Raw genomic sequence first — 72,089 nt, 5'->3', positions numbered from 1 at the left:
GCCATTGGTGCAATACCGGCACAGGAGTTACGCAAACGGTTAACATGATACTGGGTCGACTACTGACGCAGTGCTGATGCGGATTATTGGTAAAATACTGAAATAAAAGTTTGACCAACGGTTGACATCATACTGGCGTACCACTGGCTGAGGAGTGCTATACGTTAATGATGAAATACTGGCACCGGCGTTTCCTCTGCGATTGAAGTAGCAGTGGCCACATAACAACTACACGTGCTGATTGACAACCGACATAAGTGTTCAGCTAGTGGTTGTCGTGATACTGAGTCTATTACTAGCGTGGTACTGATACGTATTATTGGTCAACTACTGACATAAGCGTTGAAACAACGGTTAGCATCCTACTGCTGTACTACTGGCTTAGGAGTGGTATACATATCTGGTGAAATATTGGTACGGGCATTTCGCCAGCGTTTCTCGCATTTTTTTGTAATTGTCACTAATTGTATTTAAAATTAGAACTCAAACAATTTTTTTTAAACGAAGAATCGTACTTTTCATGTGAATTTTCAAAACAGAACAGTTACTCATGTTCACAGGAGCAAATGTCGGTAGTGTGCCGGAGTTCACTACTGGCGGATACTGGCACAGTGCTGCCTACTAGTACAGGCAGCCGGTGTTTCGCCCAGTATAGACGAAAAAAAATGGTAGTCGATTAAAATAATTTATTTTAAAATTATTTTATTTACATTTCCGTGAACAGTTAATTTATTTTATATATATTTGATGTCGTAGGATGATAAAAAGATTAACGAGAAAAAAGAGTTAAAAAATTGTTGTTTCAACTTTTCTGAACTATAGATTATGAGGATGGCTTTTTCATAGAATTTCAACTTGTCGGATTAGCACAGTGGTTAGCACTCCCGACTACTAGGCAATAGATTTAGGTATATAGATGTAGGTTCGAAACCCCGTAGCGTTAGAAATATTATTTGTAATGTAATGTGTAAAAGTGTAATATATGTATTTATTCTAAGCAGTGCCATTAACATGTATTTAAAAAATACTAACGGTCAATTATTATAATTTTTAATAACTTTTTTGTTATATCTTTAGATTATAGAAATAGTGAGAGTTAAAATTAAACAAATAGTTTTAACATTATATTTTTTAATTATAAATAATATTCGGACAGTATGGAGTCGTATGATGATTAATGGATGGTTTTTAAAACAATTAAATAATTTTCGATCATTTTTAAAATTAACTCCGGCATTTTCGTACGCCAGCGGTTTGCCAGGACTGCCCCAGTACTGAAAGTCAGTACTGCCCCAGTACTGAAAGTCAGTACTGCATCAGTAATGATCGGCCAGTACCGCCAAGGATTACAAATCAGTACTGGCATAGTGCAGGCCCAGTACAAACAGCCAGTACTGGAACTCCGACGGGGGGTACTAGGCCAGTACTGGGCCGGTGGTTTATTTCTGCCTGGGATACCTTCGTTGTCACTTGGAGACGGACCATTACCTTCCCAGTACTAATCTGTAGTAGTGGCCCAGTGGTGAACTTCAGTACTGGCCCAGTACTATAGGTCAGTACCTCGCCGAGTTTGCAGTATTAATTGAGCCAGTACTGAAGTAGTACTGACAGAGGGTATCGCACCGGTACCAAATGTAAGTACTGTCCCAGTACTGGCTAAATACTGCAAGTCAGTACAGACCATTGTTATCATTACAGGTTTTACCGGTATAAAGCTAGTAATCCTGTCTGTATTCTAACAGTACCGCGCCAGTACCGAACTCCGACCGGCGGTACTGGCGGGGTACTGTGTTTGTTTGAACATTTTTTTCGTAACTTGTATCGTTTTGTCAAAAGCCTAATTTGTTTTAAATTTTCAATGTTATATTTCATGAATAAAACAAAACAACGCGTCATATTCAAAAATGATTGTTAATATTTTCAAATCTTTTTTGGGATCTCAGTTTGTATTGATTTATATTTCTTCGATTCTTGAAACTTTTTCGGCTCTCACCCTTTAGCTGAAAAACTGCGCGTTGCTTGATAAAAATAAGTTTTCGACAAATAGTAGAAATGGAAAGTCTACCAGTCTTAAAATATTTGGCCTCGCACATTTCACAGGTGCTAGAATACGTAGAAGTTCACCATATTTAATTAAAGCTTACCTCTTGAGCGATAAGAATGAAAAATTAAGGCGATACAACTCAAATATTCGGACAAATTTCTATTTTATTATTTCAAGACAAGCCTTGTCAGTTTGCGTTTTAATTTTAAAAAATGAGGACCGTTTCTAATCTGGGCTTTATCGTATTAGTCATCTTCTAATCTATTGGTAAATATTATACTATAGCACATCTCCAATTTTTAAACATTTTTAATCTCTCCAAAATTAACAATTTCTGCATCGTTATCTGCTTTCTATCCTATCAAATTCAAACAAGCGAATTTCTCGAATTTATATCGATAAGCACATTTAATCATTTACTATTCAATTAAAAAATCTGATTGAAACTCAATTAAATCTTGTCCACACAAGATTTCTTCTTTTTTTAAAAACTTTCGTGTAAAGTTTTGCTTTTGAGGCCGACAGTCAGATTTTCGCTGGCCACGGCTGAAAAACACCTTAGTCGGCCCAACTCTGTTTATCGTAGATCGGTTACCAAACCAAGTCTGATGTAGGGCGGATGTTCAAGCTCACACATCTAAACAAATTTCGCACCTGAGATGCTGGGCTGTCGATAGTCGACGTTACTAGTTAACAAAAGATTTCCCATAGTTCCCCGTATAGTCGAGCCATGTTCAGGCAAAAGGTGGACCAATAGTCGGCCCATTAAAAGCACAATCAGAAGAGCAGTTTTTCGCTTTAAAAAATACTCCCATACCTCATGCAGGTCTCGCGTATTGTTGTTGTCGCATTTTGAATTGAAAATGGCTTCAAAACCCTACATTTGGGCTAAGAATGCCGAATTCATCCTCACATAAAAATACAAGAGTGACGGCCATCGTAGGTGAAACCGATGTGCTTTGTACATAAGCTTTACATAAGTTTGATAAATATATTAAATTAGGAAATGATAAATTTTCCAAGTAGATCGTTGTAATTTGATTTAAAGAATTAGTCGCTTGCGCATTATGACTTGTATTGGTGAAATTCGTCATTCAGGTGATTATAAGGCCTCAAAATTGGATGATATTGAGATTTTAAACGAGGAGCCCAACTATCATAATCATTCTTTTTATAATATCGGTTTTAATATAAATGAAGAGAATTAATTCTTACTTAATCTCTATTCCAATACTAATATGTGCGCTCCTGATTTCTCCGATACTGTGTACACAATTTGATAAAGATTTTTCAGCGCATGTGTATCTAAAATGGAGACAAAGTTTTTTGCTTCAATAGTAAACGAAAAATAATGTTTCTTACTCTCCAGGCAATCTTTATATGATGCATAATTTGTATTCGTTGCTATGCAAAAATTGTATATTGGTTTCACATGGAACTTTTTATTTCTTTGTTTTAATTCATTTTACATTGTAAGTTAATCATAACCTTTCAATGTAAACCTCTGATTATAACGCATTTTATATAACTACAGGCTACTCCAATAAGAATCACTCGAAATCATGGATTTTGAGAAATTATCTCAAATCTTCTTCCTTTGAGGGTTTTTTTTAGTTTTGGAAACAAGAAAAAGTCACAAGGAGCAAGGTCAGGTGAGTTTGGGGGGTGGGGAAGAAAAGTAATCGAATGTTTGGCCAAAAACTCACGAGTTCTGAGTGCTGAGTGAGCTGGAGCGTGGAACAAATTTCGCAGTAACGCGGTGCATCTTTAATTTTTCGGTAAAAATCTCGTAACAAGATCCAACTGATATCCCACACTATTTGGCAAGCTCCCTAATGGTCTTTAAAAAAATATTTTCGCCTCTTCCTTTTTGCAGATGTAAGTGCCCAGTTCGAATGTTTGCCTAATGGTGCCCCTATTCATGATGTTACTAGTGGCGATCATCCATCTTCTGCTGCTTCCAAAAGACAAAATCCACCTGCCAGATCTGACTCATCTATTAGGTATGTTTCTCATGCCGAAACATCTAATCGTGCAAGGTCGCGGTCTCCCGCAGGCTCGTATAGAACGTCACCCACCAGACTTTCTGGTTCTCACGTACTTGGCTATGGACTTGATCGACTTGAAAATATTCCACTTATTTCCTATAAAAATCCACAAAGGCAATTCAGACTTCAAAGATACACTTTTCCTGCCGATTACCAATTGAAGTGCTCGAAGGACGGAAAAATTATGGACTTCAGCCAACCTCAGAACAAATTGTATTATCAACATTCGATGGTAACGTCTTTGCAATACTGGAGGGTACTGATACTCTTGCTGGAATATATACATACAATCCTAACTCTTACTCTAAAGTACGGGCAAAAATCAACATGATAAACAGCAAGGTTACCCCACTGAGCGCAGATGAAATCAAGGATACTCCGACAGGCCCCAAGCGCCAACTCTTATATGGCTATAGAGTAGAGAATTTAAATCGCAGTCATGGGTGAGTCACTTAGAAAAAAAGATTTAACAACCATGTTTTTCATTTATTTTATAAATTCTTCTGTATGAAACGAGTGGAAAATATAGGTGTTTTGTTTACTATATCGACGGATGAGTGGAAGAACGTAGGTTCTGATTTTTGTTTCAAGAGACATCGTACCTTTCTCGCGATTCGAAAAACGTCTTATCTCGTCTACTGTTCAGAAGACGCTGTGTCTGTTTCGAGGTTCAAAAAACGTCGCATATCGTTCGCTGTGCAGCCTGTATCAAATTTGCAAGAAAAAGGCACAATATATTTTGTTTAAAAATTCAATTATAAAATATTTGTAAATAATTATTTCTAGTTAATTATTATGCTGACAATAACGAATATCTTGCGAAATTAGACACAAAATATATTTCTGAAAACCCTACGGCTATAACTGTACATAGTGACCGATTACGGACTCCAGCTAGAAGTGCACTCTATACTTTTTCTCTTTTTCAAGTAACTAGAATGCATCCAAGTGTCCAGGTTGGTTGACTACGGAGCCCAGTTGGTGCACTCTATATTTTTTTCTAAACCAGAGCCTGTAAATCCCAACGGCTCATATTCCGAGCCCACAAACTTAAAAAAAACTATCCCCTTACCCACGAGTCCTAAAAAACCAAGCCTGAAAACCTCCAGCCCGCCAGCCGCAGGTCTACAACCCAAAAACTACAAACTCCAAACCTACAAACCCTAATCCTATAAGATCTGAGCCCACAATTCCAATCCCACAAACCCTAAGTCTACAATTGGCTAACCAGCAAACCCCAAGTCCAACAGAGAAACGGATAGTTTTTGTCTCAGAAGGGGGACCTTTCGGATACTTTTCAGGGCTGAGCGACTTTAGCGATGCTCTTCGACGTTATTGGGCAACTTCGATACTATATTCTTCGATTAAATATGTTAACCAACAAGTTCTACCCATCACTCCCCCCCTTCCCCCTTCGCTACGCCCCAGCAACCTATTTATACACATTAGTCAGTCACAGCCAATCAGAATACAATTTCGTACATATACACATACACAATTTAGCTTAAATAATTACATTCAATTACGATACATTACATACGATAAAACTATAATGCTTTTAACAGCATTGACGCTATCAAAAATCGAAAACGCTGCGACGGGCTTCGAACTACCTAAACGACGTTTAAACGCGTTCAATCGCTAACGGCGTAAGCCTCACAGCTAACCTAACAGTTGGGATACCAGAAAAAAATCTCGACTATGCAGTGAAAGTTCGAGTACGTCAGAGCCGTAAAAAAAATATCTACGGCCCGTTTCAGCTAAAATTTGTATCGTAACATTAAATTGATGAGCAGGTTTTCAAGTTTATGAAAAGTACATAAAAACATTGAATAATTTTTTTTTTAATTTTGTAAACTTGAAACCTTAAATTATTTAATTTTTGGTATTTTAAATGTTGCATCGTCTTCTTTTTAAAATCTTTTTTCTTTTTGTAATTTTCAAGCCATCGCACACGACAATAACAACTAAAATGGCAGCACTCAGGCTTACGCCAGAAGCGTTAACTTCAATTCATGGGAATCCCATTTTTAATTTTCACTTTAATGAAATCTCTTACGATCCTAAGGGAATAAGGAGGGAATGAAAGATACTGTGTGACTGTCGCTTGATCAAACTGTCGAATAACGTCTAACATCGCAAAAATGAAAAGCTCGCTTACGGTGGACAAACTTTCATAAAATATGCAGGAGGTTATAACATAACCAAAATTAATTTTTCTCTAGAATCCATTCAAAACCTTACCAATAAAGCTTGGTCTTCGACCTGAGGCAGGAAAACTCGCGCTTCAAAGAAGAACGCAATGAGGCTTGCTTTAGCCCTTATGGTCTAGCTTTTAGACCTCTGAACAACTATAGCTACTTTCAAAGAATTGCGAAGTCACAGAAGCTTAGCGAGTTGAGCGAGACGCGTTGTACAGTGGTCGCGCCTACACGGAAATAAATTTAGTGCAACTGCGATACTTATACGTACCACTGCTGAGCTAACCACACGAACGTCAGCAATCCCTGTGTTCAAGGCACCTACTTTCTTATTTTAAAAACGCTGCGGTCCGACGAAGGGACGAACGGCGCGTCAAACTCATGGGACAACAGCAGTCCCAGAATTCAGTAAAACGGTTGCGTTATTTTCGGGACACGCACAAGTTCATAGAAATTTTATATAAATGTAGAAGTCAGATTGACTACTGTGGTACGTTTACGTTCAATCGAACGAGATAGCAGCGTTTCCAAATATAAGAGAGCAACGTTGTACCACATTTTAAGGAAGCCCTTTCACGCAAAATGGCGCTGCTGTTGCATTAAACTCGTGGTTGTGTTGCCCTACTTCACTAAACGCAACATCTATCTTAAGTTACTTGCCGTGTATCTGTTCCTTAATTATTTAAATTGATGCTCTGTTCACCGAGTGAATAACTAATCAGATCACGGAAGAACCTACATACACACTTCTTTACGAATTTCGGCGGAGATACTGTCAAAGGAGGACTTGTCTGGACGAAAGTCACCAATATTGGAGCGTTGTTGTCAAATGTCTGAGACAGTTTCTTTTATTTCAAAGAAACTGTTTTCTGGGCGTAATTTTATTTACATTACAGGCTTTATATAAGTCATATTTATTTTTTTTTTCACAATCATCATTCTTTTGCCAGGACCCTTCCTCCTGCCGAGACATCACTTGGCTCCGGTTCCAGTTCATCTTCTTGGCACATGGCTCTACCTACCAGACTTCCTTCTTCTGACGGATCTGGATATGAGCTTGTGCAGCTTCAGTTCATCCGGCTTTCCCCAAAAGAAATACAAACCTGCTATTCGGATTTCAAAGGTACACTTTTCCTGCTAATAAATTACTTTTATTGTCCCACGGATCAAATAACTATGGACCTATGCCAATCCAAGAACTAATTGTATTAACATCATTTTCTGGTGACGTATTTGCAATATTAGAGAATAGTTATCATCTCGCGGGAATATATACATATAATTCTCACACTTACAACAAAGTACGGATAAAAATAAACATGCGAAAGGGAACTGTTACCCTGTTAACAAAACATGAAATTGGCGAAGTTGCAGTAGGCCGTTTTCGAACGATCTTAAATAATTTTAAAATACAAAATGTTAACCACAATCCTGTACGTCACTCAATCAATTAGAAAAAATTTTATACAAAAAAAGATGTGTTCCGAAGCGATCCTTAAATATTACGAGTAACTTGTAATTGCAAATGAAAATAAAAACTGAATATATTATGTGTCCCAAGGCTTCAATTATTTGTCACTATCCCAGTCAGTCTTTAACGAAAACTTTTCAATCACTCACGAAATAATTTGCGAGAAAAATTATTGTAAGTTTATAATAATTTACGTACGATCCTATTTATAGATAGTTTAAAGAAAATTCTAAACGTAAAGCTGACAGAACTACTCCATTGGCGTTTGTTTTAAAAATATATTGTTAGTAAAATACTGTTATATTCTAATTAGTAATTATTCTTAAATCATTAATCAAATTTCGTTTATATTTCGAAAACTTACACATATAATTGGAAATTTAGGAATTGTTGCCTTCCAAGCATCTATATACAGAAGGTAATATTTAAAATTAGATATGCACTAAAAACAGTAGACTTCTGTATTATATTAAAAACTTTTGAATAAAATCCTTATAGATAAAATAATTTTAAATTAGAAGTTTTAAACTCTTTGAAATTTCTCGATGAAAAAAAGAGCACTAAATGCTTTTATTTTTATGTTGAAGAACAGTTTAACTATATGTAGATTCTGCCAAGGGACAGAGCGCAATATTTGTGTGAAAAAGGAGAGCAAGGAAGTCAGGAACTTATAGCGAGAATGAGATGCGGTGGCATGAAGAATTATAATAGGTTCTGGCTTTTTTGAGTGAAGAGAATGTGTGAATGATGCAGGAAGGGGAATGCAAAAGTTGAGCACTGGTTGGAGGAATGTGAAGAGGTGGGAAGGAGTGGGATAAGGATGGTGGTATAAAAGGGGGGCAAAAGGGCAGTAGCATGTGTGAAGCCTTTGTTGGGTAAGGTATAGAAGAAGAGAAAGAAGGAGGAAGAGGAATGGAGAAGAATATATTTAAATAGGAGAGGAAGTAGGTATAAGAAAACTCTAAATATTGTAAATACTAGTTAAGTGTTAGGTGTTAGCCGCGGAGGCAGAGGCTAACAATACAAGGCATAGCAAGAAAAGTGTGATATGCGTGCGAGGCGATCAATTTTCAAAGAAGGAGTGCACTAATTGAATCTTAAATCAAACAAATTAATTTTGATTGAAAAAAGCATATTTCCAACAAAATGGTAAAAGCTTTTATTCAATAGTTGGATCAACTCTACTCGATTGCAGCCAGAACAAGCCGGCAACAGAAAGAGAGAGGCGGATCCGGTATCACACAGTAAACAAGTTATAGCTGCTGACCATCGGGCAGTATATGACTGACAGAATACGGATACTATCTGACACAAGGAGAAGTCTAGTGCAGAAAAAACCCACAGTTTTTCTCTGACTCATCTCGACTCTTCAAAGAACCTCAAGGTATTGCCGTACATCATCGTGAACCAGAGTAGAAAGAAGCATTTTGGAGAGAAGTCTACAAAGTTCGTCATAAAGTAGTATCAGTTTTGGTGGATGGGGGGAGGGTAATATTGGTAGTGGTTAAAATAGTTTTAGAAAGGCCCGACAAAAAAGATACTTCAGTTGGTAAGATACTGAAAGTGCAGCAGTGCCATCCATCAATAATTAAGTAGCTAATGGCAGAAAGACTATTAAAAGTGGGTAAAGAACTGGATGATAACAAAGATACTTTGATTGGGAGGATATCGAATACAAGGTTGCTCTTCAACTAGTCATAATTATGATGATTAAAAAAAACACATTTAGCTATGTTATTGTTATAATTAGTTATGTAGCGAAAGCAGTTTATCAGTATTGGTTGATCTGCAGTCACATTAACATGGAATTCGACGAACAGAATCATACTTTGCTTCAAAATGTTAAAATCGGTAATGAGATACGTCGGATACATTGAATGATAAAAAAGAGTAAAGCCTACAATAAAAGTTTACTAAGTGAAACGTTTCAATCTATAATGACAACACTAGGTGAGATATAACAATGTATTAAGAAGGTACTTGAACAGATCATGTTAATAATTATTAGTGACCTACCAACACGTTTATCAGATTTCTTAGCCAAGATCAAAAACAATATTTGGAAATAGTTTAGGATGTATGTAGAGTAGGTGATACTCTTATGATGAATGATACACCTTTCCATTTTGATGAACAATTCATCTAGGTGCGAGATAAACAGTACTGGAAAACTGTTAACCTTCTCGAATTAATATTATTTGGGCAGTCATCTAAAGAGTCTCACATAAGATCGAGTGACCTTTGTTTTTTTAAAATGGAAACCCCCTTTCTTTACATCCGCAATCGATAGAGCGGAAAATTCTACGTTCAGGTACGTACATAAGTCTTAGGTCAAATGTAACAGTCAAGGTCAGTTAGAGGTTACTTGAAATTAACAAAGTTTTCCAAGAGGTCAGTATAAATCCTGCAGTAAATTTTAACGAGAAATTCATTAGTGACCTTCATTTTGACCTTGAAGTTGACCTCTATGGCTTTTTGAAGGTCAACTTTGTTTTTTAAATGAAAACCCCCTTTTTTACATTTGCAATCGATAGAGCGGAAAATTCTACTTTTAAGTACGTACCCAAGTTATAGGTTAATATTAAAGATCAAGGTTAGTTAGAGGTTATTTCAAATTAACCAATTTTTCCAAGAGGTCAGTGTAATTCCCAAAGTAAATTTCAACGAGAAATTCATTGGTGAGCTCTGTACTGATCTTGATTGCAGCCTTTTGAATATTGTAAATTCATAATCACATTCTGAGATGTTCCTCGACTTTTTTAAATCGAGGCATCTTCTTTATCGACGTTGAAAGTTTATTTCCTATTCATGTAGTATTTTACTACAAAACTTCCTTCGTAATGATAAACATTCTGATGTATACAAACGTTCCTTAGTGCTTTCTGCATAACTTCCTAAATCCTGAACACGATATGTCAATCCGTTTGGACGTAGTGAGGAACAAAAAAATTAAAATCATTTTATTTTCTACACAAAAATTGCATGAACGAACTGAGTCACGTGATCTCGACTTTATCGACATTCAAAGTTTCTTTTTGTCCGCTAGAAATCGCTAAAAATGCTTCAAAAATAATGATAGATTACGGGTGTGCAGATGCTAAATTTTTTATTTGCAACAAATGTGCAAATTTTATTGCTTATATTATTTTTTTCTAAGGTTTAGACAATTTAGTGCAAAATTTGTGTCAATGCTCAATATACGCGAATCAAAAAGTCTGAAATGCATCAAACCAAACATTATCTTCAAAGTGCTATAACTTGAATGGTAATACATATTTCATCAATTTATAAATAAACTTTCTTTAAAATCATAAACATATTGATGTATAGAAGCGTTCTTTAGTGCCTTTTATTTAATCCGTCAAATTTTAAACACGATATCTCAATCCGTGTGGACACAGTGAACGCCAAAGGAAATGCTCATAACCGGGGATTAGTTTGGTCACGTGGTTACCGAAGAGCATGCCCTTAAAACGTAAACCTAATTCTGATTTTAAAATTTTAAAATTCCATAATCTTTAACTCTATTTATAAAATTAGTAGCAAAATCCAAATTGATCATAGAAACAAATTTTCAAAAAAGAAAACAAGCATTAATAATAATGAAATAATTGAGGCCATAATTTTATTGTTCACTTAAACTTCATTATTTTCAGATTTCACTTTTCTTTTTGCAATTAGAAAAAATAAAAATTTACACAATTTTATCTTCTCTTATCAGCAAAAATGTTGCAGGTCCTCTTGAACGTGTTGTATCAAATTATACTTTTCTTTAATAGATAAACTGACGTATTTTTTCTGCTCGTTTACATTAAAAGTTTCACCCAAAATGATCCGTGCACTATCAGCTTTATGCATCGAAATATCTAAATAACTAATTTTACTTCATAATATAATGTATTTCTAAATATTCATAAACCAAGTATTCGAGGAGATTAAACTTGTTCAAAGATTTATGAGAACATTTTAAATGGTTTAGAATTTGTCTTAAATAAATAATTTTAAGTTTTGAAGATTTCGAAATCTGTAGGACAAAAATAAGGAAGATTTTGAGAAATTTTCTAAAAATTTTTAAGACAAACATTTTCAGTATTTACAAAATTGTGAAACGCACGTAAACGATTTTACAGAAAAAATTTTGCAATTTGTCGAATTGTCAATTCTCGAATTTGAAAAAGCTCAGGAAAACTTGGAATAATCATAAAATTGTAAGGTAGTTTTGCTAAATTTTGAATCATTTTTCAAAATTGATTTTAAAATTCAGGCCGGTTGGTAATATTTTTACGAATTTAAGGCGTTTTAAATAAATTGCAAATATCAAAATCTTGAAATCTTTTTCAAAAATGTTACAAATATATATTTTTTTCCCTATATTCTATTAAGGCCATGTGACGAGAGGGTCACGTGACCAAACCTGGTCTTCAATTTTTTTTTTCCCAAGGTACGCCTAAACGAAACAAGGTATCGCTCTGAAATTTTGGGAAATGAAAGAGGAGGTAATAAAGTCCATGTCACTGCTTTGTTTCGGTGGAATTTTTGAGAAAATTTTTTTTTTTAAGATAATACTATTGGAAGTTTTCTTTTCGAACTTACGTCCACACGGAATGAGATATCGTGTTAAAAACTGGGAACGATAAATAGAAGGCATGCACGAATGTGTCTCTGGTCCTAAATAATCAGAATAGTGAAAAAAGTTTTTTTTTAATTACTATTTTGGAAAAATACCAACCGTGCTGTCATCAAACTCTGCAAGCAATTTGCAATGTTGTCAATGGGCTAGTTTTGAGGTTTATATTTATCAAAGTGGGGCAAAACAACAAAAATCGCTCATGACCATCATGCACAAATAATGCCAAAACTAATATTTGCACTTGAAATGCAAACAAACATATTTGGTCTGACATACGTATCAGTATGGTATCAGCTGTGCCAAAGCAGCACTAGCGCAGCGAGTAGACAACTTCGAACTTTTAGGGGTGTGTGGGTAAAACAGATTGCATGATTACCGTCAGAGAAAGTTAAAAGTCAAACTTCTGCTGTAAAACCTAAATGTATTCGTCGATAATCATTATTTGCATAAATAATCTTTTTTCTTCCTCAAAATCTTTGCATTGCCACAAACGATCCTTTAATATTTATTAACATTTCCCAAAAAAAATTTCCGCGTTAGTCAAACTTTTATTTTTCAATGTGGGTGAAGAAATACTGATTTCAGGTCTGACCTGATCAGCTATTATACTCATCACATGGCCTTAATTAATAAACTTGCTGAAAGATTCTGGGAACGTAACTACAGCTGGGCCGTGGCTTAACTACACTGTGGCGTGTTGCATGCAGATAGCCTTGTTATTAAATGGGCACATCATCGGTATCAGAACGAGGTAGCCAATGAGATTTATTTGATGAAAATAACTTTCCGACAGGCTGTAGAGAAGGCAACCAGTTTAGCCATAGAATAATTGTTTGTGTACGTTTCACATCTGCTAGAATTCGCGGAACTTTGCTGTGTTTACTTAAATCTTATCATTTGAGCGATAAGAAAAAAAGGCGATTAGAAGCAAATATTTGTATAAATTACTCCCTTATTGTACCTAAACTAGCCTCTTTTGAGGTAATAAAGATACCATATATGATTTATAGTCAAATAAAACACAAGAATGTTAATCAAGTACATTATTAGGAAAATTCTCTTCATTAGCTTACAAATCAGTTTTACTTTTAATTGCCAAAAATGAGGGTCGTTTATAGTCTGTCCTTTACCGCATTGGTCATCATTAATTCTTTTGGTGAATATAATACTATAAGATGTCTCTAATTTTTTAAACTTTTTTCGGCTGTTCGCTATTATCGACTTCTGCGTCGTAATCTGCTTTCTATCCTGTCTAATTTAGGTTAGCGAATTTTTCAAAATTTGAATCGATTTTATACTTCACATTTAATCGTTTACTATTCTATTAGATTTTTTGGTTCAAACTACATTATTACGATCGCACTGATCAATCTGCAATAGTTCTTTGTTCGACCCAAAGTTAGGCCAGAATTAAGTCAAAAATTCGCCTTTTCGCCGCCGCGACTTAAAAGCAAGTTAGGTGGCCCAACTGCCGAAAGTTAGCACGATCTGTTCCAGGTTCGAGTTGAACATTAAGGTTTTTCTCTATTTTCAACTGCAGCAATTGCGGGATGTTTTACATCTAGGGTAGAAATCGCCTCTTTATGCCTGAATTAAATATTGGCTCTCACGAAGCCGCAGCCAGATTTCCTAGCTGGAAGAATCGAGGCTTTCCCTCTGCTGGCCCTCGACAGCTTATTGTCGTATGCTACTTGTCTTACATTATTTATATACTCACTTTTTAGCACTATATTTTTTAATTAAACTAGATAAAAAGCGTTATTCATAAAGATATATTTAAAAAATAATTTCTATAAATTAATTATTTTCTTGAGGGCACCTTGTAAAGCCCTCGACAGGTAAAACGGGCAATACAGATGCGAGTACAAAAGTTTTTCTCAACGATCGATATAATTTAAAATCACGTGAGTACGTTTAAAAATTGTATATAACAAATCGAGCATCAAAAACCTTTTTTACTCATTTCTAAAGTATCGGAATTAAATTTTTTTAAATTTTCATTTTTGTGGGAAAAAGCAGGGGAAATTATAAGTATCACATGCCCTTAAATACAATTTAAAAGAACTGAAATAAAGAAGATTGCGCGATGAAATAGCGTGCTCGATATTGTACTTCGAAAACATTTTTTTCCAAAAGATTTAATCCCCTCTTTTTCTTGCAGAGATTAGTTCACAGTTTGAATGCTTGCCTAATGGTGCCCCTATTCCTGGCCTTCCTCGTGGCGAACCATCTTCTTCTGCTTCTGACACACAAAATCCACCTGCCAGACCTCATCCCTCGGTCAAGTTTATTTCTCATGCCAACCCTCCTCTTCGTTCAAGGTCCCGCTCTTCTCCAGCCGTGAATAGAACTTCACCTGCCAGGCTTCCTTTTTCTAACATACTGGGCTATGGACTTGATCAACTTGAATTTATTCGACTTATTTCCTATAAAAATCCACAAAGGCAATTCAGACTTGAAAAGTACACTTTTCCTGCCGATAAAAGAATTGAAGTACTCGAAGGACTCAATAAGTATATGCCTATATCAAGCCAAGAACATATTGTTTTATCAACATTCGACGGGGACGTTTTTGCAATATTGGCCAGTACTGATACACTTGTTGGAATATATTCATACAATCCTAACATTAACTCTAAAGTACGGTCAAAATTGAATATAAGAAACGGCAAGCTTACTCCATTGACCGCAGATGAAGTCAGGGAAATCCCAGTAGGCCGCAATCGCCAACTCTTGTATGGCTATAGAATAGAGCATGTAAATCGCATTCATGGGTGAGTTACATGGGAAGGAACGAGTTATCGTAAATTTTCATTTTATAGCAGCTTTTTAAAATAAAAATATTACTTGAGTCACTTCTTTCAATAAATTGAAGCAGATCTACTTCAATCATTTTTAAATCATCCTAATTCCGAAAAAAGTGATTCAATCACTTTTCAAGTTCCCTAACTTCTTCCCATCTGAAAAAGTCATGTTTAGTTTACATATATTGAATTATATATTTTTTATGAAAATGTTTTTATTTTAAAAATGTGCTCTGATATTCTTTCAATTTAAATTTGTCTTTAGTGTTGTCTTAATTAATTCGGAAGTCTTTTAAACTTACCTTGCAGTCTTAGGTATTTCTTCAAGTTCGTTTGGACTTGTTTGAATTCTTCTGATTTCCTGCAAATTTACGTGCATTTTAGAAAAATCCTGTTGTTTTATATTTTTTCTTTTAAGAAAAACTTCGAGAGTAACTTGAGAAACAAATTAAGGATCCCCGGTCTGTAACTGTTAACAGAATATTTTTCCGAAATTGATTTGTTGGTATCTAGAGCATCTCGATTACTAACACTCATCAAATTTTTGCAATAAGCGAATTAAAATTTTAGCCTATTGCGGCCCATTTTCTCATGCTTCTTTTTTCTCACAATCAGCATTATATTGCCACGTTCTTTCCTCTTGCTGAGCCACCACTTGGTTCCAGGTCCACTTCTTCTACTAGGCACATGGCTCTACCTACCAGGCTCCCTTCTTCTGACGGATTTGGATATGACCTTGACCAGCTTCAATTTATTCGGTTTATTCCCATGAAGAATCAGAACCTGATATTTAAATTAGAGAGATACACTTTTCCTGTGGATAAACCAATTTTGTTGTACCACGGATCGAATAACTATAGACCTATACCAATCCAAGAGCTAATTGTATTAACAACACTTTCTGGAGATATCTTTGCAATATTGGAGAGTAATGATCATATCTCTGGGATATATATTTATAATTCCCGCACTTGCAACAAGGTACGGGTAAAAATAAACATTCGAAGCGGAACGGTTATCCAATTAACAAAAGATGAAATAGTGGAAGTTCCAGTAGGCCGCGTTCGTTCCATCTTATTTAATTTCAACATACATCATGTTAACCACAATCCCTCACGTCATCGAATCAATTAAAACAAGTGTTATATAAAAAATATTTAATCTGAAGCCATCTCAATATATATGGAGTAAATAAATAATTACGAATAATAATAATAAAATCCGAATGTATTATGGTTCCTAATGCTGTAACTTTTTGCCAGTAACCCAGCCAGTCTTTTCTAGAAACGAAGTAAAACTATTTCTTTTTCAATTGCTCACGAAATATTTTTTTTAAACATCATTATAAATTTATAATAATTTACATAAAATAGTTTTCCTATGCCACAATTTTCCAACAATCTATCATCCCTGCAGTGCATGGGGAACCCTCTTCAAATGAACTTCTAATTTATAAGGGTACTTGAGATTGTTAGTCAAATAATGTTATATTTTTATTACATTCTCATTCATGAGAGTGTAATGTAATCGTCCAAATTTTCGAAAAGATTAGCAAATTTCATTGAAATTCCTCACAAGATATAAAATATGTTCAGAAACTATGTCAGTTAAATTTTTTGGTTAGAGAAAAATTCAAAAAATTTCAGCTTTTTTAAAATTGAAATAAAAATTTTCTATGAGTTTTTGAAATTTTTGTCAAATTTTCCTACTGCCATTTTCATATTCGATAAAACTTCAAGAAGTTATATGACTTTTAACATTTTGAAAATTTTCAAAAAAGTTAGAAAAAAATTTTTTAATCGATTATGCAATATCAATCTAAATTTCTACTAGATATTAAAATATGTGTTTTTCGAAACTATTATTATAAAATTTCTCAATGAGTTGGAGCTTTCCAATTGGAAACAAATTGTTGAGCGCGAAGCGCGAGTTTCGTAATGAGAACATAATCGTCAAAGCCGACAGATGGCGCCACTGTCTTACCATGTATGTAGCTTAAACTGTAACTAGCAGATGGCTCTCGTTGGGGGGGGGGGGTTGGCTTGGAACAAGTGTCTAGAGGAGGTGGTGGGGTTTTTTTTGAGACTTCTAGAAAGATCTAGACGCTTCTCGAAGCTTCTGGAGAGATGAAAGCTTATAGAAAGATCTCGAAGCTTCTAGAAAGACCTCAAAGCATCTAGAGGGATCTCGAAGCTTCTTGAAAAATCTCAAAGCTTCTGAAATATCTAGGTGTTTCTTGAAGCTTATTGAAATTTCGGCCTTAGATTACCATTTTTTTTAATTGGATCAAAGATTCTTCAGAGTTCTCGAAATTTTTAGAAAGATCTAGCTGATTCTCAAAGCTTTCAGAAAGTTGGTATTATTTTCAGTATATTTAAATATTTAAAAAGTTATCATTAATGCAATTCAGTATTATAAAAAATAGCTTTGTTTAATATTGTTGATAAATACACATGAAAATCAATTGCACATCTCAGTTCTGGGAATGTACATCGACTTTTCTAAGACATACACAATTTTTCCTCATGTAACCTATTAAAGAAGGCTTTCAACTTAATAGCGAAATAAAATAAGACACTTAAAACGTTATAATAGCTTTCTATAATCCTCGTCATTTAATTGAACTTCAAAAATATCGATCAACGTACATGGAAAAGAAAATCTTTTTAGTACGTTAGTTCTAGAAACGTGCATCGAATTTTATGTGACATACGCAATTGATCTTTACCCTTTTCAGTTTTATTAAATATTTGAAAGTTATTATTAATATAATTAAATATTACCAATAATAGGTTTCTTTTTTAATATTTTGAGAAATTCGTATAAAAATCAATTGCACGCATTAGTTCTGGAAACATGAATCGAATTTTCTATGACATAAGCAATTGATTATTCCCTCCAATAACATATTAAACAATTATACCAAATAAATAGTTAAATAAAATAGTTAACAAAAATAAGCCTTTTGGAAAGCTAAAATATCTGTCTAAGACATCATCATTTGATTATACTTCAAAATATCGATCAACTTATATGGAAAAGAAAATCTTTCTAATACTTTAGTTCTGGAAGTGACCATGCAGCAGCACTTAAATGTGAGGTTGCGCTGCAGCAAAGATCAGTCGCTCTCGGGAAGCCGTAAACTCTAACATGAAAGTAAGTGAATAGGAAATGCTTCTGTCCCAGTTTGATTAACTGAAACGTAAGCAAATACATAAACGTACATGTGCGTAATTTTTTTGCTATATAACGAAAAAACACGATTTAGGTTAAAGCTGCTTTTGTCAAAAAATCGTGATTTTAGTATATTATATTTGTTTAAACAATTATAAGCTTCAATTTTCTCTTACTAAATACGATAAAAATTCTACATTAAACACTTGGTTTCCGAAAAATATTCATTTTTTGTATTCACTTATTATTCTAAGTCAATAAAAATATTCCAAAAATTGGTTTTAAGTCCAATTCAAAATGCAACTTGAAAATGCTACGAGTATCGTCAGATCATGCGACTTATTTACGATATCGTAAAGACAGCGAAAAGACATGGACATAGGATGTCGTAAAGTTGTCGTAAAGATGTCGTAACGATGTCGTAAAGACGTCGCTAAATTTTGTGCCTACTGGGAGCTGACCAATTTAAAGAGTCCCAAAACAATCGAAATGCAACTTTCTCAATCTGGAATTTTAAGATACACATTTCAAAGCGCTCCATGTCAATCGTTTCTTTTTTCCTGGGTATCAGCAACTGAAATGTATATAACCGATATGCCCTTTCTTCATCACGCAGGCATGGAATTATCATCAGTCTTAGTTGGGTTAGGTCAGGCTTGTTCACAAGTGTGACCCTCACCCTTTTCCAGAAACAGGCACTTTTCAGTCATGAAAGTCACTCTGGTCATACACAGTCAATTTGACGAGAAGATTGTTTGCTTTCTTGTATGAGTACATTTGATGCCCCTTCATGGCGTCGATTCGGAAAAAGACTTTTAGTTAATATTATCAAGTAGAAGTCATTCTCATGAAATAATTTTTTAAAAACATCATTATAAATTGATAATAATTTACATAAAATAATTTTCCTCTGCCACAATTTCCCAAAAATCCATTGCCCCTGAAGAGCATGTGGAACCCTCTTCAAAGGAACTTCTAATTTATAAGGGTTCTTTACATCGTGGGTCAAATATTGTTTTATCTTAATTACATTTTCATTGATGTGAGTGTAATGTAATAGTCCAAATTTTCGATCGCTGATTTTTAAGTCAAATCAGCGTTGAAGTAACGTTAAATCAACGTGAGAATCAAGTTTGAAGTAACGTTAAAATCAACGTTAACTAAAGACGTCTTTTTGAGGACCCCCTTAGATTTTTACAAAAAGGCGTCAGGAGGTCGCAATAAAGACGTTCTAATCTAGTCCCATAAAGTATATCTTTAGGATGTTGTCATTACGGTTTAAGGATGTCTTTAAAAGGTCCTATGTCTGGCGTTTCGTCGTCTTCAGGATGTCTTGAAAGGATATCCAGTGGACAATGTCGTAAGGATGTCCCTGGGACATCTTTGAAGCGTATTGTAAAAGATTATCATAATTCGAAATCAACCCAAATTCAAAGTATTTCTATATTTATCTCTTACAAGACTTGAAGGCTTAAATGCTCTTAAATATTACAAAAAACTGATTAAGACTTCATTATTAAGATTTATTTTTTAAAGTTCAACTTAGAAATATTTCGGCTGTGAGATTTCTCTAAGTTTTATTGTGAAAATGTGAATGAAATCAAAAACATACTCTAGAGTAAGCCCGAAACTCTTTTAAAAATGAAAAAACAGTTTAATCATAAATTTGTAAATTATATGGTGATATCATAAAGTCATCATAAAGACATGATGAAGACATCCCATGTGATTTCCGTTCAAAGTTTAAATCCCTAAACTTCCAGAGCTAAAATGTCATGCCTCAAAATGCTTCCATTTAATGTTCACAGACACCCGAAAATGTTCCATTCCCTTATATTTTCTGAAACACCTTTGTTTTCAACATCCAATCTAGTGAAGAACCCAAAAAAAATACCAAAAAATGCCCTAAATTCGAAACCTAAAATTTGATGCTTTTAAATGGTTCCAATTTGATGTCCACATGATATGCAAAAAAGCTTCATTTCCATATTTCTTCCGGAACTTTCTTGTTTTCAACCCCCAATATTTGAAAAAAGTGAAAAAATCTATATCTCACACGATAGGAAGAGAGGCCAAAACAAAAGCGGATTCGATTTTATTTTACAACGCTGTCTAACTCACATGCTAGAAAGTCAGATCCATCAAATTGAGGCATCGTAATCTCACCTTAGAGTCCAGGCCTTTACCCGCCTTCTCAGTTTTTTAGATTTCCTGGGATCAACATATAATAAAATAAATAATTTTGCAACGTTCATCCTGGAATATGTATCACGTTGAAATTATAACAGTTGTTCATTGTAAAAGATTTCTCTAATACTTCTTGTATCATTCAAATTCTCTACATGTTCAGAGAAATGAATTTCGATTCTTATAACATTTCTTATTTTTAAATATTCCCTACCCAGTTAACCGGATTACGTATGAAATCGTGTTGACAGGTAAGTAGGCGCAGATTTCCAAGTAAAAATATGGAAATAAATTTTTTTGAAATGTGTTTTGCAAACATTTTAAACTGATGTATTTTATACTGAAATAATCCGCCTAAAAGTATTAAACTAATTTTATTTATTCAAATTCGTATAAAATATATGCTTCAGGATGGTTTTCAATAACATTCCGTTCATATTAAATATTTACTTTAATACTATTGTCTCTATTTTCTATTATATCTGTTGTTGAATAAACAATCCATTTGAAAATCACGCCAATTTTAGAACGGCGGGTTTTGGTATAGCGGCACTAATCAGAATTTGAGTACCCCGCGTCTCAACTCTCCAATAAGGATCTCTAATCATGTTCCGCAGATGCGACAGACAAATTCGACTACAAAGTGGATGAAATTAATATAAGTGTATATTTAAGAGTGTAGTGAGTCTAACCGTTAATAATAAACACCAGACGAAATTTTTTGGCGTTGAGAAACATCGCTCCAACCCCTTAGAATTACCCCCATGATAAACGATATTTGAAATTGGTAAAATAGACAAGAACAGCCAGAAGGCAATAAGAAGATGGACGTTTAACTTCGTTAAAAATGTCCAGTTTTGTTCCCCCTACAAACGCTGGTGGCAAAAATTCTCGCTCGAAAATCGAAAACCCAACCCTAATTAATAAGTTACAAAAATTCTAGAAAAAGTCAAATTCAGTTCAAAGGTAATACATTTTCGATAACTTAATTGTCTATAAAATTGATAAAAAGCATCCCCAGAATTATGGTAGTGACAGAACGTTTTGTTCCGATACCAAAAAACCACCACTAATGAAATTCAATTTCTGAAAATTCGGAAAATCGACAAAAACAGCCAGAGGGTGATAAAAAGTGGTGTCATTAACGTCCTAAAAAATTCCCCCCTGAGGGTAATAAATAGTGGGATGTTTAACGTCTTGAAAAATTCCCGCTTTTGTTACCAAGCCTAATGCTGGTGGCAAAAATTCCCTCTCGGAAATCGAAAACCCACCCCTAATTAATTATTTCTTAAAATTCTAGGGTTAGTAAAATTCAGTCCAAAGTTAATACATGAAAGATCATTTGATTGCATAAAAAATTAATAAAAAGCATCCCACTAATCGTGGTAGTGGCAGAACATCTCGATCGGATACCAAAAAACCACTTCTCATGAAATCCAGTTTTTGAAACGTCGGAAAGTCGACAAGAACAGCCAGAGGATATAAAAAGTTAGGTGTTTAACGTCCTGAAACATTCCCCCTTTTGTTCCCCCGACGAATGCTGGTGGCTAGAATTCTCTCTCGGAAATCGAAAACCCACCCATAATTAATAATTTCCTAAAATTCTAGGAAATGTCAAATTCAGTGCAAAGTTAATACATAAAAGATCATTTGATTGCATAAAAAATTAATAAAAAGCATACCCCTAATTATGGTAGCGGCAGAACATTTTGGTCGGATACCAAAAATTTTCTCGTTTGACTTTTTACTTCAATTGACTTATCTTTGTTTTTCAGTAAAACTTGTTCGTTTACTTCATATTTTACCGGTCTTCGTCGCAAGTCATAATAGTTTGCGTCTTTTTCATTGGCCTCGTCTAAATTATTTTGATCTTCCTCTTTAATTATTCCTAATCTTCTAAGCTTATCTGTCCATTTTTCTGTATCCTATAATTATACTTCTTCTATCTCCCCTATTTCTCTTTTTAATGATTGTAAGGGCTGTAGTTCTCTGCCAAAGTTACGAAAAGCTGGTGTGTATTGAGTGGATGCATGCTTGTACGTATTTATCGAGAATTGAAAATCTTCAATATTTTCGTCCCATTTTTTATGATCTTTTTCTATGTAGGCTCTAATTATTGGTTTTATCGACACGTTGCAACGTTTCGTTGTATACGATTGGGGGTAATACCGTGGTGTTATAGAGTGCCTTATTCCAAACCTTTGAGCTAACTCCCTCATTGCTTTATTTAAAAATTCTTTCCCGTTGTGTGTGTGTGTGTGTGTGAAATTCTAGGAGTTCCCCAACGAGATATTATTCTTTTATGAAATTCGGATTCTATTTTTATTGCATGTGATTTTTCAATTGAAATTATTTCCACGCACTTCGCAAATAAATCTACAAATACTAATAAATACTAATTTCTTGGTTTTGTTATTGACATACGTTTTTTTGATTCCTAAATGCCCTGATTGTTTTTCGTCGTGATTTTCTTTGAGAACCTTATGTCTTAATCTTTTAGGTATTGTTAATTTCCATGAATTTTCTTTCGGTAACAAATAACATTTAGGTGGATCCGTCCTATAAAAATATAATCGTCCAACCCTTATTTTCCAATTATTATTTCCTTCAGGTCCTTTCTTCACTAGATTTATGTATGTAGAATACCAATTTTCAGTTTCGTCTTTCATGTCTATGTCCGGTTTTTCTATACTGGCAGCTAACATTGATGCTTTACTTCTATCTTGTTCGCTTGTTCTTTATAATGCATTCGGTTTCGAAAGAATGGGGGAGTGGATGACCATATAAAAGAGAGGGTGAGAAGGGCAAATGTGGTGATGAGGCTGGTGTGCGGGCTGGGTAAGACGTTGTTCGCAGATGATTTTGTGAGGAGTAGAAAGTCGTTTGATTCACTAGTGATGAGTGTCATGTTTCACGGAGTAGAAGTGTAGGGGTGGAAGTTAAGTGAGGAGGTAAGTAGGAAGCAGGAGAGGTATGTAAAGTGGACACTGAGGTTGGCAAGAAATACACAAAACTATATTGTCAGGCGGCAGACAGAAAGAACGAGATTAGGGATTATAACAGGGAGTCCAGCGTGTAACGGGAACTATGTATTAATCATGCCAAGCGAGAGAGCGCAATATTTTTGTGAGAAAAGAGATAAAGGGAGTCAGGAACTTATAGCGAGAATGAGATGCGGTGGCATGGGGAATTATAATAGGTTCTGGCTTTCTTGAGAGAAGAGAATGTGTGATTTGTGCAGGAAGGGGGATGCAAAAGTTGAAACCTGGTTGGAGGAATGTGAAGAGGTGGAAAGGATTGGGATAAGCATGCTGGTATTGTTGCATGAAAAGGGGGGACAAAAGGGCACTAGAATGGAAGTGGGAGTTGAGTGAGATGAGAAGAAGAGAAGGAAGGAGGAAGAAAAATGAAGAAAGAAATATTGTAAATAAGAGAGGAAGTATATGTAAGAAAGCTGTAAATATTGTGAATAGTAGATGAGTATTAGGCGTTAGCCGCGAAAGCAGAGGCTGACAATGCGAGACATAGCTAGGGAAGACAGGCATGCGTGCCAGGCGAGGCGAGCCGTAGCGAGGAAATTAGGATATAGAAGCGAGTGGATTTGTTATAAGGTGTGGATGGATAACAAATTGTAAGAGATAGTTTCAAAAAAATTATGTCAAAAAAATGAAAGTACGTGCAACTCAATTTTTAAGGCCAGCAGGCCAAACAATAAAAGTTTATCTATCTATATAGTGGACCATTACAATAATATTTTTTGTTTATTTTATACATTATTCTGTATGAAACAAATACAACAAACATATCAGTGTTTCTTTCTCTATTGATTAACGTTTCGACCACGGATAGGGGCCCTCCTCATTGCCAGATCTCTCTCTTTCACCGTCAACTCCCTCTCTGTGTGGTCGTCCCGTTCCGTCCCAGAAGAATAAGGTGATCGTGATAGTTTTTCCACGTCGGTTCTTAAATTGATAGAATTCTCATTACCAGCAATATGGCATATTTTCAACATCAGACGTTTGCGATAGTGACATTTATTCGCTAGAATTTACCTTAATCCTAACGGAAAATTTATCGCCCTATTTTGTTCCTTCTCTAGCGTGAATTTATTCTCATAATCATTTGAATTAAAAACTTGTACAACGTTTTCTACTTCGTTTTCCAGAAGAGCTACTAATATCTCGTCGACATAACGGACATAAAACGGTACTTGAAAACCGTACTTACCTTTATCACTAGTGTAATTTCGGCACAGGTGTTCTGCCAACGTCTGACGTGATACTGATAGAGTAGTTTTGTGGTGCTGATACATATTACTGGTAGAATACTGAAACAAGAGTTCAATGAACGGTTGGCATCATACTGGTTTACAACTGGCCCAGTACTGACCTTCACCACTGGTGCAATATCGGGACAGGAGTTACGCTAACGGTTGGCATGATACTGGATCGACTACTGACGCAGTGCTGATACGGATTATTGGTACAATACTGAAATAAAAGTTTAACCAACGGTTGGCATCATACTGGCGTACCACTGGCTGAGGACTGATATATGTTACTGATGAAATACTGGCACCGACGTTTCCCCTGGGATTGAAGTAGCAGTGGCTACGTACCAACTTCAAATGCTGATTGACAACCGACATAAGAGTTCAGCTAGTGGTTGTCGTGATACTGAGTCTATTACTGGCGCTGTACTGATACGTATTACTGGTCAAATACTGACATAAGCGTAGAAACAATAGTTGGCATCCTATTGGTGTACTGCTGGCTTAGGAGTGGTATACAGATTTGGTGAAATACTGGTACGGGCATTTCGCCAGCGTTTATCGTATTTTTTTTGTAATTTTCACTAATTGTATTTTAAATTAGAATTCAAACAATTTTTTTTACGAAACATCGTACTTTTAATGTGAATTTTCAAAACAGAACAGTTACTCATGTTCCCAGTTGAAAATGTCGGTAGTGTGCCGGTGTTCACTACTGGCGGATACTGGCCCAATGCTGCCCACCAGTACAAGCAGCCGATGGTTCGCTCAGTATAGCAGAACGTTGGCTGCACGACCGGGACGATACTATTCCAGTAGTATAAAAATAGACTTAAAAAAACACGTCTATAAATGTTATCAGGGTGTTTTGAATTATTGAGAAATTGACTATACAATTAAGGGGAAAACATTTTTTTTCTATTCCTTTTTTTAAGGAAAATATTCCAAGTTCCAGCTTCATGAACAATATTAAATGTTCCGAAAAAATTATATTGTCTTGAAGCTATTTTTCGGGTGAACAATTTTTGTTTGAATATTTTTTTCGTAACTTGTATCGTTTTGCCAAAAGCTTAATTTGTTTTCAATTTTCAATGTTAATTTTCATGAATAAAACAAAACAAAGCGTCATATCCCAAAGTGATTATTAAAATTTTCAAATTTTTTTTGGGATTTCAATTTGTATTGATTTATCTTTTTTCGAACCTTGCATAGTTTGATCACTAAATGGAATTTTTTATTTTTCATTATTTTTTGTACAATTGACTTTTTTCATATCGTGCGCTGATTGGCTTAAAATTTTTATTCCCTATCGATTTTTAAAATTTCATAAATGCGAGAACTCTGATAATTTTCTTTTAATTTAATTTTCAAACCATAAACAAATAGCCCTGAAAATTTTTTAAATGCTCTAATTTCTTCAATTTTTATCAAAAGTGGCCAATTTCGAAAAATGCTAATACTTCCTCGATCATAAATTATGAGAATGTAAAAATTATCTTTCAGAGAAAATAAAAAAAGGTTTTCAAACATACCAACCGATGCTCTAAAGTTTTGAGAAAGAATGCAGAAGATTCTCAATCAATGTGCTTCAATTTGATAAGATCAAAAATTATAAGCACCATAATTCTAGTTTATTCAAGAACTATTTAGTAGAATGGAAATGATTATAATAGAATTCTAAACTGTAAAAGTTTCTAGAAATGTGTATTTTTAAAGGGTTTAAGACTGAACCTTAGGAGCTTTAAAAATTCCTGACAAAATTCGGAAAATTCTAAGACAGCGCAGCTTTGTACATTTCAAATTAATTTTCAAACCTTTGCGAAAAATTCGGTTCAGTTAAAAATGCTTTTAGGAAATTAGGGCGTTTTTAAGAAAGTAGAAATATTTAAAAACTTGACAGCATTTACAAAAATGTATCAATATTTTTTTATATTGTTTTATAATCTTCATCGTCACTTCGGGAGAAATGAAGCGTTTCAAACGTTGTCTGGACATAGTCTTGTTAATAAATCCGCACCCTTGAAACATTGGACCGCCTAAACCATTTTTAATTGTCATGCATAATATTGTGTAACATACTCGACTGCGTACTGCAGTCTTCCGACGAATTCCGAGTCAAGTTTTTCGGCTGAGAAACGGCGCGTTGCTTGATGAAAATAACTTTTCGACACACACGGTAGACATTTCACAGGTGCTAGAATTCGTAGAAGTTCACTGTATTTAATTCAAGCTTACCTCTTGAGCGATAAGAATGAAAAATCAAGGCGATACAATTCAAATAATTGGATAAATTTCTATTTCATTATTACGAAACAAGCCTTGTCAGTTTTCCTTTTAATTTCACAAAATGAGGACCGTTTCTAATCTGGCCTTTACCGTATTAGCCATCTTCAATTCTATTGGTGAATATAATACTCTAGCATATCTCCAATTTTTAGTCAATTTTAATCTCTCCAAAATTAAAAATTTCTGTATCGTTATCTGCTTTCTATTCTATCAAATTTAAACAAGAGAATTTCTCGAATTTAAATTGATAAGCACATTTATTCGTTTACTATTTAATTAAAAACTCTGAATAAAACTCAATTAAATCTTGTCCACACAAGATTTCTTCATTTTTTTAAACTTTCGTGTAAAGTTTTGCTTTTGAGGTATTTCACAGTATTTTAGAATGATTACTTTGTACCCAAATTTCGGTGATTTTGAAATCGACCAATCTGCTACAGCTCTTCCGAAGCTAGGCCCGAATAGGGCTATAATTAGGCCGACAGTCGTATTTTCGCCAGTCGCGGCTGGAAAACACCTTAGTCGATCCAACTCTGTTTACCGTAGATCGGTTACCAAACCAAGTCTGACGTTAGGGCGATGGTCAAGCTCAGTCGATAGTCCACGTTACTAGTTAAAAAAAGATTTCCCATAGTTCCCCGTATAGTCTGGCCATGTTCAGGCAAAAGGTGGACCAATAGTCGTCCCATTAAAGGCGCGATCAGAAGAGCGGTTGTTCGCTTTAAAAAATACTCCCATACCTCGTCCCGGTCTTATTTACTGTTGTTGTCGCATTTTGAATTGAAAGTGGCCTCAAAATCCTACATTTGGGCTGAGAATGCCGAATTCATCCTCACATACAAATACAAGAGTGACGGCAATCGTAGGTGAAACCGATGTGCTTTGTACATAAGCTTTACATAAGCTTGATATATATATATGTAATTAGGAAATAATAAATTTTTACGAGTAGACCGTTGTAATTTGATTTCCAGAATTACTCGTTTGCACGTTATGACTTGTGTGGGTGAAACTCGTCATTCGGGTGATTCTAATGCCTCGAAATGGGATGATATTGAGATTTTAAACAAGGAACGCAACTATCATAAACATTTTTTTTATAATATGGGTTTTAATAAAAATAAAGAGAATTAAAGTCCAGAAACTTCTTTCTCATTTAGATTTGTCCAAAGAATCTTATACAAGGTATGTTAAAAAAATACGAGGATTGAGGTCATAAAATAATGTACTTTATTTGGAAGTTACACGTCTGGCTCTTCTTCAAAATACTCTGCTCCCCAATGCATACACTTATCCCAACGGTGTTTCCACTTGTTGAAACAGTCCTGGTACGCTTCTTTTGCGATGGCTTTCAGCTCCTTCGTCGCATTTGCCTTAATCTCCGAAATCGTCTCTAATCTTCTTCCTTTGAGGGGTTTGAACAGGGATGGGAAAGAACAGTAATGGAGTGTTTGGTCAAAAACTCACGAGTTCTGAGTGCTGGGTGAGCTGGAGCGTAGCACAAATTTCGCAGTGACGCGGTGCATCTTCAATTTTTCGGTCAAAATCTCATAACAAGATTCAACTGATATCCCACACTCTTCGACAAGCTCCCTAATGGTTAGACGTCGATTTTCGCGCACCACGGTGTTGATTTTGTCAACGCGTGGGTCGTCAGTTGACGTTGGAGGACGCCCAGGACGCTCATCATCGTCAATCGACTGTCGGCCACCCTTAAAACGTTCATGCCACTTGAAACATGTAGTACGCTTCATGGCAACATCACCGTAGGCCGTGTTGACCATGGCAAATGTTACAGTTGCAAATTTCCCGAGTTTCACACAGAATTTCACAGCATTTCGTTGCTCTTTCAGGCTGTCCATTTTACAATCCGACAAACAAAAGAAAACACTCTTCACTTAAAACCGTGTAGATTATCAACAAATAAAGATACCTGCGACTGGAATACCGCGTTTTAAACAGCTGATATGCACGAACTTAGAGACACCAAGCGGATTCTCCTGAAACCAACTCGAGCCGCGAAATTCAAACAATTCGCATATTTTTTTAACAAACCTTGTATTATATTCTCAGACATTAATAACACGAAGAATTTAACATCACATCTATAATTTAATTCAAGTACAATTTAAAAGAACTGAAAAAAGTAGATTACGCGACGAAATTTAGTGATCGAAATCCTGCCTGTAACTTGAGAGTATTAACCTTAAAACGTGCACAAAATTTGAAGTGTTTCAACTCATACCTAAATTTGCATAATTGAAAGCAATTAAGTGGATTATTTTTTTTTTGTAGAAACGCACGAATATTTTGTAGATTATCATTAGTAATTGAAATCGTTTTTTCTTTAAAAAAATCTTTTCGCCTCTTCCTTCTTGCAGATGTAAGTGCCCAGTTTGAATGTTTGCCTAATGGTGCCCCTATTCATAATGTTACTCATGACGATCATCCATCTTCTACTGCTTCTAATAGGCAAAATCCACCTGCCAGACCTGATTCATCTATTAGGTATGTTTCTCATGCCGAAACATCTAATCGTGCAAGGTCGCGGTCTCCCGCAGCCGCGTATAGAACTTCACCTACCAGGCTTTCTGGTTCTAACGTACTTGGCTATGGACTTGATCAACTTAAAAATATTCGACTTATTTCCTATAAAAATCCACAAAGGCAATTCATACTTCAAAGATACACTTTTCCTGCCGATCAACCAATTGAAGTGCTCGAAGGACGGAAAAATTATGCACTTAAACCAACCTCGGAACAAATTGTATTATCAACATTCGATGGTGACGTCTTTGCAATACTGGAGGGTACTGATACTCTTGCTGGGATATATATATACAATCCTAACTCTTACTCTAAAGTACGGGCAAAAATCAACATGTTAAACAGCAAGGTTGCCCCACTGAGCGCAGATGAAATCAAGGATACTCCGGTAGGCCCCAAGCGCCAACTCTTATATGGCTATAGAGTAGAGAATTTAGATCGCAGTCATGGGTAAGTTAATCAGAAAAAAAGATTTAACAACCATGTTTTATTTATTTTATATACTCTTTTGTATGAGACGAATTGAAAATATAGTTGTTTTGTTTAATAAATCGACAAATGAGTGGAAGAACGTAGTTTCTGATTTTCGTTTCAAGAAACGTCGTGCCCTTCTCGCGGTTCGAAAAACCTCGTATCCCGTCTACTGTTCAGAAGACATTGTGTCTGTTTCGAGGTTCAAAAAACGTCGCATATCGTTCGCTGTGCAGCCTGTACCAAATTTTCAATAAAAAGGCACAATATACTACATTTAAAAATTAAATTATAAAATATATGTAAATAATTATTTTCAATTAATTATTTTGCTGACAATAACGAATATCTTCCGAAATCAGACACAAAATATATTTCTAAAAACCATACGGCTATAACTGTATATAGCGACCGATTACGGAGTTTAGCTAGAAGTGCACGCTATATTTTTTCTCTTTTTCAAGCAACTAGAATGCATCCAAGTGTCAAGGTTGGTCGACTACGGAGCCAAGTTGGTGTACTCTATATTTTTTTCTAAACCAGAGTCTGTAAATCCGAACGGCTCATATCCCGAGCCCACAAACTTAAAAAAAATTATCCCCTTACCCGTGGGTCCTGAAAAACCAAGCCCAAAATCCTCCAGCCCGCCAGCCTCAAGTCTACAACCCCCAAAACCACAAACTCCAATCCTATAAGCCCCGAGCCCACAATTCCATTCCCACAAGCCTAAGCCTACAATTGGCTAACCAGCGAACCCTAAGTCCACCAGAGAAACAGATAATCTTCGTCTCAGAAGGCGGAGTTTTCGGGTACTTTTCACGCTAAGCGACTTTGTTCTTAAAATTTTTATACTTTATGCCGATAGGTAAAAACTTTTCACAATTTGTATTTTAACGAAATATTCTAGAACTTCTGACTTTCATGATTTTAACAGTATTGACGCTATCAAAAATCGAAAACGCTGCGACGGGTTTCGAACTACATAAACGATGTTTAAACGCGTTCTATCGCTAACGGCATAAACCTCACAGCTAACCTAACAGTTGGGATACCGGAAAAAAGTTTCGACTATGAAGTGAAAGTTCGAGTACGTCAGGGCTGTGAAAAAAATATCTACGGCCCGTTTCAGCTAAAATTTGTATTGTAACATTAAATTGATGAGCAGGTTTTCAAGTTTAGGAAAAGTTCATAAAAACATTGAATAATTTTTTTTTTAATTTCGTAAACTTGAAACCTCAAATTATTTAATTTTTGATATTTTAAATGTTGCATCGTCTTCTTTTTTAAAATCTTTTTTCTTTTTGTAATTTTCAAGCCATTCAAATTAAGCATTAAAAACCTGAAAACTAAGCCTATATAAAATTTCTGAAATTAAATTAGGTTGAACTTTCAGGAAGAAAATTAAAGCGATTTATCATGCAGTTTCAAATATTTGTATACATAATTCAATTTCAAATGCTTGCAATTAAACACTCTAGAATATTGAAAATGTATAAATTTAGTTAATTTGTTCGAATAATTTTTGTTCAGAATTAATTAAATTGATTTATTTTTCAATTCAATTAAATGTTACCGTATCAGTCTACTAAAATATTTATCTTACCATTTAAATTCTAAATCGAAAGAGTGGCTAGATTCATTGGACTTTGCCGAGACTGCATTTTCTGTAAGATTTTACAGAAGTATATTTTATTATCCTGAATAAAAAATTTATAATTGTTGAGCAATTGTCAAAAATTTAATTTTTCTCATACATCAGTTAAAACCAGCTTTTCTATTAAATACGTGGAAAACAATTTTTTCATTCCACTCAAGGAAGAAAAAGCTAAACATTTAGTGGGAAGACCTCTGACACGACAATAACAACTAAAATGGCAGCACTCAGGCTTACGCCAGAAGCGTTAACTTCAATTCATGGCAATTCAATTTTTAATTTTCTACTCTAATGAAATCTCTTACGATCCTAAGGGAATAAGGAGGCAATGAAAGATACTGTGTGACTGTCCCTTTATCAAACTGTCGAATAACGTCTAACATAGCAAAAATGAAAAGCTCGCTTACGGTGGACAAACTTTCATAAAATATGCAGGAGGTGATAACATAAACAAAATTAATTTTTCTCTAGAATCCATTTAAAACCTTACCAAACCTTCAAGTAAATAGTACATTTTTTACCCGGAAAGAATAACTGAAATTTATTATTCTTTAACCGATTTTCAGAGATACATTTTCAAACATTAGTTTACAAGCATGAAACTTTATCCAATTTTTCCTGAAGTGTGACAGAATAGTTTTCAATAATTATCTCCTTTTGATCCATATATCCCAATTATACTTAAAAGTTTTGCAAAGTTTCATAACCAAATTTTCTCCGTGTATGTAAAGTTACAGCCGTAGGGTTTTCAGAAATATATTTTGTATCAAATTTTGAAAGATATTCTCTATTGTCAGCAGTATAATCAATTTAGAATAATTATTGTCAATGTCTTATAAGTTATTTTTTAAATAAAGTATATTGTGCCGTTTAATAGAATATCTGATACAGGCTGAAAAATTATAAATTTGTGAGATACGTTTCTTAAACTGCGAACAGTATACGATGTTTCTTAAACAGCGGGCGATGTACGACGTCTTCTGAACAACGAACGAGATGGGACATTTTTTGAAGCGCGAGAAAGGCTACGAAATATATTCTGATTTTCTGAAAATTAATAATAAATTTTTTGAATGGAAATTTCTTTATTTCAAAAATTTGTTGATGCCATGTTCTTTTAATTCAAACTATTTTAAGTTAGTTCAATTGTACACAAGGAAATGCATTTTCAGATTTGTCCTCACTTTTGTCTTTATTGTTTCGGAAGTCTTTCAAACTTACCTGAAAGTCTCAGGTATTTTTTGAAATCTTTTCAATTCCCTTAAATTCCTTTCAATTCCTGAAAAATTGTATATGCATTCGATATTCCGCAAAGAAAACTGCAAAATTCCTTTTGAGTTTTTGTTAAAGATTTTCAAAAATCGCGTTTGGTATATAGAGAGTAGATGCGCTGTCTAAGCCTGCTAAAGGGATAACAGACGAAAAGTCTTACTTCTATGGTCGTCTTGTTTTTATTTTTGCCTTAAATTAAGCTGATAACTTAAATTTTACAATAATTATGTTTTAAAAATAGCCATTAGGGTCTTTAATTCAAACCAAAACACAAATATGGCTACCCCTTAGTCTTTTGTACTAAAAACAAGCCCCACTGGGTCTTCGACCTGAGGCAGAAAAATTCGCGCTTCAAAGAAGAACGCAATGAGGCTTGCTTTAGGCCTTATGGTCTAGCTTTTAGACCTCTCACCAGCTATAGCTGATTTCAAAGAATTGCGAAGTCACAGAAGCTAAGCGAGTTGAGCGAGACGCGTCAAACAGTGGTCGCGCCTACATGTAAAAAAATTTAGTGCAACTGCGGTAATTATACGTACCACTGCTAAGCTAACCACACGAACGTCAGCGCGCCATGAGTTCAAGACACGTACTTTCTTATTTTGAGAACGCTGCGGTCCGACGAAGGGACAAACAGCGCCAAACTCTTGGAACAACAGCAGTCCCAGAATTCAGTGAGACTACTGTGGTACGTTTAGGTTCAATCGAGCGGGATAGCAGCGTTGCCAAAGATAATAGAGCAAAGTTGTACCACATTTTAAGGAAGCCCTTTCACGCAAAATGGTGCTGCTGTTGCATTAAACTCGTGGTTGTATTGCCCTGCTTCACTAAACGCAACATCTATCCTAAATTTCTTTCCGTGTATCTGTTTCTTAATTATTTGAGTAGATACTCTGTTCAACGAGTGAATAACTAACTAGATCACGGAAGAACCTACATACGCACTTCACGTATTTCGGCGGAGATACTGTCAAAGAAGGACATGTCTGGACGAAAGTCACCAGAAAAGTTTCTTTTATTTCAAAGAAACTGTTTTCTGGGCGTAATTTTATTTATATTGCAGGCTTTATTATTCAGGTCATATTTTTTTTTCTCACAATCAGCATTCTTTTGTCAGGTCCCTTCCTCCTGTCGAGACATCACTTGGCTCCGGGTCCAGTTCATCTTCTAGGCACATGGTTCTACCTACCAGGCTTCCTTCTTCTGACGGATCTGGATATGAGCTTGACCAGCTTCAGTTTATCCGGCTTATCCCCAAAAGAAATACAAACCTGCTATTCGGATTTCAAAGGTACACTTTTCCTGCTAATAAATTACTTTTATTGTCCCACGGATCAAATAACTATGGACCTATGCCAATCCAAGAACTAATTGTATTAACATCATTTTCTGGTGACGTATTTGCAATATTAGAGAATAGTTATCATCTCGCGGGAATATATACATATAATTCTCACACTTACAACAAAGCTCGGATAAAAATGAACATGCGAAAGGGAACGGTTACTCCATTAACAAAACATGAAATTGGCGAAGTTCCAGTAGGCCGTTTTCGAACGATCTTACATAATTTTAATATACAAAATGTTAACCACAATCCCCTACGTCAGCCTACCAATTAGAAAGAAAGTTATACAAAAAAAGATGTGTTCCAAAGCGATCTTAAAATATTACGAGTAACTTGTAATTGCAAATGAAAATAAAAACTGAATGTATTATGTTTCCCAAGGCTTTAATTATTTTTCACTATCCCAGTCAGTCTTTAAAGAAAACTTTTCAATCACTCACGAAATAATTTTCGAGAAAAATTATTGTAAGTTTATAATAATTGACATACGATCCTATTTATAGATAGTTTAAAGAAAATTCTAAACATAGAGCTGACAGAACTACTCCATTGGCGTTTGTTTTTAAAATACATTGTTAGTAAAATACTGTTATATTCTAATTAGTAATTATTTTTGAATCATTAATCATTAGTCAATTGGTCAATTGTAAACTGCTGTTAAAAAACCTTGAAAAAACCTTGCAGATCATCACCAAGATCAATACAAAACTAACCAATGAATTTCTCGTTGAAATTTACCTGAGGAATTGCACTGAGCTCTTGGAAAACATTGTTAATTTCAAATAACCTCTAACTGACCTTGAGCGTTACAATTGACCTATGACTTGGGTACGTACCTGAACATAGAATTTTCCGCTTTATCGATTGCAAATGTAAAAAATGGGGGTTTCCATTTAAAAAAAAAACAAAGGTCACCCGATCTTATGTGAGACTCTTTAGGTGCCTGCCCAAATAATATTAATTCGAGAAGGTTAACAGTTTTCCAGTACTGTTAATCTCGCAAGTAGATGAATTGTTCATCAAAATGGAGCACCATAATGGTACACCATTTCCAAATATGGTTTTCGATCTTGGCTAAGAATCCTGATAAATGTGTCAAAATGAAGGTCACCATTAAGTTCTTCGTTAAAATTTACTTCAGGAATTACACTGACCTCTTGGAAAACTTTGTTAATTTTAAATAACCTCTAACTGACCTTGAACGTTACAATTGACCTATGATTTAGGTACATATCTGAACGTAGAATTTTCTGCTCTATCGATTGCAGATGTAAAAAAGGGGGCTTCCATTAAAACAAACAAAGTTGACCTTTAAAAAGCCATGAGTGTCAATTTCAAGGTCAAAATGAGGGTCACCTTTGAATTCCTCGTTGAAATTTACTTCAGGAATGACCTTCACTTTTTTAAAAAATATTTTACCTGAGGAAATATCCAACCGTCTTGGACCTTTTTAGACACCCTGTATATATAATATATACATTTAGTAACTATACACCCATAGCTACTACCATCTGTGAACACTTTGTTCAACGTGGATTCAACATTACTTTAACGTTGTTTTGAGATTGATTTAACGTTGATTCAACATTCAAACACCACCAACATCACTATTGCAACCATACTCACATCTAAAATTTCGCTGCTATATAAACTATGCCGTCAAGATGACCTAAAAGTCTAATCTCTATTCGACGCCATAGAGAGGCAGCAGATGGTAAGAAGGCCTGCACTAAATGTATAAAAAAATGTTTATCCTTAAGAATACCTTTTCGGTTTTTCGTTTTTGAATCCTTATTAGGCGGTGAAAATAATAAGATTCCAAACCCTCTCACAGCCGATCGGAGATGCCAAACGTAAACTCGAATAAATCAAAAACACAACTTTCATTAAACGCGTTAGAGCACGCTCCCAAAGCATAAAATTTGCAAAATCTAGTAAGATTGTACAAAAGAATACATCTCAGGATCTCAAGAAGCGAATAAAAATAATAACATCAAAGAACAAAATCATAATAGTAGTAGTTCAGTATTGACCAAACTGCACGAAGCCTTAAAGCGCAAATGTGGCTTTCAAAAAAAAAAAAAATCAGAATATTATAATGAGTTTAGGGGATAATTTCACCTACTCTGATTAAATCCATGATTAACTAATCATGATTTTTTAAATCAATGATTAAATCAGCTTTAATCAGCAATGCGTTCTACTAAGAATTTTCAACTTCTGATTAGCTAATCGTATACTTTGTTCGTAATAAGGTCTAGTTTCTATGTCTTTATGTTGTAACGGCGACTCTGATTGGTTAGAAAGAAATTCTTGGCTAACACTCGACGCCATATTAGCATGTGACAAGATTCCCGAAGGTAGTGGTTAGGAGTGGTTTCCATGGCAAGAGAAATAGAAGAGAAGTGGAAATTGTGTTTTTAATAAAAATGCGAATAAAAAATAAAAGAAAAGTGGTGATTAATATGGCGGACAAACTGGAAGAGGTAAGTACAAAAAATAATATATTTCTCTAAACAAGCGCCAATTGGGCGCAATGCAAACATCAACAAGGCCTTTTTTATGACAAATGTTTTTTATATTATTAGGGAAAAAAGCTAAGGCAAAAACGAAGCTCTAATTTTACCCTAAATGAGAAAAATGCTTTTCTTAGCAATCATGGAGAAGTACAAAAATATAATAGAGTGCAAAAGAACAGACGCTGTAAGTAGCGAATGTAAACAAAAGACGTGAAACGAAGTTTGCAACGAATTTAATGCAAAATGTATTTCTACAGAGCTCCGCCCTGCAGATTAATTAAAACTATTGTGAGACAACCTGAAGCGAATGTTTACTTTGTAGATTGAGGGTCGGTACAGGTCTGAAATTGTGGAAAGGCAGGGAATTTTTGATAATCTCCAAATTATTCCAATCTTGATTTAAAATGTATCTTTTTTTTTTGTAAAAACTGCAAATATTTGGTTAAAAATGTAACTTTTTTGTCGAAAATTCTGTTTTTGTTTCTTGCAGAATAATTTTTTTTGACAAAAATGAAATTACATTTTGGACCTGATATTGATATTGATATTGAAAATTAAACTTATTTTAGTGTTCAGTGAAACAGTTTGTTTAAAAAGTCAACTTATTTGCCGAAAATTATTTTCTCTTTGCCTGCAGACTAGTTTCTTTTTATAAAAATAAAATTATTTTATATTTAACTAAGAATTTATCTTTTTTATTAAACACTAATCAAGCAATAGGAATTGAATTGAATCATGCAGTTCACGGAAACGAGGAAAGCATTGAAATCATTTTTGCAAACGATGCGGAACCCGCCCATGATAAGATAGTTAATTTTTTTAGAGAACATGCTTGACTGTTTCAAAGTTAAATTTTCAGAATGCAAGAATTCTTAACCTAGAAGTTGAATTTTTAACAGAAAAAAAGAATTTTTAAAACCAAAAGATCAATTTACTCATCAATAAGAGGATTTATTTACCAAATTCTATAATTGTGAACCAACAAGCTGAATTTTTGACCAAATAAGAAGAATTTTTAAACCGAAAGATTAATTTGCTGCAAAAAGTTCTTATTTTGAATAAAATTCCAGAATTTTAATAAAAAATTAAATTTCCATTTGAAAAAGATCAATTTTTTACCAAAAAGAAGTATTTTCAATAAAATTCAAGAATTGTCAACCAAAATGTTAAATTTTTAAGAAACAAATTTTGTTTCATTTTGAAGAAAGTAGTTCAACTTAAAACCTAGTTGTTATATTTTTAAAGCAAACATGAATTTGAAAGCAGAAAATGTAAATTTCCTCGCAAAATAAGAATATTTAACAAAATTCAAGAATTGTCAACCTAGAAGTTGAATTCTCAACAAAAAAAAAGAATTTTCAGAACCAAAAGATTAATTTAGTAATGAACAAGAGGATTTACGGTGCGTTGAAGTAATGTTGCAGATTTTGAACAATAGTTCAATCTGTTATTGTTAATAAGCTTAGCAAAGAATGTTACAATTTAAAACAATAGCTTTTACAGGTGCAAATTTGCAATAATGTTCGAAAGTTGGAACACTATTTCAAAACAGAAACCCAAATTTATTTTTCAATTTTGTGGTTTCGAACTTGAACAAAAAATTAAGCTCACTGCACACTGCAAAGAAATATTTATTTCCTTACGTGTGTACCTTTTTTCTCAATATTTTTACAATATATTATAGAATACTTTAGAATAAGTTTCACGTAGGTTTCCCACCCACCGTCAGCCCCAAAATTGGCGCTATAGAAGAGTTTTACTGTAGTTCAATTTTATTCAATAAAATATAAATTTACCATAAAAATGGAACAATTAAATGGTCAACCATAAGAATTAATTTTCGACTAAAAAAAATAATTTCGACAAGATAGTTTAATTTTTCACCGAACTAGTTCAATTTCCAACAAAACGCTTTTTGAACAAAATTTTGAAATTTCTTACAAAGTGGATTAATTTGTTACAACAATAATGTCTATTATTTAAAAAAATGTTTCTACATCACCTATATCATTCTCAAGTATGAAGATTCATTTTCTGCAAAAACCGTCAGTATTCAGCTATCACGCCGCGTCAGTGGCTGACGAATTAAAAATAGAGGATAAAAAAGCGAGAATCTCGCGTAGATTTGAATAAAGTATTTTAGTATCGTCTCATGGGAATGCAGACACCGTTTTTGATAAAATAACTTAAACACAAAAATAACACATAAATGTACGAATAGGAATGTTTCTCAAGTGCAGAATGTCTTTTTTTAGTCATATTCCACTCTTTTATTGATCTACGACCTTCCTATATGACGAAATAATATAACGTATCCAAAATTTCTTCAAAATTTTGCTGCAATTTGATGTTACAGATTACAGTTTATAAAACATTCGATTATTTCATATTATTATTTGGCCGTTCGTTTACATAAGAAGAAGAATTACCTTAACAATCAAAGTATTGGCCATCGTTTTCTACAACTTTTCCCCATCTTTCTGGCAATGCATGGATTCCTCCCCAAAAGAACTGTTCATTTTTTTAGGCCAACCATTTATCGAGCCGAATTCTCACTTCTGCGTCAAACTGGAAATTTTTCTCTGAAAGCCCGTGCTGCATCGATTGGAATAAGTGGTGAATAAGGCGGGTGGGGTAGAATGTCCCATTTAATGTTTTCCAAATAGTTTTGGACTGGTTTCGGAACATGAGGTAATGCATTGTCAGGTTAAAAATTACTTTCTCGTGTCCTTGCGCGTATTCTGCTCGTTCTTCCTTCAATTCTTAGTTTAATTTAATTAATTAATGTAGGGACCGTTCGCGAGTAATCATTCCACCAGGTTTTAGCAGTTCTTAATACACAGCTGCCATATTGTCCCACCAGATATACAGCAAAGCTTTCTTTCTGGACGCTCCTAGTCTTCTATGACGAAGACACTAATCTTAAACCGTTGAAACCATCGTTTACAAGTTTGTTGGGTTACACAATTTTCCCCGTAAGCTTCAATCGATAACACAGTTTTTTTCCAGCCTTAAAATAAGGGCTCAAATTTGCTGAATTTAAGGTAATCCAATATTTGAAAAATTAATTCCTTCGTGATTAGGCGCTAATTTTTTTTTCTTTTAATGGCTAGATATGACTAGTCAGCTATTGAACTACACAAATTTTTTCTCCTTCACGCTCTCAAGAAGTACCCCTGGATAGGGTTGGGTATCCTATAATTAAAGTATTCACAATTTTATGGTTTTAAATTAATTTATGGTTTTTTTTCTTATACAGATAGATTCTAACCAGTCTGCTATCCAACTGCAAAAATGTTAAACCCCTCTGCACTCTTAAAAACGACCACTAAAAAACATCCCTTCCCACAATTCCTGGAGAGGTTGCTGCTTCGAATACTTGTTATGGTTTAGATTTTATTACGAGAGCATGCTCTTTTATTTTAAAGTCCTCCGCATTTGCATCTTTTTTCTTTTTCTCCCCCTCTTTATTTTTTTTTTGGTAAATCCTCTTTCAAAGGCTAGCAATACTTTGAGTTCTTGGTGAAATCTTTCACCTTGCTCTTCGCTGTAGGCACTAAGATTGTCAAGGAAGTAATCAATATGGGAATCCAAGAAGTGAAACTTCAAACTTATATGGCACCCCATTTTTTGGAAGTTGTCAACCATACGGATTGCTTCATTAACCTAGTTTTATATGCCTTTACGAATTGCTTCGTTAACCTAGTTTTATATGCAGAGGTGGAAGTAAGATTTTATTTGTGTCCACTAAAGGCTCACGGATAACGTTGTGGGATCCAGATTTTAATTCTGATGTTCACATCTTAAGGTCACCAGATAATTTCTATTCGTCCTCTTTATATTTGATAATTCGAAGAAGATCTTTCATGTCATCATACTCTTCTTTCTTTGGAACATTGATTCAACTGGGAATATGACAGCAAAATACCAAAGAAGATGCCTCATCTTTTTTGAAAACTTCTCGAAATTCTTTATCTCGATCTCGATAAACTGTACCCTTCGTACCTTCGCCTAATAACTTCTTTTTTTAAGCTTGATGCTAAAACTTCTGCCGCTTCTTTCGACAATGTTAAGCTTCTAATTAAATCAAGTAATTCCTTCTGTGAGAACTCTCCTTTTTCTTTCTTTTTAGTTTTATGTGGTAAGAAGGTGCGGTCGCTCTCTTCAGACTCGATATCACTATCGCTACTGTCTTCACATTCGATATCGCTATCGGCAGTCCTGTCGCTTTCGATATCGCTTTCGGCAGTCCTAGCACTTTTGCCAGCCTCATCACTCATGTCATCGATTTCCATGCTCTGAAATGCATATTAAGCACTCGTATTCAACTCTCCTAAGCTTTCGTTCGTGATGTCTCCTGTCATGATTGGCATTTATACTGTTTGCACAGTTGCACAACATAGTTTCGATTTATTTTTTTGATGAATACAAGTCGTGTCTGTGATGCTATTCCAACGAGCTAACATTTTACGACAGGAATCACATACAACGCGGGGTACCCTGTTTAGATCTTGATTGATTACATCAAGATTAAAACACTTTTCATAAATTGTCTTCATGTTTCCGTTAATTCGACGCCAATATGCTGGAACTTAAAATTTTCCGCAGATATAACAGAAAGTAGCTGATCCGGAAGCTGATACCGGAGCTTCCCGACTTAGATGAGGACCATGCCAACTCATCGTCGGACACACTACAGCTTCCTTCTCACACCCTAACGCCCCCTGCAAGGCAGCAGGCCTTCTTTAGCTTCGATACCACAATGAAGAGCAAAACGAATCATCCACACATCCCTTTTCAGGGTAATGTCATCGCCAACAACTTCAAAGAGGTAGCAGATTTTCAATGTATCGGATAACCCGAATTGCCATAAATCACTGAATTGTTTTTACAAAACAACAGAAAAGCAGAAAATGCAAGTGGGATTCCCCTTTTGACATTTTGATTTCTTGATGAGAATATTTTTTTGCTTTCGATGTATTTAGGGCAGTCTGGCGTCACATCTTTAGCCCAAGCAATTCAAACTTCGAAGATTTACTTTTCCTGCCGATGAACCAATTCAAATGCTCGAAGGTCCGATCAAGAATAGGAATATACTAACCCAAGAACAAATTGTATTATCAACAATACATGGGGACGGCTTTGCAATATTAGACAGTACTAAAACTCTTGCTGGAATATATACATACGATGCAAATGTCGGCTGTAAAGTGCGGACAAAAATGAACATGAAAAATGGTAAAGTTACTTCTTTGACCGCAGATGAAATCAAGGAAACTCCAGTAGGCCCCAATTGCCAACTCTTACATGGCTATAGAGTAGTGCATATAAACCGCATACATGGGTGTGTTACTTTGAAGAAAAAGGAGTTATTTCTAAATCGCATGTTTTAGTTAATTTTGTAGCTTAAATAATGAGAAATATATCCTATGCCCGCAGATAGAAAACTACAGATAAAAAGTTTAGAAAGTTGTACCCCTTTTAGATAGCATAATAATAAGTTTCACTTGTCATATAACGTTCAATTTTGATTTAAATGTTATAAAACAAACGTGTATTATTTTCCCCCAGTAAATGAACGAAAACAATTTTATAGCGTAAAAAAAATATAAAAAATTGCAAAAATGAAATCGATTTACCTTAGCTGTGTAAATTTGTTTAAATTTCACTCTACAGGTTTAGAGCGCGGACACTACTAATATTTGTACAGTTGCAGTTAGCGAAAATTGAATATAAACAAAATTCTCTTCAAGGGCATGTAATACTTCATCGTGTGGTCAATCGGGTACAGTTTCCCCAGCTTTTATCCCGCAAAAATAAAAAAATTCCTGAACTGAAAAAAGCCGGGGTAACCTAAAACTTTTTAAATTGATACTAATTCCTAAGCGCCACGAAAATTAATCAAATTTAGTAACAAAAATAAATAGGCAGTCGCGGACAATTTTCCAAGGGTAGCCCCGAAGGAATTAACTTCCAAGCGGGGGTGTGAAAACCGTGTCAAAAGTTGAATGGCACCTGTGTGAAGGGTCTAAAACGGTGACTCTGGGATACCGGGCGACCTCTCAGAGTACGCGACCTTATCCTTGCATGCAAGGTTCTACAAGGATGGACGAAACCCTTTCCCTAGCTTCTCGTGGGAACAACAATGACCTCTGGGCTATTAATTATCGTGTGTATAATGCAGCGAAAGCTTTGGCCGATGCGAACCGTTAAACGAAACCAACGGTTGATCATAAGACCAAAAGACGAATGCATCAACTCGACATAAAGATAGGCTGGGCAAGACAGTACGCGTCCCGCATTCAGTGTGTGATTGACTACATCACATCTTGCAGGAAGTTTACCGCCAAGATTCGCAAGTTCGCGTGCGAAATCTGGACCCGTTATCACACACTTAACAAGTCAAAGCTGCTGCCCATCAGGCAGCATATTCTTGCCAAAATACGGGTACTATCTGACGCTAAGAGAAGTCTAGAGCGGAGGGAGAGGTGGGTCAGAGAAAAACAACAGTTTCTCTCTGACCCATCTCGACTGCTCCAGGACCCTCCAGTTACTGTCGACCACCTGCCCAAACCAGAGGAGGTCGAAGTATTTTGGAGAGTTTCCTTTAACCCATCAGCATTTGGCCCGTATTTTCAAATCATATTTAAAATCGGAATAGCAGATTTCGGAGTGATTGGTGGAAGGGCGCACAATATTCCTGCCGAAAATAGGCAACTTAGCTGACCTGTTTGGCAAGAAATGTATGAACAACGAGGCTCAAAGAAAGGCGTAGCGGTATGTCGGAAGAGCCTGCTCATCGATAGATGTGTCTGCAAAGATGCAGCATTTTACCAGCGTGACATATCGATGGCGTTAATTTAATTTTGGAAAGCTTTCGATTCGATCTCTCATAGACTTATTATGTGTTTTTTGGAAAGCTTAAAAGTTTATCCGCAAATCGTTTGGTTCATAGAGAGATTGATGCCGCTTTGGAAAACCAGATTTACTATCTCATCTGGAAAAAATCGTGACACAACTAACAAGGTCACCTTTTAGAGAGGTGTCTTTCAGGGCGACACCAAGAGCCCACTCTTCTTTTGCCTTACATTATTGCCACTTTCTCTAGCACTTCGCCATTCCGACGGGTGCTTGTGCGGCAAACCTGCGCATTGAAAGTACAATGTCTCTCATGTATTACACATGGACGATCTTAAGATCTATGCTAAAAGCAAAGAGCAACTGCTTCTAGCTCTAGGGATTGTCGAACGATATACTAACGAAATTGAAATGAAATTTGGGTCAGATGAATGCGCCAAGGTTTATTCGAATTGAGGAAAACTTAATGGCATCCCTGAAGATCCTGAGCTCGTTGATAGAAGTGATATATGACACCTTTGCGCTGTAGGGACTTTGACATACCTGGGCGTGCCACAGAGCCGCATTCATGATATGACATCTATAAAGAATACTCTCCGAAGCAGATACAAATGTCTCCTCCGGCAGATTTGGTCTTCCGAACTATCGCCGAGGAACAAAGTATTTGCAACGAACATGCTTGCCGTCCCAATAGTAATCTATTCATTTGGAGTAGTTCCATGGACGAAGAACGAACTCAGATCCCTTGATATCGGGACAAGAAAGGTCATGCACATAAACAAAAGCATGCAACTTAAGTTTTCTGTTTCACAACTGTACATCGCACGCCGTCAAGGTGATTGCGGAATATTGAGTCTTGAATCTTTTTGCAACAGGATTATTCAGGGTACAGCACATAGAGTCGAAAATGGAAGAGACCCTCTACTTAAAATGGTGAGGAAGCCCGTAGAAGTAGGAAAAGGAGCGTTTCTGTACAAAGCAGAAGAGGAGGCTGCTGAAACACTCGGACTTAACTTCAGTATTAGGGGTGAGCAAAACGCATTAAATATTATCTCGAGTACTCACTGCTGAAAGCCCGCATTTAGAAACCATATGAGAAAAACTTTCGTGAACAGTTCCTCGAGAAGAGGATGCATGTTATCTTCCACAGAAATACGAAGCGTTTTATTTTAGCATGTCAATACGGTGCCATTTCCACCTTAACATACCGTCTCCACATTTTGAGCCAAGACATTCCCGATGACAGCTGCAGGGCTTGCCATGCACACCCGGAGCATTCAGTACACATATGATCTAGTTACCCAACTCCTGCGGGAACAACCTAGATGCAGAGGCACAATGTGGCACTAATAGTGCTTTATTATCATCTCTATCCCTCTTACGGAATTAACCTTAATGTGCATGACATGGTTCTTCTTGACTTCGAGAAGCGAACCATGTTCGTTATTGCATTTTCAGCACCATCTGTTAAAAACATCATAGCGAAGGAGAATAAAAAGAAAGAGATGTTACCTTATAAGCGAGTTGCGACGATTGTACCCGAAATATTCTGTTAAACTAATCGTCCTTACCATGGGTTCTCCTGGAGTTGCCAAGCTTCCTCTGGTGCGTAGCCTGAAAAGCATCTCTACGTTTGAAAAATATGCGAAAATACTTGGGATGAAAATGCAGAAGATATTCCTTGGGTCGCTCCGTGTCCTTAGAGTGCACGAGACTTTTGCCGGATCGTCGTGTTGATTCCGTTACAGACTGCAACCACCTATGTCACGGTCGCGAGATGTGGTTGTGGCTGAAATTTAGCGCGATTTCGCTGGGATCGTTGCTACTTAAAATAACTGGCATCCAGAAACCTGTCAGCACGGCCCGACTTAGTCTTTGATTCTACCGATGTCATGGGTCACACACTTTTGACCCACGAACCACCCACGAAGCCCGTTGAATTTCTTCTAAACAGGCGCCAGGTAGGTTGCCCTACCCGAGCCCCGTGAAGTTGAGGCTTGTGCCCCTCCTGACAGGCTGACTAGCTTCTCTTCAACGAGTATATGAGACTATGGAAGGGATGGGTTCCACGGGGTCAGACAGAGAAAAGACCCGACACAATCCCACCAAAAATTCAATAAAATGAACTAAGCATGATAAGCGTTATGTTTTAAAAGAATAAGCTAACAATTACATGTAAAAAGAAAACTTGTCACGCGAACCAGAAACATTTGAGTCGTTGGCGGAAGCCAACAGCAGTCCCAAGATGGCGGCACGACACTTCCGCGTGCGGACTACCGCCACGTGGCGTCAACTCCACATCCGCGCACGTCCATTTGGTAAAGGATTGCTAGGGGCACCCGCCCTTTTAGATCGCAATCGTAGGTCGGACGTGCCCTTGTTCCACGGAGTCGCGGGGTTTCGGGCCACCTCCCTTTTAATAATCTCTTATCGAAACAATTCCCCTCGCGCGGTCTAGCACGGTCGAACCGTGAGAAGTCGGCACTTGCGACTGGGAACACTCGCGGTTAGAAGAACAAAAGGCTAGGACTCACCAGCTAGGTATTTGGCTAGCTCTTCCTTCTGAGAGGATTCCATCTCCCTTGAGCTTCCTCCTAGATTATAACCAAATCCTTCCCTAAATTTATCCGAACGCCCTGGCCATCGTCGAGCTAAGATATACAGTGCCGGAAATCTTGGCTTCGTTGCCGTCGTCCCCTTGTCTCCAGTGTTTCTGTACCAGCGCTGCTGATTGGCTGTGTCTCTCGGGCTATGGGAATGGCTATAGGTTTGACCGGCGGCTAGTGAGAAGGTGGCTGTTTCGATTCTCGGCCGGTGGTTGGTCGTTTCTCCACGCGCCACTGCAGGGTTGACTCGGTGCTGCCTGAAGATATATATTTTTAAATAGATTAGAAATATTTTAAAACTTGAAAACATTTTTAAAAATTTATTAAGTATTTCTTGACTTCTTCCACTATTCCATAGAATAATAAACTTATAGAAAATTTTACCTTTTCTTTTCCCGCGATCTCCAATTTTTTGGAGTCGCTTCCGCAAAACAAGCTTTGTACCTTTTCACTACATGCGCAGATGTCTTTATTTAAATATTATCACTTGAGCGATAATAATAAAAAATGAAACGATAAGAATCAAATATTCGGATAAAATTTTACTTTATTTGTTCGAAAAAAGCCTCTTTTGAGGTAATGCAGATAACATATGTGATATTATATAGCATAATAAAATACAAAAATATTAATCAGAAACATTTTTAACGATTTTCCTTATTAGCGTACAAATCAGTTTGCCTTTTATTTACAAAAAATGAGGATCGTTTATAATCTGGTCCCAACCTTGATGGTCATTCTTATTTATATTGGAAAATATAATACTATAACATATTTTTTATTTTTAAAACTTGTTTAAGCTTTCCGCAATTAGTGATTTCTGCGTCGGAATCTGCTCTCTATCCTATCTAATTCAATAAAGGGAATTTATCAAATTCAAATCGATTAGCACATCTAATCTTTTACTATAATATCAAGAATTTCTGATATATTTTTCCGTTAAATTTTATGCACTTCAGACACTTATCAAATACATGTTTAATATTGCTAATTCCACAATATTTTTTTTTGTTTTTTACAGAAGTAGCATTAGTTATGCCGTCCAAAACAAAGGACCTTCTAGCAAATTTTGGAATGAGTAACGATCATGCGCATTATCAAGGTACCTATAGGTCAAATAAAAACTCATAAAAGAAACGTTAATTAGTAAGCAGTTCTTTATTAACATTTTAAAACCTTTAATAATCTCTTAAACGAGTACATAGTTCAAATTATAATTGACACATCAGCCACTTAATAACTTTTCTATCATATTGTATCCATGTAGAAAACCAGGCTTGTATGAAATTTTATACTTTTTATCATCAGCTTCTCCGGCCTCTAACTGCTGAAGACAAAAAATTTAAACAAATATCGGATTCTGATGAGACTTTTTATAAAACGATTTAACTCACTAACTGCTTAATTAAAAACAATAAAGATTCCTCTAATTGCTTAAGAAAAAAAAAATTAAACAAATATCGGATTCTGATGAGATTTTTTATAAAACGATTTAACTCATTAACTGCTTAATTAAAAACAATAAAGATATCGTGATAGCTGTGGCTGATAAACAAAATGTCACCGTTTTTATGGATAATAACGATTCAAAGCCGAAATTAGCAAAGTTACTTAACCATTCCAATACATATCTCAATTTTGATTCTGATTCGATAAGAACTTTAATGAAACTACAGAATAAAACTTCTACCTAATTAGCAGATAGAGGATCTAAAAGTTTCTCACTGCTGATACTGTTACAAAATATTCCATTGCAACCAATTTAAATCTAGCCAGAATTTGTGGTCTACTAAAATACATAAGCAAATTTTTGACTTAGACCTGTAGTTCCATTAATAGGAGCTTAATTTGAAAAAGAAAATCATATCTATCGATAAATTCGGGCTTATATTTCAGTCAAGGTGTTACCAACCGTCAGGTGAAATCAAGATGACTTGTGTATAACTGACTGCTGTATTCAGGAGCTAAAGGACCGTATTTTTACGGTCCTACCGACCAATCTGGCACATTTCTTGCGATATTCAGCCTAAAAATACCAAAGCAGGGTTGACGTTGGGCCGATGATTAGGCTCAGATGGACGAATAAATTTTGAAACATGTGATACTGAACTAAATTTTTTTTAGCGTTTGGCCGATAGACTGCCTTACTAGTTAACGAAAGATTTCCCATAGTTCCCCTAATTTGAAGCCAAACTCAGTACAAAGTTGCACCAATAGTCGGTCGGACTGAAGTCGTATTCAGAAGAGCGGTGCATGGTCCCGATTACATTTACGAATGGAATCGTCGACTAATTAGCGTGCAGCACAATTCGGTCCCGAATCGGGTTGCGCGTTTAAGTTTCTCTTTATGTTCAACCCCGACGATTTCAGCCGGACCATGATAATCGAAGATTATACAAAATTAAAGTGGTCGATGAAGTCATGTTACATGTCAGCTGTTTCTGGCTGCCTTGAAAAAATACTCGCTTACCTCTTGCAGGCGTCGTTTTTTGATGTCAAATTTTTACTTAAAAATATCTGCAAAACCACACGTTTGGACAGAGGATGCCCAATTCATGCTTATATACGAAAACAACAGTGACGACAATCGCGTGTGAAACCGATGCGACGTGTGCATAAAGCGGTTCGTTAATTGTGACTATAATCGGAACCGAAACGGCACGTCTGAATAAGCCTTTAGATTGCTTTTTATGAATAAAAAAGTTGGCCCAACTTTGGCTAATGATCTACGGCGGGCCAAAGTCGGTCCGACATTGGACCATCGGTCATGCTCTCGGTTCCCACGTCGATTTGAACATGGGTATCCCACTTTTAGGCATAGTAGCGCATTATATTAACATAATTCTCAAAATTTATAACATCAAAATCATTTTTAGAACTGTACATAGACTTAAAAAATATATTAAATAAGCAAAGGATGAAGTCAGCCTATTAGGCAGTTGAAATTTGATTTATAGAATTACTCGTCCTTGCATATGATTTCTTTTAGTCGAACTTGTCTTTTACTTAGAAGAATAAGATTAAATTTACGTAAAGACAATATAAATAAATGGAGGCGGTGTGTTTGCTTCAATAGTAAATAAAAAATTCATATCTACATTTGATAATTTGAAATTTATTATGTGCATTAATATTGTTGTAAAAATGCACTAATATTTTTCAGATTGCTATCAGTGATGCAAAAACATTTTTTCTTCAAAAACATATGATTGCCTGTCTCTTTTCGCAGAGATAAGCTTACGATTCAAATGTTTGTCTAATGATGCCCCAATTCCAGGTAATAAACTTCCCGGAACATCTTCTACTTCTGATAGAAATAATCCCTTGGCCAGTTCTCTTCCTTCTTCCAGTTTTCTTTCTGATGCCAGAATTTATTCTCCGATTGAGCCTTCTTCTCATACCGAACCTCCTCTGCATTCGAGGTCCCGCCCTCCTTTAGCCCGTTCTAGAACTTCACCTACCAATCTTTCTTTTTCTAACGTAATTGGCTATGGATTCGAGCAACTTAAATTTATTCAGCTTATTCCCCATAAAAATCCATATAGACAATTCGGACTTCAAAGACATACTTTTCCTGCCGATCAACCAATTGAAGTGTTCCAAGGACCCAACAAGTATAGGTCTATACCGAACCAAGAACAAATTGTGTTATCAACTTCCGATGGTTACGTCTTTGCAATACTGGACAGTCCTAATACTCTTTCTGGGATATATACATACAATCGTAACCTTAACTCTAAAGTATGGGCAAAAATCAACCTGAAAAACGGCAAGGTTACCCCATTGACTGCAGATGAAATGAAGGAGACTCCAGTAGGCCGCTTTCGTCAAATCTTTTATAATTTTAAAATACAGCTTGTTAACCACAATCCTCCACGGAATCCAATCAATTAGATGAAATGTTATACAAAGAAGATGTGATCCGTACCCATCTTAAGATATTACGAGTAATTTGTAATTACAATTAATAATAAAACATGAATGTATAATTGTTACCAAAGCTTCAATTATTTGTCAGTATCCAAATCAGTCTTTTCCAAAATCAAAATAAAACAATTTCCGTTTCAATCACTCACGAAATAATTTTGGAGAAAAATGAATATAACTTTCTAATAATTTACATACAATAACTTTCCTATGCCACGAATTTCCAAAAAATTTTAATGCCTGTGGAACCCTATTTTGAAGAACTTCTAAATTGTAGTCAATTTATTTAGCAACAAACACTTTGAACGAAAATGACCTGGAGCGAGCCTTAAATAAACATTTCATAATTTTGACAAAAATCAAGCATTATTTTCTTCAAACAAATAATTTGTGGGATACTAAATTATTAAAGTTACAATAGTGGACGCTTAAGCTTTAATTTTAAACAATCAATAAGGTATGTATGTATTTATGCAAGTATGTATGTATATATATATATGTATACAAAAAACTGTAAAATTATGGCTATCCAGTGGTTGTTGCGACGATTTCCACGTCATTGCATGGCGCGTGGAAAGTACCACTAGATATAAGATAGTGCTTTCCGCAACTATAAACTTTTGGTAGATTAGGCTACATTCCACAACGCATTACGCCCACTTTGGAAAACGCCCACATTCTTGAACAAACCTCTTCATATATTTTTAAAAACAAGATCCTGCTGCATATTTTTGATATATTCAGTGATAAAAAAGATTTATTATAAATTATCCGAACTCTCAGTCTTTGCCCAACGCCTCTTGAGTTGACACGTTTTTCAATAAATAACAATATACTGCGTATCCATTGTCTTGTTTCCTAATCTCCTGATCCCTTCAATTTTTTAGAAGTGGGATACGCGATGGGTTTTTCGTTCATCCCAAAGCGATTCGCGCAAGCTGCTAAAAGATGCATGTGAATTTTCCCTTGTGAAAACTCGAATACTCGAATACTCGAATTGAATCCAGAAGCACTATGTGTCTAGGTTGTGTGAATCTGGATTGCAGTGATTTTTCTATCTGATCTTCCGATCTTCTGCTGTTAGCAGATATCGGTTAGTTTTCCAGGATGCGAAGAAAACGCGCAATCGCGTTAAGTGGGAGCGAGACTATGTGCCTCTAGTTCAACTTTTCGTGGCGTGCTAATTATGGGCTGTGTGCCGAAGTGACTATGTGTCATAGTTTTCTGTGCTGTGTATCAAAGAAAATTTTCCTTTTCGAATTCGACGGTGTACTTCGAATCCTGATGTGAACGTGTGCCAAAAAACTTTTGGTGATATAACCGCAATTTTTAAGTACAGTATCTCTCCTTCTCGCGAATGCAGCGCCACTGGTACAGTGAGTCGGAATTTAATTTATAGTGTTAAAAACTGAGTTACCATTCGCGAGAAGTTACCAACCGGTGGAGCGAGCTGGTTATCGTGAGAGTGACAGTTCGTAACGAGATTGTTGATCGATTTAGCCAAAAGTGACCATATATAATGAAGGATGCAAAAGATTTTACCTGCGTGCAGCTAAGAGAGATTCTCAAAGCAACAGATCTTTTAACAATAAGAAATAAACCCGATTTGATCGCCATGTTGGAGGAAGCTTTCCCTGGTGGCACTTGGATGGAAGTATTAAATATGACTCCTGACCCTTATCATATCGAAGTTGTGTCCCAACATCTACCCCCTGGTAAAAGCAGTACTAAAGTCGGAGTAATTGCTAATCTAGCTGACCGACGACTTCGGGGGCAAGCAACAGAAGTCAACATGATGAGACGAGAGATGGAATTAATGAGAAGGGAACGAGATCTGCTTCAACGTGAGATGGAACTCCTTCGGCGTGAAACGCAATGAGAATCGCCCTCTTGGGAAAGGTCAGCGAGTTCTCGCCCGGATTTCTATATCAGAGGCATCAGTGATCTTCTAAGCGTGTTTAATGAAAGTGATCCAAATTTCTCTAAATGGGAATGATAATGAGATGACAACCTAGCTAAGATATTAGTTAGTTCCAAACTGAAAGAAAAAGGCTTTGGAATGGTTCCACTCAAGATCGGAACACATAGAAATGGAGATGAGCGATCTATTTGCAGGAACGAAAAAGATATTTGATCATCGCCCGAGGATGCTGGAACAGCGACGTCTTTTCGAAGAAAGGAAAATTCAGAGAAATGAGACATTTAACCAATACTGCCATAATAAGCTGATACTTGGAAACCAGGTTCCAGTAGAATGAGATGAGACCGTCGACTATCTGATCGAGGGCATTCCAGACGTACAACTGAGAAACCAAGCCCGAATGAGAAGTTTCGATCACGCTACTGAGCTCTTGGAAGCTTTCAATTAAATTTCTCTGACGGAACTGAAACGGACGACAACCTATTCGCCTAAGCAATTTGGAGTATGCGTCGCTTAAACTTACCTCATTTGTCACATTGATTGGCCAATATAAATATTTAAAAATGCCTTTTGGCCTCAAGACGGCCCCAGCGACATTTCAAAGATTTGTTAATAATGCTTTTTCAGACTTTATCAAGGCGGGGAAGGTAATCGTATACTTAAACGATATGATGGTGGCAACCTAAAAAATAGAAGAACAAGTTGAAATTTTGCGAGAAGTCTTCATTGTATTGTCAAGAAATAAAATGCAAATCAGACTAGAAAAAAACTCTTTCAGGCACACTAAGATAGAATTTTTAGGCTACTTTCTTTCTTCAGAAGAAATTCGTCCATCGAGGAAGGGTCTCGAGGCAATCGAAGGGTTCCCGGAACCACAGACCGTGACTCATTTATGGAGATTTTTGGAAATGTGTCAGTATTTTCAGAAGTATGTTTAGGGATTTGTATTGATAGCTAAACCCCTTTATGATTTACTGAAAAAGGATGAGTTTTATCTCAATTATCTTGCAGCAAAAAGATGAAAAACGTTTTCACCCAATCTTCCTTTTCTCGAAAAGGACCACCGAATGCGAAAGCAGGCACAACAGTTTTGAAATCGAGACACTTTCCATTGTATATTTTCTTAGACGATTTCGAGTCTATCTTCAAGGACTCAAGTACAAGATTGTGACCGACTGCAATTCCCTTAAACAAGTAATGGACAAAAAGGATATAAATCCTAGAATTGAAAGATGGGTTTTAGAACTCCAGAGTTTCGATGAGGCGTTTGAAAATCGTTTGGGGACACGAGTGCAACATGTGGACGCGTTGAGTCGCGCATTTAACGTTTTAATAGTCGAAGATAATCCGTTCGAGTGGAACCTTTCAGTATGTCAAATCAAGATGTAAACAGAATCGATCTTCGCAAAACTTTAGAAAAGCGACAACTCGATACTTTCGAAATGCGAAACGGCGTAGTTTACTGAAAAAGGGGAGATAATATTCTCTTTTAAGTGCCATTGGTTTACGAATTTAAATGAGAGAGTGGGCAATCACATGCGAAATTGCTTGATATATATCTCCTTTTCAACTACTGGTGAAAGAGCCGAGGGATATTTACATATTGTTCCTAAGGTTGACGTACCTTTTGCGACCTTGTACATTGACCACTTTTGTCCTGCTGTAGTAGGCCGAATACCCTAGTTATATTACGCTTTTTAATTACTGAACTTTAATTACCGAAGGGGTCGTGGAATCCACCATACATATAGAAAATAGTAGCAGAATCGACCTTGGGCATATTTTGTGGAATCCACCACAGCAGATAGGAAATAGTCGTGAAATCGGCTATTGGAATTTTTTTAAATATATAATTTCCAATTTTTAACCACGCCTGTATAATCTTTCGGCTTATGATCGCTCGATTTTTATTCGAGATAAAGCAAGAATTGCGACGACAGCGATATCTACCGTCGTTTAACTTAATTAAATTCGACTGAACTGAGGATTATCGTCGTCAGTGGCTTTTTGCGCTTTCGGATAAACGGTTATTAATCATTTTTATTTCCTTCACAATAGTCTAGTTTTTCAGAGAAGATATATCAGTAAGAACAATTTTTTTCGTGTTTTATGTTGCTGATTCTACATGTTTTACCGAAATTTGTTCACTTCAGCGTGACGCGTAGACGAGATCAGGATTATTCTCCTAACCTCGGTGAAACTTTTGACGAAATATGTTTAATTGTTAACCGTTGCAAGTCGTATCTGCAGATATTTTAACTTTTTTAAAATGTTGTTTTAAATCTGGTGTCTCAATTTATAGCTAAAATTCACTTATACTTTGCCGTTTTCTGATTGTTACTAAGGACGCCGTAGCAGACGACTGCTTTTTTAACACCGTAGAATAAACTTTCTCCAAATAGCATGCAAATTTTAAAACCGAAATTGTTACATGCAACAGAGTTTTACTTCATTCTTTTCTGGGGCGGCACTTGAAGAAATGCAAAAAAAATTTTTAATCCTATTTAAAGATATAATACAAAGTTATACCTTATTAGCTAGTGTTTCTAATATTTGGAACTTTTTTCAATAGTGTTCGATTTTCTTAACTAAAAATTCTGAAAATTGCGTAAAATGAATTCATATTTGAGTTTTCATCAGATCACGTTGAAAGTATACGAGGTCGCGGGATCCACCACAGCATATGCGAAATAGGCGTGGAATCGACCCTTGGACATATTGTTTTGTAAACTAAAAACTTAAATTTGAAATATTGCAAATAATTTGACATTTCTTAGGCTAATCATGTTAAATTATTATTTCTTATCGCTTTTTAATTACCTATTTTGAGGCGAATTAATTATATCTTAGTATTAAAAATTATCGATCGGTTTAAGCAACGTCGAAGTTAGTACGAAGGCAACTATTTCTGCCAATCGCTATGGATTAAATAGAGGTATTGGGTGCAATAACAATGTAGTTGCATTTTCACAAGTCACTTGTATTCCATTTGTTTCTCATGAAATTATCTACAAAACAAATGAACAGTATGTGACTTCTGAAAATGCAAATTCACCGTTATTGGACCTTAAGGCTCAATTGATGACGCGTTTTCCTTCTTTGAACGTTTCGGCTTATTTGAGCATTTTTTACCTATTACGCCGCTATTCTCGTACTTGGAGAGAATCCACTAGCGCAGTGGTAATACGAGGGTGAATCAAATATTAACCGGAATTCTTTTTTAATATTTATTTATTTATAAAACAATACAAAAATACTATTGATTATTTTTCTACATAGTCTCCTTCACGCTGTACACATTTTTTCCAGCGGTTTGGAAGCTTGTTAATTCCTTGCTCGTAGAAACTTTGAGGTCGAGTCATCAACCAATTGCGCACGAATTTCTCAACATCTTGATCGTTGTCAAATCGCAATCCTCCAAGTGCATCTTTCATGGGTGCAAACAAATGATGGTCACAGGGTGACAAATCTGGGTTGTATGGAGGATGCTCAAGGGTTTCCCAATGCATATCTTCCAGTTTTTGTTTCGCTTCACCCTCCGTATGTGGCCTGGCATTGTCATGAAGAAGGATGACGTTTCTGATGGGGTTACCGCGTCTTTTGCTTCTGTAAGGGGCTTTTGCTGCCTGCAACAGCTGGCAGTAGTAGGCAGCGTTAACCGTACGTCGATCACGTAGGAAATCAATGAGCAACACTCCTCTGTAGTCCAAAAAGACGGTCGCGAGGACCTTACCGGCTGAGAGGCGGGTTTTGGCTTTCACAGGATCGGCTTGGTCTTTCCTTCGCCATTCTTTACTCGCCATCTTGGACTCGGGAGTGTAATAATGCACCCATGTTTCATCACATGTCACGATATGCTTCAAAAAAGTCTCTTCCTTCCGCTGAAATCGATTCAGATGTCTCTTACTGATTCGCAGTCGGATGTTTTTTTGATCTTCGTTCAATAACTTCGAGACCCATCGGGCACAGATTTTTTTGAAATCAAGATGATTTTTAATGATTGTTTGAGCGCTTCCATAGCTAATACCCACCTGTAAAGCGATTTCATAAATAGTGAACCGCCTGTCACTTTCAATAAGGTCACGAACTGCACCAATGTTATCGCCAGAGACACTTGATCTTGGACGTCGATTATGACTCACATTTTCCACACTTTCTCGTCCACTCTTAAACTTTTTGGCCCAATCAAACACTTGAGTTTTAGACAGAGTATCATCCCCATACTGATCCTTCAATCGAGGAAAAATTTCGCACGGTTCATCGCCTTCTTTAGTTAAAAACTTTATTATAACCCGTTGTGCAACGGACGCTGGAACCTGTTGCTCACTCATAGCTGTACTGACGAATTGATTGAGTCAAACAGCTCACCAAGCGTTTTACCCACTCCGAATACACTACATTACAAGAACCTACACTGTGAGAGTGCTTGCGATTGGCTAAGAAAAGTATTTGTAAAATTCCGGTTTATATTTGATCCACCCTCGTATCAATATCGAAGTGGTTGTATCCTCCAAAAATTGATCTGATTAAGATTTAAGACCTCATCTGTGGGAATACTAATTAAATTTGTTGAACGGAGGAAGCTTTTATTATTGACGATCATCAAAGATATTGACGGTGTATGGGAAGTCATTAAAAACGAGGTTGAAAGTAATAGATGTCGTGGAATTCACTAGAGTTTATAGAATCCGGACGTAAAATCGACCCTTGGACATATTTTTACGTTTTCATCCAAGTGAGAAGGTATTGGTTTTATGTGAAAAATGGCTTTCGCGGTAATATTTGAAGAATTTATTCGATTGGATTCCCCTGTGGCACACATTGTAAGAATATGAAAAGAAAGGACTAGATGGTTAGCCAGCTTTTATAAAAGAAAATTTAAAAAGTTAGAGCATTTTGAAAATTGTTGAGACCACTTTCTTCATATTTGAATGTTTTTTTGACAGATGCTTGTAGTATATCAAAATACAAACAATTAATCTTCAAAAGTTTTTTGATAAAATAAAAATTACCAAAGCTATACCATTTTCAAAATCTAAAGAACCAAACGATAATTAAAACTTGAAGCCAAACAAAGCGTGAAATGGGAAAAAGTTGTAAGAAGAAAAACGTTACTTTTTCAAGACCCTACAAGATTGTCCAAACAACTTTTAAAGTTTTGCTAACACAAAATCGATAATTTAATTCTTTTTCAAAGAAAACTAATGAAAAAACAATAACAATAAGATATGAGAGTAAGTTAGACCAAATTTATTCAACCAAGAAACATTTAAATATTTTTTACGACTATTTTTTTGATAGGTTTTTTTTAAATTTATAAAGACAAGGCAATAAGAATAGAACTGTTCAATTTCCATTCATAATACGAATTGTAATGATATCAATTTATTAAAACGATAAATGTTTCAGCGCAGCTAAGAATAAAATTAAACGCAAAATAGGAAACAATTATTCAAGTAATCATGATAACAATTTGTACTTTATTTTGAACAATCCAAATACCCCATGCCAGGCAGAGGGACATAAGAAACTTATTAAACTTATTATAAAAGTGCTGAGCCTAATGTACAAAATTTGACATTCGGAGCAAAAACGAGTGCGAAACACGAGATACGTGTTGCTTTAAAAAAAAGAGTTCACTGTCGCAAAATTGCAGTTGTCGATTCATTAATCTTTAATTTCGAAAGGTCTGTGCATGAATGTAGGAGAAATGCTAAGGTCGAGCGCTAATACGCGCAAGATTAAAAATTGTAGGCCGTAGAAGCGCTCAAACTTACGAGCGAAATGAGCCGCGCGCGCAGCGCGCAATGAGACTGTACCTGCGCAGTGGACAAATTTTGTTATAAGCGAAAAATTTAAATTTTAATTGTTTCAAATAATGTGTAGTTACTTATCGTTTTCAAAGACAAAAATCACGGTTTTTTAATATAATATCAAAATTTTAGATTGAAAATATAATAAATAAATTTGAAAGCCTATGGTTGTGGCAATGAGGAATATTCAAAATTAATGCATATTAAGCAATCCTTGGTCAAACTATACAATGTAAATTCTGGTGCATTTATTACATTTATCACATAATTATTAATAATTGATTTTCCCATTGAAGGATACATTTCTTTAAATTCATTCTGAAAAACTTTTGTCAGATTTCGCTTTTCGTGTCGCTCTAATCTTTTTCATTTTGTTATGTACCTATGTCTTGGTAGATGCTACTTTTCGTTGTAAAAACATTGGTGTTTTTCCAGGACCTCTCTGATTTGCTTGTTGCTAGGGAGATTCTCCGTGACAATTTGTTTATCAAAGATTTTAGTAATGGTGTTTTCTTCCTCGGGAGACCAGAGATGCTGGCGAATAACATCTCTGCGTTGGATAACTGAAAATAGATGTTTAAGCTTATTAAGTTATGACGTCTTGTGTGTAAATATCTATCTTCCTTAACATAGTATTCATTAGCTTACAAGATTTATTGGCGGAATCCGTGGAAATTTTTACTTCACTTCCCATTCGGCTACGATATTGATGGTTCTGATTCAGAATCTTCCTTATTGGAATCGGGGGACCAGGAATCTCAGCTATCATGATTTGCACGACTATTTACAGAAAATTAAATTATTCTTGAATATCTTCCGTTTTCCGAATAAAGAACTGACGTTCTTATCAAAATTATGAAGATACTTGCAAGAGCTATTCATATTCGGCTTTAATTGTTTCTTTGGTTCTGATGGCTCTGAATCGAAGTCATCCTCATTGTAATCGTCCAACCTTCTTTAATGCGAGTTTCCTGAAAAATATATTTAAAATTAGTGTATTTATAATGAAGTTTATTGAAACCTGTGAAACCCTAAAAAGCGAAATTGGTTAAAGAATAATATTGCTTACCTTGGCAGACGATGGCACCTTTTGTCGTCTCTGAAGAACCATTCCGGTTCTGCTGGGAAGTTCGGGGAGTTTGGATTTTCTGAAGAACAGAACACATTTTTAAAATGTCCGCAGAGACAGTAGGTTGGCGATAAATTCTTTTGTTTATCGGATCATCGTTGCCCATGAAAGCTGCCACGTGTGCAACGTCTGTCTCCGTCATGTTCATAGTAGAACATCTCGTGGCCAGTTCTTTTCTTAATATGTGACGTGCGCCGAAGAAAGGGGGCTTACTCTGAAAAGTGAGATTTTTCAGGACGAGCGGTTGAAGTCGACCCGATAGACCGGGCTTGTAGGAGAGAGGGAAGGCTCACAAAATCTACCCTCTGCACTTACCACTACATCTGACGGAAGGAGATAGGTTATAGACGCGGCTCACGGACGGGGTATAGATGATACGCGTAGATGACATGGTGAGTGGTGGGAGATGTTTAAAGGAATCTCGAGCTCAAGAGCCAAAGCCCTGTTACTCGAGTTCCTATTAACTTAATTATTAGCAATAATAACGCTCGAATATTTTTTCCGATGGTTTAACTAAAAGGAGAATCTCAAATACTATTGAAATGTGTAAAAACCTTCGTTTTGATTTTTTTAGAGTAGGACCCCCTTCCTCCGGCGCACGTCACCTATGGTGCTTCGTAAAAGTTTTGGTTTTTGTGCTCCACATATTTCAAAGGTTTTTCTGATCACTTTGAGGGCGTCAAGTGTTCGATGTGTATTCTTGTTGGTGGATGGGGGTGCAAAAAATACTCATTTTCTTGCATGATTCCAGATTTCTCACGATACTTTTCGATGAGCTTCATGCATTTAAAGGCGTACTTATTCCCAAGTACCGGTACTGGACGATTCAATTTTCCGTGAATGAGAAGTCTCACGAGGTTGTCAGCAGCCGACCGGTATTCTTCAGACCAGTCCAGGTATAATTGGTCGGTCACCGTTAACTTGGTTAACGAGTCAAAATGCACATCCTTAAAACACTGCATTTCGCCTCTTCGACGCCTGTTGATGACAAGAAGATGGAGCAGGACAAGTTCCGAGACACGCAGCCAATAATTGGTATGTGTATTCCTTTTTTAATTCCCGGTATGCCAACACTTGCTCTTCATCTATATAGAGACTTAGAGCTTGGATATCCTCTACTGAGGGAAGCTCTACTCGTGTTTCCTTCTCTCTGTTTATAAACGTTTCTGCGACATTCTTGCTGACATAAACTTCTGCATTAAATTCACCGACTATGTTGATGGTCATCAGTACTTTTTCAAATAATGTGGGATTAAATGCCGATGCAAGATCAACCACATTTTTTTCCACGCTTTTCAACGCTACCAGAAAGCGTGTCTTCAGACGTAGAGTGGCACATATAAGAACATCTTGGTGATGTTCTTTGTGTCGAACACTCATCAAATTTCCGAGTAAAACTATTAAACGGTCATATCTGATGACAGCAGAAATTTCACCGGGATTAAGTACGAATATGATAGGGTTCCGCATTTTTTAATTTGCATCCTAGTAAAATCGCTGCAATTTTCGTCGGGCTTTCTGTAGAAGTATTCTAAAACTTATTGGAGGTCTTCCTATGTTATTAAATTGCCTTTATTATCATCGGTATCTCTATTATATAACGCATCACCTTATTTTCTAATAGCGTCTATCAACGTTCCCCGTTCTTTAGATTTTGCTGGATAATGCATGAAGTTTATCACAGCATCCTTTGTTTTATTTGTGCTTTTTAAACGTAGAGCAAAGTCATTGTTTAATTTGCGGCAGTACAATGAAAATTGAGGTTTACTTTAGCCCTCTTTGCCTTTAGACAAGTCAGGCACCAAACCCACTTCTGAAATTGCAGATTTTTCGGACGTAGTGAATGAGGATGAAAAGCTTTTGTTTTTCTTAGACCGCTCATTCTCAGTCGCTTCTTCTTCTAGGGGTTTTTCAGTGTCGTCCCAGTTGTTTTCGTCTCAATTATTTTTGTTTTCTGTAGAATCTGTAAGATAGCTTCTATCTGTAATCATTTTATCAAATTTGCTGTCGTCCTCTATTTCAATTTCATAATAATCTTCCGCTGGCTCTTCTGGCGGTTCTCTATTCTGGGTGTTTCCTAAATCTTCTGAGTGTTCTAGATCAAAAAGGTGGATTGAATTATTACCTATTTACAACGTCTACTAAATGGTTTCCCTCGAAAATCTCATGAGCACTCAATTCTGCAGTCATCGTTTTCGGTAGAATTAAAAATACCATCGCTTATTTAAAAAATAACGCATTCTTCTTTTTTAGCTCCCTTCAAATCACCGGCTCTCTCTGTAAACAAAATATTCTACTTCACAAACTTCTTCTTAAATGACTGAAAACAGATAAATGAATCTGAATATTAGTGCCAAAACAAAATTTTCAAAAAGAAATAACGGGATTGCAAAAGATTTTAATAGGATTTTAAGGAATTTGAATAGATTTTAAACAATTCAAAATTTTTTTAAATTTTTGAAGGGATTTCGAGAAGTTCGAAAAGATTCCCAGGGATTTTACAGATTTCAGTGAATTTGTAAAGGGATTTTGAAGGATCATGTGACACATCGAAATATTTAACGGAAGTGAAATATTTCATAAGATTTCAAGAAATCTCGAAGAATTTCAAGAGATTCCAAACGATTTTCGGAGATAGCAAAGATTTTAAGAAATCTTGTAATACTTCGGAATATTTCAAGGAACTTAACGGGGTTTTTAATGATTTTTATACATTTTTAAAAAGTTTAAAAGATTATACAGGATGTTCAAGGGATGCTTAACATCAACTTTTGAAGAACATTGGATGATATTAATTAAATTTCCAAAATTTAAATTGATTTGAACAAATTTCATAAGAGATGCGAAGATTTCCAGATATTTTACAGGATTTCAAGTGATTTGAAACGCGTTCGTAGACTTTACGGGATTTCAAAGCATTTTAAGAGAATAAACAAATTCAAAGTATATCGGCAGTAGATCTTTAAAGATTATTAAGTTTCAGTAATTTGTATAGCTTTCAAAAAATTTTAATATATTTTTAAATATTAGCGATTAAAAGAGACTAAAAAAGGTTCCAACAGATTTGAAAAACTTAAATGAATTTTAAATGGACTCCCAAAGATTTTTAACGACTATAAGAGATTGATATGGGTTTTTCAAGATTTCAGGCGATTTCCAGGAATTTTTAGGATTTTTGCGAATTTTCAAGATGTGTAAGATTTCAGTCCGTTTAGTGGACTTTCAAAGGATTTTTAAATATTATTAAGTTTCAGTAATTTTTAAGGCTTCCAACCGATTTTAATGTATTTTTGAATCTTCTAAACCGTTTAGCAAGATTTTTCTTTCTAAATTCATGTTTGGAAAGAAAAATCTTACAAGTATAAAGAATGACGTTGACATTCTGCTTGTAAGGAGATTATGAAAGAAATATTCTCGCTCTCCCTAGCTCAGCGCAGCGGAGCTTAAGAGTATTTTTTTCACAATCTTAAAAATCAATCAATATTTTAATAATATTGATTATGACCAAGTAGACAAACAAAATTGAGATCTTAAACTATTAATTCATTTTCTTGGTCAAATACCCTCTATCAATAATAAATTATGCTTTACTGGTTGAAATTTCAACTGTTTTGTAAAAAATTGATGTTTGTTGGTTGAAACATGTAAACATTTCTAGCTATTAAGTCACAGCGAACGAGCCGAAATCAAGTAGACCTCATTTATATTTTTTAAAACATTTATTTAATCTTGAAACATTGTAATTATTCAAACAATTTTAATAACTGGCTTTTCTTAAGAATACGTTTAATTTATTATTTTGCTTTGTAAATTTACAAGAACGATTAATTATTTAAACAATTTCAATTTAAAACTTAAGAGTTTGACCTTTTTTCTGAAAGTCAATATGTTCATAAAGTCAACTAACTCTTTTCTATGGTCCTTTTCAAATTTGAAAGAACTAATAATTATTGAAACAATTTCAATAAAAAAATTAAAAGTGACTTTTTCTACGAGTCAGTTTGTTTACGGAGTCAACGAAGAATGTCTATCCGATGACTCTTTTCTATGCTGCTTTGCAAATTTACAAGAAGTATTAAATATATAAACAATTTTAATTAAAAATTAAAAGTTTGGCCTTTATCGTACCAGTCAGTTTGTTTTCGAAGTAAACTAAAAATTTCTAACCGATGGCTCTTTTCTATGTTGCTTTGTGAATTTACTAAAATTATTCATTATTGGAACAATTTTAATTATCAAATTAAAAGTTTGGCTTTTTTTCTACAAGTAAATTTGTTTACGGACTCCGTTATTAATGTCTATCTGACGACTCTTTTCTATATTGCTTTGCAATTTCACAAGAACTAATAATTATTAACACAATTTAGATGAAAAAATTAAGAGTTTGACGTTTTCTCTACAAGTAAATTTGTTTATGGAGTCAACTAAAAATCTTGATCCGAATACTCTTTTCGATATTGCTTTTAAAATTTACGAGATCTATTCATTATTTAAACAATTTCAATTAAAAAATTAAGAGTTTGGCATTTATCCTACGAGACAATTTGTTTTCGAAGTTAACTAAGAATTTCTATCCGATGACTCTTTCCTATGTTGCTTTGCAAATTTAGATAAACTAATAATAATTTGAACAATTTTAATTAAAAAATTAAGCGTTTGCACTTTTTTCAACAAGTAAATTTGTTTTTGAAGTCACCTAAGAATTTCTATTTGATGACTCCTTTCTATTTTGGTTTGAAAATTTACAAGAATTATTAAATATTTAAACAATTTTAATTACAAAATTAAAAGTTTAACCTTTTTTCTACAAGAAAATTTGTTTACGGGCTCCATTAATAACGCCTATCTGATGACTTTTCTCAATATTTCTTTGGAAATTTACAAGAATTAATAATTATTGAAACAATTTAAATTTAAAAATTAAGAGTTTGGGTTTTATTCTACAAATCAATTTGTTTTCGAAAGTCAACTAAGAATGTCTATCCTATGACTTTTGTGTATATTACTTTGAAAATTTACATGAAGTAATCATTATTTAAATTATTTTAAATAAAAATTAATAGCTTTCCCTATTTTAACAAGTAACTTTGTTTTTGAAGTCAAGTAAGAATGTTTATCCGAAGACTCGTACCTATGTTTCTTTGCAAATTTACAAGAACTATTAAATGTTTAAGTAAACAAATTTAAAAGTTTGGCCCTTATCATACGAATCAATTTGTTTTCGAAGTCAGCTAAGAATTTCTATCAGATTACTCTTTTCTTTGTTGCCTTGTCAATTTACAAAAATTTTGAATTATTTACAAAATTTTAATTAAAAAATTAAGAGGTTGCCTTTTTTCTACATGTAAATTTGTTTTCGTAGTCAACCAGAATGTCCATTCGATTACTTTTTTTCTATATTGATTTGCTAATTTACATAAAATAATAATTATTTAAAAAATTTAATTAAAAAATTATTAGTTCGCCCATTCTCAGCAAGTTAATTTGTTTTCAAAGTCAAATAAGAATGTCTATCAGATGACCCTTTTCTATATTGCCTTTCAAATTTACAAGAACTATTAATTATTTTTAAAAATTTATTGAAAATTAAAAGTTTTGCCTTTATCCTACGAATCAATTTGTTTTTTAAATGAACTCAGAATTTCTATCCGATTACTTTTTTCTATATTGCTTTGTAAATTCACAAAAATTATTTATTATTTGAACAATTTAATTAAGAAATTAAGAGTTTCCCCTTTTTTAAACAAGTAAATTTGTTTTCGAAGTCAAATAAGGATCTCTATTTGATAAGTCTTTTCTATGTTGCTTTGCAAATTTACAGGAACTATTATTTATTTTAAAAATTTTAATTAAAAAATTATAAGTTTGGCCTTTATCCTACAAGTCAATTCGTTTTCAAGGTCAACTAAGAATTTCTAAACGATGACTCTTTTCTATGTTGTTTTGTAAATTTACAAAAATTATTAATTATTTGAATAATTTTCATTAAAAAATTAAGAGTTTGACATTTTTTCTACAAGTAAATTTGTTTTTGTAGTCAACTAAAAATGTCTATCCAAATGTTCAGCAGTCTAAACCTGTTTTATGTATTGTTGCATTGCTGATTTTTAATTGTTTCTTCCGGTCTAGTGGTTTTCTGATGTTATTAAGCTGCAGGAAATTTTTATATGTCAAAATGTTCGGAACTGCATGCCGAACATAGATGTTCTTGCAAAAATTAAAAATAGTTCTTTGCAAAAATTTTATGGGTGCTGGGAGGCCAGCTCAGGAGAGCACGCTCCGAACCATGTGGCATCAATATCTCATAAAGATATCTTTGACCTGAGCTGAGGTCAGTAGGCTCAATCTCAGGTAAGTCACACTCAACTTGTTTAAACTTTACAACATCGAGGGTCTCACAAGTTGGAAGTTGTCCCCCTATTGGCCCTGAGTATTTTTTTGGCACAGAGGTAGGTCCGTCAATAAATGCAAAAAGACTTATGAACGGTAGCTCATTGAAATGTAATAGACAGACAACCCATTGTAAGGGACGATCAAGTCGTTCCTCTAGTAGACGAATAATTCCTCCCTTCCAGCCCGTATTCGTATTTGTACCATTACAGCCCACGACTACCACTGCATCGAAGCCTCCATTCAGTTCTGTTGTTACGTAATTATAAATAGAATCACACTCATCTTGGGCATGGCGCGATGGTGTGACGACATGGCCTACGTATTTAGAACCTGCTTCGGTCACCAAAGATATGTGTTTCTCGTTAATAAATCCAGAGGCTGTCAATGTTTCGTCTTTCCGACTATCAAAGTATAAGCCACGAATAGAATCCTCATGGCGTGGTTCCTCCTTCAACTTGGAGCCTATTTCAATTTTCTCGCGCCTTATCTTACTTTTGTCTATGACTAGACACTCATGTACTTTTTGAGAAATATCCGAGGAGATCATATCTGCTCGATTGGCAGTGAGGAGTACAGCCGAGCTTAAATGTGCCGCAGCCCGTTGATTTATACCATATCTTTGAGCAACTACTGCTGCTTCAGATAAGTTAAGTCTGGCCTGCGATGATTTTCTCTGCACAAGTCTGCGTGTTATGTCGTGAAAATCGTCATCATCGGTAGAAGCATCAATCTTTACCTTAATTTCAGGAGGAGGATTATCACCTTCACCTTCCTCAAAGAAGGAATCTAAATCTATATCCATATCAATCGACGAGGAAGATGTGGAGGCCGATGCAGTAGGAACGCTTTCCCCACCCTCTCCCTGTTCAAGTCTGCCTCTTTTTGCATTAAGTTCTGCTCTCTCATGTATTCTTTTTGTTTCAGAACCATCTACGCTGGCGATTCCCATGAGTCTTTTACCTCTTTAGTCAAGATAGAAGGCATGCTCTACGACTGGAACCTTCTTTTCCTTGTGACAGGAGCACCTAGACAAGTCAACGCACTTACGAGCGGCTATGTTTAATAATTCAGAGCAGTACTCTTCGAAGGCGGTGATTTTCTCATCCTTATTACTTTGAGAAGTTGTTTTACTCTTCAATTAATTTTTCAACGTAGTGTATTTTTTATGAAGATTTGTGAGACATTCCTTAATGCGCTGCTCTGAGACCGTTGGCATAGAAGCAGATTCCCAAATAACTATTAGTTTGGAACGGACTTCGTCGGCAATGTCTTCGAACGAAGGCTCATTGTCTTTTTCTGAAAGACAGCTCTTTTGCCTTCGAACCTCCGGATAACATCGCAGAACGTCAGCACTCGTTGGCAAAACGTTCGGACCAAAATATTCTGGAGGACCAAATATAAGGCTTTGCACGAAGTCTCTCTTTGCGAATTTCGACATGCTGTGGCATACAAACCAAAGAGGGGAGTACAGACAGAACCAGAATCTCTACCACCAAAAGAACAAATGACGAGACAATGAGAAGAAAAAACTATAACGTCAACTAGCACCTGCGAGTGAACGAACATTAGGCGTGAGCCGACAGTACGAGCCATTGACAGGTTCTGACAAGTCTCGACAACGCTCGATCAGAGGGTGGGGAAAGAGGAGGGGAGAAGGAGACCGGCGACCGGGGGGGGGGGTCCAGCTTCAGTGTAGAGGTGGCACAGGCGCTCGTGTGCTAGTAGACAGACATGACCCAGGGACCGTTCAATTATTTAAGCGTTTTACTCGAAAATACGCAATTTTGAGCCATTTCTCCCTCCATGAGGATTAGAATGGGGTGACTTTGGCGATTTGGTATAGGCCTCTAAGTACCCTCTGATGACTTTTCATAGTAAAATCACCCTTGGAAGGCATCGGTATCGATTTTAAGCCCATTTTTGCAAAACCTTAAATTTTAGTATTTTTTAGTGAAATTTCGAGATTTCACCCTCAAAGAACAGACCGAAGATATTATCCGATTTCAAAATTTCAAAGTGCGCTGAGTTTCGGATTGGACTAAGGAATAAGAGATTATTTTGCAAAGAGTTTTTGCTAAGGCATAAATAAGGTTATCAATAAAAAAAACTACAGGTCTAAGTGAATAAGCTGATTTATGTATTTGTGCAGAAAATAAATTATTTCTCGATTTAAATTGGTTGTAGTTCTATGAAGTTCTTATTAGATCACAATATAATTTGATATATGTATCTGAATGGATAATTAACATTGCTATTTTATATTTTTAATCGTTATAATCTATCAAAACTATGACATTCCTTTTATCATCCCCACTTTTGATATCTCTATTATTTTCAATGAAGCAGTTAGTAAGTTCAATATATTTAAAAGTAATTTTATCCGAGTTCAAAGTTTATCTAGGTTTTTTTGTTAAAAATTTAAGGCCAGAAAAGCTAATAAAATTTGATAAAAAAATATATTGATAAAAATGTAGACGATTTCTACATGGGCACAATTTGATACAAAGGTGTATCAAATCTACTGACTTGAAAAGTGCAGTTTAAAGTATGAACTAGTTCAAGAGATTATTAAAAGTTCTAAAATTTCAATAAAAAACGGTTTATTGATTAAAGTTTATGTTATCACTGTTTATTTGAACAATAGGAACCTTGATTATGCGCATGGTTTTTACTTTTCCCAGAAGATCCAATGTTTTTGGCGTTATACCTGATGCTATTTATGTAAAAAGAAAAAATTCATTGCGGAATTTGTAATTTTGAAAATGTATTTTATAAGTTCCTGGAGTACATGAGATTTCATAGAATTTTAATTGAAAACTTGGCTTGAAGATATAACATTTCTTGCAAGATAGAATTTGATAGAAATTTACGGAGTTCATTGATAGAAATCTTGTGCGGACAAGATTTAATTTAGTTTCAATCAGAAACTTTTGAAAGAATAGTGAACGATTAAACAGACAAATTGATTTAAATTTAAGAAAAATCGCTTGATTGAATTTGGTAGGATAGAAACCAGACGACGACGCTCATTTTTTGCAATAAAAAAGCAAACTAAGTTGTACGCTAATAAAGAATTTAGGTGAAAATTTAAATAACAATCCGAATATTTGGTTCTTATCGTTTTATTTATTTTGTTCTTATCACTCAAGTCATAATATTTAAATAAATACAGTGAACTGCGACGTATGATAACGGCAGTGAAACGTACAGGGCTAATTATTCTAAGGCTGGTGGAGTTCCCGCATCTACCGCGTGTTCAAAAGTTAAGATCCGGCACAAAAAGCTTAAACTACAAAGCGCCTGCCCAATGAGAGTCGCGCTCCCTGAAAAAGGCAAGCGAATCCGTGAGCGAGTAACATTTTCAAGAAGTTTTAATTTAATGGAATAGATGGAGAAATCCAAAAATTTTTGATAAATTTTTCGAAACGCTTCAAGTTTTTAAATATTTCTAATCTATTACAAACGGCTTAAATCCTTAAAAATATTTCTAACTGACCCGAATCTAATTTTTTTTCTTAAACTCTGCAAAATTGAGAAAATTGTGTTAACATTTTTTAGATTAAACTTTTACCATTTTTTTATATCCTTTTGAATTACGTGTTAAAATTCACTTTCAAAATACAAGAAATTATTTCAATTTTTTCTAGGAACGCAAAATTTTTCTTTACTTAGGTGAAATCTCCCAAATTTCTTTCAAAAATCTTTTCCATATATTTCCCACAGATTTTGTAACCTTCAAAACTTAAAATTATTCTTTTAAAATAAAGATTGCATCTACACTGCTATCTACAGTAACGAACAATGTTCACGGCTGTTTTTCACGACAAGCGAAATACGAAATAAAAGAGAATCACTTTAAATATTGTCAGGAATTTTTAGAAAATTTTATTACTGTGTTAAAACCTTTTAGAATATTCAAAAACTTTAATGTTTTATGTGAAATAAAATTAAAATGGAGTAAGAAATAGATCAAGTTAACTTAAACATTATTTTGAAACACTAGTGAATGTGAAAGAATAAAATCAAATAGTTGGGAAAATCAACTAAATTAAAATAAGCTTTCGAACAAAATAAACTTCATTTTGATTTGATTCAAAATAAATAAATTTTAATCCGGGAAATTTGTTTAACAATTTAACAAACAGTTGACACAAATAATCGAATTCAAAATGTAAACTAATTATTTAATGAGAATGCCTTTTTCAGTTCAACTTTTTGGAACTTTTGTGCATGCCATTATTGATAAGTAGCAAAGAGTTCTTTCATACTTTTAACATATCCAAAAAATTTTAGTCAGGACTCTCTTAATAAACCGTAAAATACTTGTTGATAAAATTTTAACAATGGAACTCTTAGTTTAGGCTCCTGATTCTTTGGAGTTTTATTTTTCTATTGAGTTTGCAGTACAGTAAATAATATATTGCTTTAAAAAATTTTAATATCTGCTTAAGGAAATTTTTCTAATCTTGAAGAATTTGAAAAAAACTTTAAGAACAATAGACTATACACAAAATTATAAAGCCTACATTTCTACATTACTAACGTACTGATACTCGTGTATTTCTTACATGCAAAAATAATTTCTAATGTTAAAAATTAAAAATGTAACTTTTTTTCCAAGTGTAAACACTACCATTGCCCGCAAAAGCATATTTTAAACAAAAAAAATTGAATTCTCAAACAAAAATTTTTCTTACAAAAAGATGAGTTTTCAATTCAAAAGTACAAATTTTCAACAAAATAGTTGAATTTTTCACCGAAAAAGATAACTTATTAACAAAATAGTTAAATTGAAAAAAATTAGTAGATTTTCAACAAAATACTTGGATTTGTAACAAAATTGTTGAAAAATGTACAAAAAATGGAGTAATTAAATCTTCGTTTCCAAAATTTAATTTTCAACAAAAAAGAACGAATTTTTAAGGAAAAACTTTAATCCCGGTAAAAACTTAAAATTGTATGTAAACTTTATGATAAGTGGAAGAGATAAGTTAGTCATGGTAATTACCCATGCAATTATTCGAGATGTTTGATGTATAACAGCCGGCGGTAAACTACAAAGCAACACAAAAAAAACAGTGTGGGCATCTGGTAACAAGACACACGTATTCCCATGGATTTTGGGGCGCTGAATTCAAATTTGGAATCAAAAATCACCCATCACGTGATGGTTGAGCCATAACCTCAAAAAATGACGAAAAATCATGCAGTGAGGCAAATAAATTTCAAAATAATGCCAGTGATGCTAATTTTCACTTCAAAAACATGTCGACAACTGTGAAGGATCAACCCTTCCTGATATCAACTTATTTAACATAGCTTTACTTAACAGAACCTGACCTCACCTAACCTGAATTAACAGAAATTTATTGAACTGCACGTAAAGCTCTGGAAGCATATTTTTCCAGAAGCAAATGTGTGCTACATCGAATGGGTCAACTCGAGCCTAACCTAGAAATCAATCTAACTTAGCCTAACCTAACCTAACCTAACCTAACCTCACGAAACACAATTAAACTGATTGTGTTGTCCCGTTGTGTTTGCGGTACGGTTTCATTCAGCTTCGGCTTAACCTACATAGAGGTTTAACCTATCCTAACCTAACAAAAACTGACCTAACCTTACTGTGAAGAATCAACCCTTGCCTGATATCAACTTATTTAACATAACTTTACCCAACAGAATCTGACCTAACCTAACTTTGAAGAATCAACCCTTGCCTGATATCAACTTATTAAACATAACTTTACCCAACAGAACCTAACCTAACCCCACAAAATACAATTCAACTGATTTTGTTGTCCCGTTTTGTTTGCGGTACGGTTTCATTCAGCTTCGGCTTAACCTACATAGAGGTTTAACCTATCCTAACCTAACAAAACCTGACCTAATCTAACCGATTACGCTGGCAACCCTGTTCTTGCGTACTTTCATATTTTGGCCTTAATAGCAGTAAATGTCTGGAGTTTCGTAACTGCTTGTTGCTAGCATTATTCGTCTGTGTCTGTAACCATGGTAAGGTTAGGTCAGGACAAGGTTAGGTCAGGACAAGGTTAGGTCAGGACAAGGTTAGGTCAGGTTTTGTTAGGTTAGGATAGGTTAAACATCTATGTAGGTAAAGCCGAAGCTGAATGAAACGGTACCGCAAACACAACGGGACAACACAATGAGGTTAATTGTGTTACGTAAAGTTAAGTTAGATTAGGTTAGGTGAGGTAAGGCCTTTTTATGTTAGGATAGGTTTGATCTCTTTGCAGGTTAAGCCCAAGCTGATCAAACGGTACCGCAAACACAACGGGACAACACAATCAGTTTAATTGTGTTTCGTGAGGTTAGGTTAGGTTAGGCTAGGTTAGATTTATTTCTAGGTTAGGCTCGAGTTGACTCATTTGATGTAGCACACATTTGCTACTGGGAAAATATGCTTCCAGAGCTTTACGTGTAGTTCAATAAATTTCTGTTAATTGAGGTCAGGTGAGATCAGGTTCTGTTGGGTGAAGTTATGTTAAATAAGTTGAT

Source organism: Belonocnema kinseyi, chromosome 8 (assembly GCF_010883055.1).
Source record: "Belonocnema kinseyi isolate 2016_QV_RU_SX_M_011 chromosome 8, B_treatae_v1, whole genome shotgun sequence".
Classification (NCBI taxonomy): Eukaryota; Metazoa; Arthropoda; class Insecta; order Hymenoptera; family Cynipidae; genus Belonocnema; species Belonocnema kinseyi.
This window is presented reverse-complemented; position numbering follows the sequence as displayed.